Source organism: Mus caroli, unplaced genomic scaffold, assembly GCF_978045245.1.
Source record: "Mus caroli unplaced genomic scaffold, Mus_caroli_1 scaffold_3, whole genome shotgun sequence".
Lineage (NCBI taxonomy): Eukaryota > Metazoa > Chordata > Mammalia > Rodentia > Muridae > Mus > Mus caroli.
In genome coordinates this window covers 94,759,726-94,831,814 of record NW_028227258.1, presented here as the reverse complement: position 1 = coordinate 94,831,814, position 72,089 = coordinate 94,759,726, and the positions used below count along the sequence as shown (strand labels likewise).

Genomic DNA, 72,089 nt, shown 5'->3' with positions numbered 1-72,089 from the left:
ATTGTCCAAGACCTCCTGTATGAATAATTTCCTTTCTAATTTTAAAGCCATATATTCCCCTATTTTAATTTAATTATAGACATTAATAATTATTAGACCTTTTGTCTGATTAATGTACAGATTGGGCTGCCTAAGACTGCTTTCATTTTTAAAAAAATATTAAACACATTATCGATGCTGCATTCATGTAATTATTTTCCTCCTGTACTCCTCTTTTGGCTTCTATTATTAATTGCAAATTAACAAAACAGGAAAACAAATCACAGAAAATGAGTCCCATGTTGTACCATGTATGGATATTACACTTTTGCTTGAAAATTATATTTTTAAGAAAAAAAAAAGAGATCATGTTAGATACAATTTGTAGCTCTATCCTCACGTTCTGTTTTGTTTTCAGATAGCTATCTCTATGTAGCCCTCCTTGGTTGCTAACTCAGAGATCTACCTGCCTCTGCCTTCTTGATGTTAGGTTAAAATGCATGTGCCATCATGTCTGGCCTATGGCTTAGCACTTAAGAGTACTTGCTGCTCTAGCAATGAACCTGAGTTTGGTTCCTAGCATCCACGTTGGGCAGCACACAACCACCCATTACTCCAATTCCTATTATCCTACCAACTTCATGTTTTCTTTAAAAAAAAAAAATAACCTGCTTTCGGCCGCCGCAGTCATCTTCCAGTAACTTGCCAAAATGACGAACACAAAGGGAAAGAGGAGAGGCACCCGATATATGTTCTCTAGGCCTTTTAGGAAACATAGCGTTGTTCCTTTGGCCACATACATGCAAATCTACAAGAAGGGTGATATTGTAGACATCAAGGGAATGGGCACTGTTCAAAAAGGAATGCCCCATAAGTGCTACCATGGCAAAACCGGAAGAGTCTACAATGTCACCCAGCATGCGGTGGGCATCATTGTCAACAAGCAGGTTAAGGGCAGAATTCTGGCCAAGAGGATCAATGTGCGGATTGAGCACATCAAGCACTCAAAGAGCAGGGACAGCTTCCTGAAGGGGGTGAAGGAGAACGACCAGAAGAAAAAGGAAGCCAAAGAGAAGGGCATCTGGGTGCAGCTGAAGCGCCAGCCTGCGCCACCCAGAGAAGCACACTTTGTAAGGACTAATGGAAAAGAGCCTGAGCTGTTGGAGCCCATTCCATACGAATTCATGGCCTAATGTACACAAAGAAATAAAATACCAGCACCAGGAAAAAAAAAAAAAAACCAATCAACTCCAGTTTGCACTGTCCATATAGTTTTGGATGTGGGGCCATCCACTGGAACATGGATGAATTACCAGGAGCCATACTCTTAAAAGAAAATCAAAGTTCCCTCCCTAGAAACCATTAACTATCCATAGTTCCTCAGTTAGGAGTGGGGGCTTGTGAACCACTCCCCTCTCCATCCTAGAATGTTGATTGTCTTGATCTTGAACAGATAGGTCTTGTGTATACAACCACAGGTACTGAGTTCATGGGTGTAGCAGTCTTACTATGTCTACATGATAATGTTTTGCTCTGGTCTTCTCTGATCTCTGGCTCTTACAATCTTTCCACCCACTCTTTGACAATAGTCCCTGAGCCTTGGGGGAAGGAGTGTGATGTAGATTTCTTATTTGGGACTAAGCAGCTCACTGAAAGTTGTGCTCTCTGCTCTTAGTTTCTGTGTTAATCACCATCTGCTGTATAGAGAAATTTCTCCAGTGAGGTTTGAATGCTGCACTAGGACATGGGTAGAGGCATAAGAACATAGAGGGTAGTTTGACATTCTGTTTGTTTAGCAGAATAATAGCAGTAGGTTCATGACTGGGGCCTATCAGCTCCTGACCATGGGTTCGTGGCTAGGCTTCCCATACCAGGTATGTGTTTCCTCCTATGGAGTGGGTCTCAAGTTCAACCAGAAAGCAGTTGGTTACCCCTATAATATCCGTGCCACTATTCACCCATGAGAACATTTTGTTCTGCTAATCATCATTATAGTTCATATGGTTCACAGATCTGTAAGGCTGTTGGTTACTCCCCTTCCAAAGTTTTCATAGCCCCTTTCAGCACCCTGGAAGCTAGCTGGCAGAGAGAAAGCTTCCAGATCGGTGGCAATGCTTCCATGGATTGTTAACAATGTATTTAGTCAAGAATAGGGTGGTACCACCAATTACTGGTTGACAACAAAGAGCAACCACAACAGCTTATATTGCTTTGGGGGGTTTCTGGGACAATGCCAACAACTCAAAAGGAGGGTATCTCACATATAATGCTGGGAGTTTTATTCCTATGGCCTAAGGGATGAGTATTATCTCCCAGTAGGTTTTCATATGACATTTCCATAGTGTTAGTTGTTTTCCTAATATCTTCTAGGCAAATGTCTATGTAAAAGGATCTCTGTTTATCATGTATGGCATTCTTTCAAGATATATGTGCATTCACTTTAAATTCAAATATTCAACAGCTTTAAGCCTGCTTGATAATGTTTTTTCACCAGCCCTTTAAAATTCACATTTATTATTTGAAGGTCATGTATAAACCTCCTTTATGCAACTTCTTCCTAGTGGGTTACCCATATTATTTAAGATGAAAGAAGGCATTTATAATAGTGTAAAATACCACCACACTATTTGCTATTAGAAATGCCTTCAGATTCAGACTTACAAGAGGCACTTTAGTGACATTTACCTGGATCTAAGAGGAATAGGATTTTATTTTAAGAACTCTTATGTGAACATGAGCATCTCTGCAAGGAGACTAAAATTCAAGTCATTAGTAGTAAAACACAATTCAGTGAAAGGAGAGTACAACATATATATATATATATATATATATATATATATATATATATATGGAGAGCATGTGGAATGTGCCCCTCAGCTCTTGTGCATATGTCTTATTCTTTAGGTTCAAATCCAAGGCATCATTATACAGGTGCAGTTGGTTAGAAAACATGTGGGCAACTATGTTGATTTTTAGGAGTGGATTCTGGGTACAGTCCAACATAATCAGTATAGATTCTTTAAACAAAGTCTTAGTAAATTAAAAAGTGAAATATTAGGGCTTAGGGAATGCTTTTATACTATTTTGATATGAAATGGCTGATTTTGAACCATTTCGACTTAGGGGGAAAAGACACTTTCCAAGACTTAATATACTAAACACTGTTTTGTCTTCAACAATGGATTTTAAAGCCCTTCGAGACTTAAATGGACTCTAAGCTGTTTTTGCTGCTTCAGCCTCAGAGAATGGATACTGACCCATTACTACCTTATCCGAGTGTCTCTTGCTGAGCATCTAAGGGTTCCAGTCTTGGCTCCAGCCTGTCCAGTGTTTTCATCAATGTCGTAGGTAAGGCTGTAAAAGCATACTTATTAAATTTAGAAGAAATATGAATTTAGAGACGTAACTAATGCTGAGTCTAGACTTTAAGTGATGTCAACTAACTGAATCTCATGGCTGGAATTCAATCGTGAAGTAAGAATAGTGAATCATGGTTTCTGCATCAGATTTGTTTAGCTTATCAGTATTTGATAAGTCCATAACATGTTGTAGACACCATTACAGATCTCAGCTCTGCAGTGAGAACAAAACCAATGAGGGGCCTACTATAGAATTTGGGCTACGGACATAGACGAGGGCTCTAAACCACCATTACTCAGGGAAGGAAAATAAAAGAGCCCAAATGTAACAGGTTAATGTGAAAACCCTCTGGAGAATTTTTAGTTGTCAGAACTTTGAGTCACAAATGTTTTCAGAATGCACCATGTGTCAAGAATTGTACTAAAGTTGTTGATAAAATGTGTTATTAAAGGAAAAATGGTCCATGACATCGTAAGAGTTGATACCAAACTGCAACTTTAAGCCTTTTGACCCCAGTTTTCTGAGTATTTTCAGAGAATTGCAAGGGTGAATCAAGAAGGAGGGAGTGAGAGGGGAATTATATTTTAAAATGTTGGCAAACCAAAGTGTAGACAAGTGGAGTCGCAATGTCAAAGGAGACAGAAGTCATGTGTTTTGAGGTATTGCTGAAGGAACTGTAGAAAAGTGTAACTGTGCAGAGGCATTCTAACTGTGTGATGGTATTTGAGAGGCCAACAAAGAGAAAAGGAGGGAGTCTTACTCATTGCTGTATAGAACTGAAGTAGCACAAAAACTCTCTAAAGTAGAGTTTTTAGAGAAGAAAATTTTTAGTTTTGTAGAATTATGGCATGCCTGTGATGATTAGTTTTAATTATCAACTTTACACAGTCTAGAATCACCTAGAAAGCCTACCAGTGAGGGATTGTTTATATCAGGTTCACCCGTGGGCATGTTAAAGAGGATTGTCGTGGTTATTAAATGAAGTGGGAAGACCAGCTCACTGTGGGTGGCACAGAGATGAATCTGAATGCAAGTAAATATGCATGCATTACTTTTCTCCTGGCTCTTGACCATGGATGTGGCTAGCTGTTGCAAGTGCTTGCCTTGACTTGCCTTCAATGATGGGCTGTAATCTGAAATGGTAAGATGAATATTTTGTCAGGAATATTTTATCACAGCAGCAGAAATGAAACTAAGACAATGTGTCAGGTATACAAGCTGTTCATCAGTGTAACTCAGTGATGCTTTACTAAAAAGAATTTTCTGCTTCTGAGACTATTTAAAACAGAGACTGATCAATCCTTGGTTAGAGATAATGAGACATAATTCCTAGACTGAATTAGCAGTAAGAGAAATGCTCTCTATATTAGTTACTGTTTTATTATTGTTACAAAATGCCATGATAAAGGCAGTTGATAGAAGAAAACATTTCATTGGGGACTTGTTTACAGTTTCAGGGGTGAGTCCATTTCAATTATGGTGGGGAGCAAAGTACCAGATAGCCACGCATGTTAATGGAACAGTAGCTGAATAGCTTCACACTCACATCTAATCTGCCAGTTTCAGAGAAAGAGGGAGGAAGGGAGGAAGGGAGGAAGGGAGGAAGGGAGGAAGGGAGGAAGGGAGGGAGAGAAAGAGAGAGAGAGAGAGAGAGAGAGAGAGAGAGAGAGAGAGAGAGAGAGAGAGAGAGGGAGGGAGGGAGGGAGGGAGGGAGGGAGGGAGGGAGGGAGGGAGGGAGGGAGGGAGGGAGGGAGAGAGAGAGAGAGAGAGAGAGAGAGAGAGAGAGAGAGAGAGAGAGAGAGAGAGAGAGAGAGAGAGAGAGAGATTGAGCCTGGGCCGGGACCTGGAGTGAGCTTTTGAAACATCAAAATCCACCCAAATGACATACTTCCTCCAGTAAGGCCACATCTACTCCAAGAAAGCCATGCCTCCTAATCCTTCCCAAACAGTTCCACTAACTGGGGACCAAACATTCAAACATGATGTCCTATGAGAGCAATCCTTATTTAAACTATCACACCCTGGAAGTGCAGTTCCAATTCCACACTCATGATTCTAGTTTGCAAATGCTTGCATGAGAGATGATTTGTTCAAGCTGAAGTTGGACCAGGCTATGTTAGAGGAAAAGAGTCATTCCAAATTAAGTGTAAATTTTTTTTGAAAGGATTAAAAAAATAGGCCCATGGCTTCCGGAACTCACTTAAAGCTCTATCACTGGGTCAGGTAGGGCAGCACAAGGAAGGGCAGCTACACTTCTGATGCTGTCAGTCCTGGGTGTGAATGTATGTGCTGTCAGTCAGGACTCGGAGTGTAAACTACCAGGAATCCCAATTCAAACACTGACAAGCTAAAAGGAGATCTATTGATTCATGTAACTGGAAAGTTCATAGGCCAGTCTAACTTTAGGCATGGTTGAATCTTGATGTTGCAACTGTCTGCTTTGTTTTCCTGCTCCTTTTTGTTTTCCTCTATGTGGCCTATCTAGAGGAGTATGAGCTAGGCTGGCTAGAGTCATCAACACATTGCTCAGTTTTCTCTCTTAATCCTTTTTAGTCTCTTTGGAGGATGTTCTTTCTCTTGTATCTTCCACAGAGTCTGGCATTTGTACCAAGGACATAGATTGCAGTTATCAAGTGTATTTAGACAATACAATTTAAAGTGGTGTATTACTTACTTTTCTCATCAGTGTGATCAAAATACTTGGAAGAACTCTTTATTTTAGCTAAGAGAGTCAGAGGTCCACTCCATGCTTGCTTGGCTTCATGTGCGTGAGCAACCGATGTTGGGTACAGTGAGAGTAGTTCCTCATTGACAGTCAAGGACAAGACATTCCAAAAGACACACCCAGTGACGTACTTCTGCCAGATCTCCTGTCTGAAAGTTTCTACATCTTCCCTACATAGTGTCAGTAGCTTGGAACCAAGCATTCAACAAACAGCATTCACAGACTTTGCATAGTCATACCATAATAGTACTAAATAGGAATTCTGAATCTATCTTAGTTATCAAAGAAATTTAATTTTAAACTTTAAAGATATGATTAAAGAAGTAAAGTTGAGAAACCGCCAGACTGATTTCCAGAGTGGTTGTACAAGCTTGCAATCCCACCAACAGTGGAGGAGTGTTCCTCTTTCTCCACATCCTCGCCAGCATCTGCTGTCACCTGAGTTTTTGATCTTAGCCATTCTGATTGGTGTGAGATGGAATCTCAGGGTTGTTTTGATTTGCATTTCCCTGATGATTAAAGATGCTGAACATTTTTTTCAGGTGTTTCTCAGCCATTCAGTATTCCTCAGGTGAGAATTCTTTGCTTAGCTCTGAGGCCCATTTCTTAATGGGGTTATTTGATTTTCTGGTGTTCACCTTCTGGAGTTCTTTATCTATATTGGATATTAGTTCCCTATCTGATTTAGGATAGGTAAAGATCCTTTCCCAAACACAAGAAAATCAAGAAGGAAGACCAATGCATGGATACTTTATTCCTCCCTAGAATAGGGAATAAAATATCCATGGAAGGAGTTGCAGAGACAAAGTTTGGAGCTAAGACGAAAGGATGGACCATTCAGAGACTGCCCCACCCAGAGTCCATCCCATAATCAGCCACCAAACACAGACAATATTGCATATGTCAGCAAGATTTTGCTGAAAGGACCCTGATATAGCTGTCTCTTGTTAGGCTATGCCAGTGCCTGGCAAATACAGAATTGGATGCTCACAGTCATCTAGTGGATGGATCACAGGGCTCCCAATGGAGGAGCTAGAGAGAATACCCAAGGAGCTTAAGGGGTCTGCAACCCTATAGATGGAACAACAATATGAACTAACCAGTACCCCTAGAGCTCGTGTCTCTAGCTGCACATGTAGCAGAAGATGGTCTAGTTGGCCATCATTGGGAAGAGAGGCCCCTGGACTTGCAAACTTTATATGCCCCAGTACAGGGGAACACCAGGGCCAAGAAGTGGGAGTGAGTGGGTAGGGGAGCAGGGCGGGGGGAAGGTATAGGGGACTTTTGGGATAGTATTTGAAATGTAAATGAAGAAAATATCTAATAAAAAATAATATGAAAAACAAAAAAACAAAGGGCAAATACTTTGTTTCTTTAAGCCCAGCATGGTTTGTCTTTCTCAGAGTGCTCTTTCATGTTGTTTGTCATGGCCTTGCAGTACTGTGAAACAGAACATCAGTCTGCACGGCCCCTTTCCCTTACAAGTCTAATTCTACAGAAATCGATATATGCTTATGTTTGATATAAAATTAATGTCTTTTTACAACACATCCTATGTGGTCACTATTTAGTTTTTCTTCCCATATTGTTATTGTACGATTAGCTCCTGGGAGATGCCATGCACAAGACTTACAATGACTAAAATACCTGTAATATTGACAACTTTAAATAAAAACTGATCTGCCGTTATTTTAGAGGCAACTGGCTATTAATGTACCTGAGATTTAACAGAGCCCCTGCTGTATAAAACAACTCTGGGACTCGTAATCAGTAAGATGTTAAACATCATTTTGCTTATGAATGCATTTATCTTCTGTTAAATCATGTCTTTCAGTGTTACGATCTCAGAGTGGGGATCAGATAACTAGATGTTCAAGGCATGAAAGAGACGATGTTCTTCTGTAGTTAGAACATGATGAGACATTTTTGTGAGAGCAGCTTTATTTATATTCTGGTTTTACATAATGGCCGCAGATGTTACCACTACTCTTACCTGTTATAGCAGATGACGTATGTAGTGGTAAAATATATATAATTAACTCACAAAGCATATTGTATTTTACAGATAGATAGGAAATCCACTTTACAGGCCCAAATAATTATATTTTTCTAAATTATTAATTTAATTGTCTAAAACTATTACAAGCACCAATGCTAAATGAAATGAGCAGGCTAGCATCTGTAGCTAGTGAATCTTAGGGGTTTGACGAGTCAGCTTACACACACACACACATATACACACACGCACACACACAGAGTCACACACACACATACACAGAGAGAGAGAGAGAGAGAGAGAGAGAGAGACAGAGAGAGAGACAGAGAGAGAGAGAGACAGAGAGAGAGACAGAGAGAGAGACACACACACAGAGAGAGAGAGAGAGAGAGAGAGAGAGAGAGAGAGAGAGAGAGAGAGAGAGAGAGAGAGAGAGAGAGAGAGGTCTGTTTTGGAGCTGAATAGAGGCCTTTCACAGGCTCAAGTCCTCCATTTTTCTGCTTGCAGTATTTTGTAAGTGCTATCAGAAGATGCTTTCCACTTGAGAAAATTGTAGCTTAGTACTTTCAGAATCTCTACAAAAGCCACTTAGGTATTCAGTTATTTTCTCCAGCTTGGAGTTTAAGCTGTAAATGCAATAGGTGGAAAAGGGCAAATGGAACATTTTATAAGCATGAACATTTTCCTAGGAAACTGGCTTCTTTGAGAGTTTTTATTGTAATTCTGCACACTAGGTGCACCTCGGCGAACTTTAGTAAACACAGAACTCTCTTTTAAAGTGAGGCTTAATTTGAAAATAATCCACATATCCATCTTTCTCATCTAGGCTATAACCAATATATTATTACTGGGAATATCACTGGTATCCTGTTAAATTGTATCAAACAATGAAAATGTAGCCAACACTGTTCAGTATTCTTCTTGCTTAGTAACTTGCATTTGCATGTGGCTTTCTGGCATCTTCCTGATAGATTTTACATAATTTGGGTAACTGTGTATCTTTTGGAAGATGGACTTGTTTTCAAGAAGGTTCAACTATTGTGTCTATATTGTATCCAGGGAGATGCTAACCCCTGTTTGGTTTGGTGTCTGACTCACAGATATTGGCTTATGCTCAGACAGTGTGGTTGGAGCCTGGGCAGAGATCACATGATGGCTGTCAGAGATCTCTGTTCAGAGTCGATCCCACTTGTAGGGTGCCCATAATTCCAATTTATGGCTTGAGAGCTCTGGATTAAACATTGTTCTCTTTAGTTAATTTTATTTGAAAGCCATAAATCATATCATTAAGTAGGTTTTCCCCTAGTTGTACTTATTCTGCATTGTAAGTGGGCATTTTATTCATAAGAGGGTATTCCTAAAAGAGCAAAAAGTGAACAGAAGGCATTTTTGAAGGTAAATTCAAAGCCTTGAATTCTGTTGTGGACTAACAATCTTTATGGTCAAAACATCTCCCCTTTACTTTAATTAATTTATTTTTACTCCAACATAATATTTTTATTAATTATTTGGGAATTTCATTCAATGTACCCATGTGATCATACTCTCTTCCCATTTCTCCCAAGTCCACCCTCCCACCTTCCCCCTGAAAAAGAAAAAAAATACCCAATTCCAACTTGTGTTGCCTATTTACTCACTGGAACATGGTCAAGCTCCCAGTGACCAGCCCTTAAAGATAACTGAGGGTCCTCCCTCCCCACCCCCCAAAACCCCCTCTGGTCAGAAGCCATTAACTGGGAAGAGATACAACTCAGCACTTTTGTTATAATTTAAATGAATCTTTTCAGTAGCTCCTGTTTGGACTGTTTCTTTTGGGGGGTGGGTGGGGGTGGGGCGGTGGAGAGGTTGTCACAGAAGCTGCCAATGTCCCTCATTCTCAATTATAAGTCCTTGTTCATCGATATTATTGCAAAAGAAGCTTCCTTGCTCAAAAGAGCCAGCAGCAGCACAAGTCATGGACTTCAACACAGAGCACAGACTGTAACATGGTCCCCAGTAGCAGCATGGATCCCAGACATCAATATGGTCTCCTGACTCAGCCATTGAAGCCTGGGCTCACAACCAAAACCACAATAACAGCTCTATTATTATTATCATCATTATCATCATTATTATTATTCCTATTTTTATAGTCTCTATCCCCATCCCATCTTCTGACAGCTCCTCATCCCATACCTCCTCTCTCCCCCCACCCCCTGTCTCCAAGAGAATGTCCCCATCCCCTAACCCTACCCCACTAGATTCCCCCACTCCCTGGGCCCTCAAGTCTCTCGAGGGGTAGGTGCACCTTCTATCACTGAGGCCAGACCAGGCAGTCTTCTTCTGTGTATGTGTTGGAGGGCCTCATATCTGCTGGTGTATGCTGCCTGGTTGATGGCTCAGTGTCTGAGAGATCTCAGGGGTCCACGTTGGTTGAGACTACTGGTCTTCCTATGGCGAGTCACTCTCCTCATCAGCTTCTTCCAGCCTTTCCCTAATTCAAACACAGGGGTCCCTGACTTCTGTCCACTGGTTGGGTATAAGTATCTGCATCTGACTCTTGAAGCTGCTTGTTGGACCTCTGAGAAGGCAGCCATGCTGGGCTCCTGTCTGTAAGCACAGTATAGCATCAGTAATAGTTTCAGGCCTTGGAACCTTCCCTTGAGATGGATCACAATTTGGGCCTGTCACTGGACCTCCTTTACCGCAGGCTGTTCTCTATTTTTGTCCCTGCAGTTCTTTCAGACAGGAACAATTCTAGGTCAGAATTTTTGACTGTGGAATGGCAACCCCATCCCTCCACTTGATGCCCTGTTTTTCTACTGAAGGTGGACACTACAATTTTCCTCTACTCACTATTGGGCATTCCATCTAAGGTCTTTGAGACCTGAGCATCTCTCACCTCTCAGGTCTCTGGTACACTCTAGAGGGTGCCACCACAATGAGCATTTCCTGGATTGTTAAGGACACTGAACACTTTAAAAGATGTTTCTTAGTCATTTTTATTTCTTCCTTTGAAAATTCTTTGATTCAATCCATAGCCTACCTTAAAAAAAAAAAAAACCTGGGTCATTTGTTTTCTTGATCCATACTTTTTAAAAAAGTTCTTTATAAATCTCACTATTTATCCTCTACTAGACTCTACTAGATGTAAGCTGAAAAAATCCCTTCTACTCTGTAGGCTTCATCTTCACTGGTCTAATTATTTCCTTTGCTTTTTAGTGTTATGAGACCCTCTTTGCCAGTTGTTGCCTTAATTCCTGAGTGAATGGGGTCCTATTAAAGAAGCCCCTTCCTGGTCTCTGTCTTAGAGGGTCCCCATGTCCCCTCCTAGCACTTGCAGCATTTCAGGCTTCACCTTGAGGTCTTTGATCTCTCTTGGGTTGATGTTTATGGAAGGCGATAGATACAGATCTAAGCTCATCCTTCTGCAGGTGAATGTCCAGTTTTCCCAGGAAGGGTGGTGCCCTTCCTCCAGGGTGCATTTTTAGCATCTTTGTCAAATAGGAGATGGCTATAGCTATGTGCACTCAAGTTTGGGTGTTCTGTTTTGCTCCACCAACCTGCATGTCTGGTTTTGTGCTAATACCATGATGGCTTTTTAATTTTCATCTCTGTAATAGAGCTTTGGATGTGATGGCAGCCCTTCTGGAATTGTTTGTTTTTCTCAGATTGCTTTGGCTAGACTGAGTCTCCTGTGGTTCCATGAATTTTAGGATTGTCTTTCTACTTCTGTAAAGAATATTGTGATGTTGATTGACACTACACTGGATCTGTGCAGTTCTTTTGGTGGAATAATCATTTTTACAATATTAGTTCCTTCAAACCATGAGCATGGGTTTCCATCTTCTACTGTTTTATTCAATTATTTTCTTCAGAAATTTAAAGTTCTCATTGCAGAGGTCTTTCATGTCCCCCTCCTTGGTTGGCTTTTTCCCTTTAGCTTTTTTTTTAAAGATAGGATCTCATGTAGGCTATCCTCAAACTCTCTAGGTAGATGAGAAAGATCTTGACTTTTGATCGTCCTACCTTGCAGAGTGTTGGAACTACAGGTGTGTGCCATTACGCCTGGTTTATGTGTCACTGGGGTTTGAACTAAGGATTTTGTGCAAGTTAGGTAAGCATTTTACTAATGGATCTTTAGCCTAAGACTTGCTTTTTCTTTTTATCCATTCTGCTCTCATACAATACATCCCAACTGCAGGTTCCTCTCCCTCCACTCTTTTTCATTTCCTACCCCCACCACTACTTCTCTCCTCCAGACCCACTGCTCCTTTATTTTCCTTCAGAGAAGGGCAGGCTTCCCAGGGATAGCAACATAACATGACATACCATGCAACAAGACCAGGTATAAACCCTCATATCAAGGCTAAACAGGTCAATCTAGTAGGAGGAAAGGGGCCCCAAGAGCAGGCAAAAGAGTCTGAGACACCCCCACTCCCACTGTTAGGAGTCCTACAAAAACACCAAGCTAAACAACTACAGCATGTATGTAAAGGATCTAGTGCGGGCTCTGTGATTGCTGCTTCAGTCTCTGAGCCCTTATGAACCCTGGTTAGTTGATTCTGTGAGTTGTGTTCTCCTGTGTCCTTGATCCCTCTGGCCCCAACAATCCCTTTCTACCTTCTTCCACGGGGTTCTCTGAGCTCTACTTAAAGTTTGGCTGTGGGTCTCTGTATCTGCTCCCATCAGTTGTCAGAGGAAGCCTTTCTGATGACAATTAGGCTAGGCACAAATCTATAAATATAGCAAAATATCAGGAATAATTTTGTTTTTTTACAAGTTGGGTTTGGTTCTACTCTAGGTTCTGGGACATCCACTGTCTCATTCTGTCTATCCAGGCAGCGTTAGGCACTGGATCCTTCTCTATTGGACTCAAGTTAGATCAGCCATTGGTTGGCCACTACCAAAAGCCATTATTGCCCCAGCACATCTATCAGGCAGGATAGGTTGTTAGGTCAAAGGTTTTTGTCTCTGGGTTGGTGTGCCAGTCCTACCACTGGATGCCTTTCCTGGTTACAGAAGATGACAAGTTCAGGCTCTATATCCTCTATTACTAGGAGACCTTGCTAGGGTCACCTCATAGGTTGCAGGAAGTTTCCACAATAGTAGGTCTCTACATCTCACCTAAGTGCTCTCCAATTCCAGTTGGCTCTCCTAGTAGTCTCTCCCTCTCTCTCTCCCCTCCGATGTAATCTCTGGTTCCCTCTCAGCAGCCTCTAATCTACCTACAAAATCTATTCTACTTTCCACTTCTAAGGAGATCCATGAGTCCCTCTTAAAGTCCTCCTTGTTACATAGCCTGTCCAGGTCTGTGAATCATATTATAAAGGCCCATTACTTAACAGCTAATATCCATTTATAAGTAAGTTCAAACCATGTTTATCTTTCTGGGACTGGGTTACCTTTCCCAGGGTGATTTTCTTTTGCAAGTTCCATTCATTTGCCTGCAAATTATGTTTCATTTTTTTAAACAGCTGATTTATATTCCACTATGTAAATGTACCACATTTTCTTTATCCATTTTTTGGTTGAGGCTTGTTTAAAGGTTGCCTTCAAGATCATTATTCTTTGAGACAAGGAGTTACTCTGTAGCTAGGATAGTCTGGAACTTACTATGTAGTTTAGGCTGGCTTCAAATTCCCCCATCCCCTCTCCCCTTCTCCTTTGAGAGGGCAGCTGCCCTCCGAATCCCCCCTCCCTTGTGCATCAAGTCTCTGTAGGATTAGGCCCATCCTTCCCCACTGAGGCCAGACATGGCAGGTCTCTGCTACAGATGAGTCAGGGTGGCTGAGGGCGGGGCACCAGCCTGTGTATGCTCTTAGATTGCTGGCTCAGTCTCTGGGGTCTCCCAGGGGTCCAGATTAATTGGCACAGTTGGTTTACCTGTGGGGTTGCCATCTCCTTGAGTGTCTCCAGTCCTTTCCCTAACTCTTCCATAGGGGTCTTCAATCTTTATCCTATGTTTGTCTGTGAGCATCTGCATCTATCTCAGACAGCTGCTGGGTAGAGCCTTTTTAAAAAAAAATTCAGTTTTTATTTATTTATTTATTTATTTATTTATTTATTTATTTATTTGGTCATTAAGATGTAGAAACTTTATCTATATTATGAATAATATTTTGTTGACATTTGAATTACAGTCTTACTCAATATACAATGTTTGGGTTTATTAGAGATACCTTTGGCAAAACAAAGACCTCACCTGTTATGGTTTAAAAATACCCCTTCTCACTTAGAAAACCTCTAATCCTAGTTTATAAATATTTTTTCTACCTTTTCAAACTTTAGATTAAGTCACTAATTTTATATTTAAACATTGACTGATTTTGAATTTACTGCTGAAGTCACAGGAGGTAATGACTCACCTGTTTTTCTTCTGGCATATAAGCAATTATACAAGCACTATTTATAAACAAATCATCTTGCCCATTTGAATTTAAATGGCATCTTTATTTTACTTTAGATGGGCTTGCATACTGGTAGGGGTGATTTAAATACATGTCTCAAAGTATACATATTATCAATTCTGGTTGCCAGTGCTCTTTACTTATAAGACCTGCGGTTTTAAACATAGCAGATGCATGCAGGTATTCACAACCTACAGCCATAACAACAGCACTGTCATTTACTAACTACCCTTAAAATTCACATAATGCCTCTCTTTATTCATGCACCTGTTACTAGTTTTCATTCTTTTACCTCCTGAGGTATGTAGGTATAATATTATTGTGCATTGTGTAACGATTATTCTTGAATTATACAAATGCTGACTTCTGTGTACCCATATGTGGTTACAATCCTTATTCTGAGAATCTCTAGTCTCAATGTGCAAACATTGCTCCCCCATTATTCCCTGATCGGTCAATAAAGAGCTGATCAGCCAACCACTGAGCAGGGTAAGGCTGGATTTTTTCCCAGCCAGGGAAGGGAGTGGGGAGAGGTAGGAGGGGAAGACAGGAGGAGGGAAAGAGGGAGGGAGGGAGGGAGAGAGGAATGGAGGGAGGGAGAGAGGGAGAGAGGGAGGGAAGGAGGGAGGGAGGAAGGGAGAGAGAGAGGAAGAGAGAGAGAGAGAGAGAGAGAGAGAGAGAGAGAGAGAGAGAGAGAGAGAGAGAGAGAGAGAGAGAGAGAGATTCAGCTATGAGGAAAGAGTCCAGGAGATACCATAAGAAAATTGCTGGAACAGTGAAAGCCATAAAATGCAAGTATCTAGTATCTCAGGGATTTTAGCTGTGAAGTGGCCAGATTAGTATAGAGGATTAAAATAGATTAATGCTGCTCAGTTGTTGTGTTTTAAAGCTGTCAAATAAACAAAATAGTCCTGCCTCAATTATTTGGGAGCTATCCCAGTTATGGGAAAACTGCAACATTTATAAAAAAACACTAACATTCAAACATTTATAAATTTGCACTAACAGATATGTAGCTTGGCCAGTAATCATATCTTAATTCTTCAGGACGTTTTGGGGTTTAACAAACCGAGCACTACTTTAATCATAAATATTATTGTCACTAAATTATAAGCCCTGGGAACTGTTGTTTAATTCTTCAACTTAACTTATCCAAATGGTTCAAGTTAAAGGTGTTGCAGTGATGATCTTTCAAGATGAAATATCCTTAGGACCCATGAGATTTTGTACTAGATAAGCATTTTGGAATACTTTCTTATTTTTTGAGGATGTTGTACATATATCCAATGAAATAAAACAAAGTCATGTCTATCTCCCTGCTCCAACCCCCTACTCCTGTATTCCCACACCATTCCTCACTCTCAACCTCATGCCAGTTTGGGATACCCACCTGAGTGGGTGCTAACGTTCAAAGGGATGAGGCCATCCACTAGACCTTGGGCATTCGGCTACTGGCCCCACCACAAACAAAGGATGTCTCCCCCCCCCCAAGTTGTCAGTTGCCAATAGCTCCTCAGTAAGGGGTAGGACCCAGGACCATCTACTCATCTATCTTGCTCACTTTTCTGTTGTTGTGATAATATACTACGGTCAAGGCAAAGGCACCTTATAGAAGGAAACATTTTATTTGGAACTTACCGTTCCAGAGAGAAAGGAATCCATCACCATCATGTGATGAGCATGGCAGATGGGCAGGTATGTTGCTGGAGCAACAACTGAGAGCTCATGTCTCAGTCCACAAACAGGAAGCAGAGAGTACATTGGGAATGGTAGAAGTCTTTTAAAACCTCACATACAGCCCCTAGTGACACATTTTCTCCAACAGGACCACACTTCCTAATCCTTCCCAAACAGTTCCACCAACTGTGAGCCAAGTATTAAAACATGAGCCTACGGGATCCACTCTCATTCAAACCTCCTCCTCGTCTATGTGGGATCTTTTCTGGCTTGATATTTTCTTTAATAGGTTGAACTTTTATTTGATGAAACATCCTTGACCTCATTTAAGGAGATAAATGAACTTGGCATTAGTATTGATACTGGCATAGTAATTGACTTCATGTAGTGCTGGACTTCAAGGATCCTATGAATATTTGAATGTTGAATGCCACCCATGTTATTAGGTTAGAATAAGAGTAATAAAATAGTTCTAGACATTAAGTAGGTACAAATATTTTGTCTCAACTGTGACTTAAAAAGGTTTAAACTTCTCCCTATCCTATTTTAATTTGTAAGGTAACTAATATTAGGAAATAAATTGTGTCCAGTCAGTTAGAGATAGATGATGTGAATAGAAGGGGTTATAGGGCTCAATATGAATGAATGAGTGAGTGAATGAATGTGGTGGACACCAGCTCATCTCATAGCTGGGTGACAATGATGGTTCTGAAGAGAATCTTACTTCAGCATCCGAACTGTGATCTCACCTCTGATTGTTGACAGTCTAGCTCACCTCCTGTTGGAGACATTGCTAGGTAATTCCTCACTGACCCCATGAATGAAGTGTTTTAATTTGATATAACCTAGAATCATATGAGAAAAAAGCCTTTATCTTTTATAGGACTGTCTAGTTCAGATTGGCCTACGGACATCTCTGTAGGGAATTGCCTTAATTGACTTCATTGATGTAGAAAACCCCAGTCTAAAAGTAGATGGCATCATTCCCTGGTTTAGGACTTTATAACAGGAGAGACAGCTAGCTATGTATGACACATGCACACATTCTCTCTTTTCTCTTGACAGGATGTAATGTGAGCTGTGTTCTCAAGCTTCCTTTGCTATGACATCTCTGCATCAATGAACTGTGATTTAGGAATTGTGAACTAAAACAAACCCTTTCTCCCACAAGGTGATTTTTTGAGGGGGGGGTCGGGGTATTTTATCACAGTGAAAGAAATGAAATTAGGATAACATGTGACTTGGTTCGGCCAATGAACTACAAGAGAAAGCGATGTGTTTGCGTGCTTGCTTGCTCAGTGGGAGAGAGCTGCGTGTGATCACCATGTTCTTGTTTTCTGATTGACCAGATATGATCCTGATGCTGGAGGTGCCGACAGCCTGATTCCCAGAGTGAGGAGGTACACAGAAGAGCTTCCCCATCAGCTTTCAGTGTCCTGTGATACTGGGGGCTGATGGGCGCTCACAGGCACTGAGAAGCAATACATAGCAGCTGAGCAGCTATGCAAGCAGAAGGAAGCACAGATGTATGAACAACAGACCAGGGATAGGAGTAAGATCTTCTTCATTGTTTGAGAAGTTTTATGATTTGGAGGTGGTTACTGGTTATGCCACAGCCTAGCTTGTCTTTTTAGATGTAGGCCTATAGTTAGTACTGGGGAGTATTGGCAAAGCCATCATGAAAGGTCGCAGTTGCATACTCAGGTACCTTGCAAGCTTGCCCTACCCTCCATCCTTATACAGATGCACTCTCAGTAGCCATACACCATTTTGTCTGATCTGCTGGTATTTGGCTGCAGTTTACCTAATGCTAGCACAGAACAGTTTTCACAGGATTTGGAGTAGGCTTTGAGAGAACTGCATTGTACCTTTGGCTGAATGTAGTGATCAGGGGCATCCACCTGGGGGCTGATGGGCAGGCACTCACAGGCACAGAGAAGCAGGGCATAGCAGCCTTGGAAGCAGAAGCAAGCACAAATGTATGAACAACAGACCAGGGGCTGCAGGCAGAGGAAGGAGAAATGTGGAGTAGCTCCCGCTCTTCTCCGATTTTCTCAGAAGATGATCTGAAGTGTGTTTCTGCAACACAACAGGAAGTTCCTGGATAAGACCTGATCCCCTTGTAATAGAGGCTATCCCAGCTCTGCCAGCATTCCTAGAAGGATTCAGGGATTCAGTTTCTATTGCCAGGCGTATGAGTATCTTTTCTGTAGTATCACCTGGCAAAATCTCCTAAAAAGCTCATTAATGATGAAATGAAAGGAAAGATATTTCTCATCCTTTGAATTTCCAGGCAGGCAGCGGGGCTCCTGGAGTCCAGCAGAGTGGCTGCCTTGTCTCTCCCAACAGTGCCAGAGGACATCAGAGTCCCAGACATTACAAAACATAGAATGCTATTCCAGTACTAATTGTGGAAGACAGTCCTTATTAGAGGGAAAGCAATGAGTATCATACTTAGGGAGAGCTCTTTGCTTGTTGGGCATATTTGTGGATCAGGTAGAGAAGCCTTTGGGGATAATCTCTGTGAAGACAGGGGGATGCATACAGCCTCTAAGCTGTGAAATGAATAAGAACATCTACTTAAGGGAGAACCATTCAAATCCCAATTGTATCCTTGATGCCTTCCCAGGACAAGCAAAACCTGGGAGCATTGCAGCAGGGCTGCCATAAAACGGCATCCACAGGAAGGTCTCTAATGGCCAAAGTGTGTTTTGGGACCTGTGTTAACAATTATTGCCTTAAATCCCAAGTGAAGTGCCCAGACTGGGGAGGGGTTGGACATACTGCCTGTGGAGAAATGGGGGCAGAATAAGGTTACAATAGGACTGCTGTTTACACTTGTGATTAGAAGGTAGTCGGGGAAGTCAGAAGGGTGGGGGGTGGATAGACTCTAGTTATGCTGTATGCAGGTACAAAATGCTCAAAGAATAAATGAAAATTATTAGAAAAAAGAAAAATGAGGTACAGAATTAGTTGGAATTAGAAATATTTTAACTAGATCTTATGGGTGTTTATTGGTTTTTCTAGCTGAAATAATAACTTTAGATAAATGAGTTAAACATTCTGATTCATGAGACTGGAGGGAGGTTTGGTGGTTTAAGAATAGTGGCTACTCTTCCAGTCGATTCATGGTACCCTCATAGTGGCTCACAGCTGCCTATAACCCTAGTTTCAGGAATCTGATGCCCTCTCTGGCCTTCTCAGGCACTGAATTTATGAGGTGCACACATACATGCAGGCAACACATTCACACACATCAAAATAAAAATAAAAAAAAACCAAGAAAATTTAAAAATTTCTCATTGATCCATGCATTGAGCAAGTTTTTACCAACACATATTTCTGCCAGCTAATGCATAGATCCTAGAACTGTTTGATGGTTTTGTCTTCTTGTGTCTTTTTGTCTAGAGTGAATCTGATGATGGTAAAGTTACAGTTTGGTAATAAGAGTTTTGTTTGTTAATTCTGTCTCTATGCTGTTCTAAAGGAAACTTAAAGAGGCTCAAATGATTTTAATTAACTTCAGATGTGTTGTCTTTGAATTATTTAAGACCCATTCATCAGGCTCAATGCAGTTGGCTGTTCTAAGCTTTAAGGCCCATATGCATTTCCTCTCCTGGTAATGAATAAGGAAAATAGATGAAGAATGTCTACAAGAAAAACAAACTCCGCATCCTGACAACACATCCCAGTAACAGATGATAGCCTACGACTGTAGCAAGGAGGATGTTTTCTTAATATGCATTTCAGATGTATTTTATTTCATGCACATTCATGTTTTGCCTGCATGTATGCACGCACACCACAGGTATACCTAGCTTGCTTGGAGGCCAGAAGAGGATATGAGAACCTCTGGAACTGGAATTATCACTACCATGTGTGTGCTGTGAACTGAACTCAGATTCTCTGCAAGGACAACAATTTGTTTTAATTGAAGAGCCAGCTCTCTAGCTTGAGATCTATTTCTTAATGATTAATTTGGACTAGGTGATGTGTCACAATATTCTAAAGGAGGAAAATAGTGTACAATAAAGAATAAAGTTTACCGTTCTCTCCTATTGCCTGAGTACTAGCTTAAAGGGAATCAAGTTATTTTTTTTTTATTTTCCCCAAGAAAATGTATGCAACTGATAAACAACTGCACATTAATTCTTATGTAAATGACAGCACACTTACATGTTTTAGACTATTCTTCACTCATATATAATGGCATCCCTTTAAAACATTTTAAAATTAATCTTTAATTATGTATACAAAGTAACTTGTTTCCTTACATTATTTTTATATTTGTGTGCCGTTATACTTTTTACTTTGTTAGAAAATCATTCACTCTCCATTGTTCTCTCCTGTGCCTCTGCCTCATTCTGGATAGTCTCCTTCTTCCTCCAGGATGAGCCCTCTTTGGTTTTTTTGTTTTTGTTTTTTTTTTTTGTTTGTTTTTTTCCGAGACAGGGTTTCTCTGTATAGCCCTGGCTGTCCTGGAACTCACTTTGTAGACCAGGCTGGCCTCGAACTCAGAAATCCTCCTGCCTCTGCCTCCTGAGTGCTTGGATTAAAGGTGTGCGCCACCACGCCCGGCTGCCCTTTTTGCTTTCATGTAATCTATCACCCTCTTTCCCTCCTCCATCTTAAGGTCTGTTCCCTGCTCATGACCCCCTTCTGGCTTGTTTTCTCTCTCTCTCTCTCTCTCTCTCTCTCTCTCTCTCTCTCTCTCTCTCAAATCCAGGTTTCATATAATAGATAAAATGAAATATTTTCTTTCTGAGTCTGGCTTATTTTGCTAACATAATGAGTTCCAGTTCTGTGATTTTTCTCTGCAAATGTCATTTCATTTTTCTTTACACTTGACTAAAGTTCCATTGTTGATGGATCTCTAGGCTGGTTCCATTTTCTGCTATTGTGAATAGTACATCAATGTACATGTTTCTGTGGTATGTTGACCTAGAGACCTTCAGGTAGAGAGCGAGGAATGGTATAGCTGGGATGTATGATAATTTTAATTTTAGATATTAAAGAACAACTCCATACAGATTTCTATAGGGATGCATTCTATTTTTCAATACCTTAGAGAATATAATTTGTAAATAATCTAATCATCATTTGTCAGTCACTAGTGTGTGGCTATTTAGGCTGCTAGTAATCCGTTTCTTCTACAAAACATATCCCTGCTAAAATATCTTATATATAAATACTTAGAATGGATCCGCAGCACCAAAGGCTATGCATATTTTCCTGTGTGTGCATTTTCATGTGTGTGTGTGTGTGTGTGTGTGTATGTGTGTGTATCAATCTCTATTGCTATGTTGGAGACAAAGATCTTTTCACTGACACACTAGACTAGATGACCAGTTATCTCTGGTGATCTACCTGTCTCTGTCTCCACCCCAAATCTGGGGTCACAGATGTTGCTGCTGTGCTTGGTTTCGTGTGGATTTTTTTTGCTTGGTTTTCATGTGGATGATGAAGACCCAGAGTCAGGTCTTAGAGCTTGCACAGGAAGCACTTTATCCATGGAGCCACATCCCTAGTCCCAGGATAATACTTAAAATTGGATGGCCAGTACTAATTATCTTGCATTTATATTGCGTCAATTTACAGACTTCTTAATATATGGCCTGCTCTTTTACACTCTGTGTTGTTAAATACTTTGTTCTTTGATACCTACTATATTAAATGACACTTAAATATAGTTTTAATTTGTATTTATTTTATTGTAAGCGAAGTTGAATATTTTCATAGGTTTTAAAACAACTCATATTCTTTTCAGTGAAAAACCTGCATTCTGGGTTATTTTCTATATTGTTTAATTAGCATTTTCTTGTTTTATTAAAGAAATTAAATTTTTTGGTCTGGAATATGATTTGTGAATATTATTTCTGGACATTTTGGGACAGGGTTTCTCTGTATAGTCCTAGATATCCTGGAACTCAGTTTGTAGACCAGGCTAGCCTTGAATTTACTCTGCCTACCTCTACCTCACTAGTGCTGGGATTAAAGGTGTTCATGTCACCACTGTCTGGCATAAATATTTTTTAACATAATTTTTTATTGATTCTCTGGGACTTTCCCATCATGTACCCTGATCACATTCACTTCCCAGTCCTTCCATTGTTTGTTTGCTCTTGACTCTGTAATCTCCACCCCCACAAAAAAAGTAAAAATAAAAAATAAATCACAATTTGTGTTGTCTGTATACTCACTGGTGCATGGTCCAACTCTCAGTGGCCTGCCTCTTAAATAGAACTGAGTCCTTTCCCCCACCCCTGCCAGAAGCCATCAGTTGTGGAGAGCTATACTTAACCATCTCCATCACACTTTTAGAAAGTTCTTTTCAGTGACTTCTTATCTAGACTGTTACTTTTTTGGGGGGTGGGGTAAGGTAGTAGGGGTTATCACAGAAGTCTTCCATGCACCCTCTCCTCTTTTTAAAAAGAGAATTAGTGACCCTTTTGTTTTACATTGATTTTTTATTAGATATTTTTAATTTACATTTCAAATATTATCCCCTTTCCTCATTTCCCCTCTGAAAACTCCCTATCCCATCACCCCTCCCCCGGTTCACCAACCCACCCACTCCCACTTCCCTGTTCTAGCATTCCCCTACACTGGGGCATCAAGCCTTCACAGGACCATGGGCTGCTCCTCCCACTGATATCCAACAAGACCATCCTCTCTCAACTATGCATCTGAAGTCACTCCAAAAGCAGCCTCCTTGCTCTTCACAGTCATGGGCCTCCACATGGTTTCTGGTGATAGTACAGACCACAGACACCACTCCTAGCTGCAATAGGACCACGACCCCAGACATGGCCTCAGCGGCAGCAAGGACAAACATTACTATGACCTCACACGGCAGTGCAGGTCAATCACTTCATTAAGGCCCCTGGCAGTTTCGGGGCCTACAGACATCAATGTGACTTCAGGCTGCTGCACAGACCATGGGCATCTGCATTGTTCTCAGTGGCAAGATGGGCCACACACATCAATGCATCCCTGCTGGTGGCTTGCTGGAGGCCCAGCTGGCAGTTCTGAGCTGTGATTATTTTTATTCAATTTGTGTTTAACTATTTGGAAATTTTAGATATCAATCAATCTTATTACTCTTTTATTTTTACTGCATCTGGATTTTGTGTTATCCTTATGCCTTTCTGAGTCACCTTTTACAAAGTTCTCCTGGGTTTGGTCTAGGTGATTTTCATCTTTGATGATGTATCTACAGCTAATGAGAAGGAGTGAGGGAATGGTGACCTTGTGTCTTTGCTCTCTTCACTGTTTAAAGCTTGTGGTCTCACGATGTGATGCTTCTGAAGATGGCTTTGGACAGCAGTTTGGAGGTTCCTATGTCTCTATGATATACAGAGAGGCATCTGGGAGAGCCAAGTGATTTGTTTCTGCTTGTATCACTTCTCTCTCACGCTCTTCCTATTTCCATTTGTGTGCTTCTTGAATTTTGATGCATTAGCTAATTCTTAGGTGTTCCTACCTGGGAGGGTCTACTACCACCAGAGAAAACTGAATCAGCCTTTGTGCCTCATGCTGAAGGAAAGGAAAGAGTGGTTACTGAACATGCATAGGTTTATTTGGGTAGGTCTTGGGGAACTGCCTTGGGGTACATGGGGGCTGGGTACTGCATGCTGTTTGGTATACCAACTTCTTTGGGCCTCTGAGTAGTGGCTGGCCACTGGGGGAGCCTGGAGATGGTCACTGACTCCAAGTCAAGTGTAAGGCACATACCTGTAATTCTAGTGCTTAGGTGGGGTAAGAAGAAAGCTAGTTCAAAGATGACTGTAGTTACCCAGTGAGACCCTGTCTCAAACCACAAATCTCACAAGACAATGAAGTTATCATGTATGAACCATTTTTCTGTTAACTTAAACAGATATTTATTGTAGGATATTGTGTAGAGTTTGTATATTGTAATTGTAACCTTAGTGTATCTCTGTGGGTAAACATCCTGTTAATCAATGCAAATCATTCGCTTTATTATTTTTTTCAGTTCTTGGTCAATCTCCCTCCTTGGTATTTTGGTTTTTGTTTCTTGTTTTTTTTGTTTGTTTGTTTGTTTTTGTTCTTGTTTTTGTTTTTTGTTTTTTCTTTGCACTAGGATTGAAGTTGTGTACCAGGATACCCTGATGACCTCATTTCTCTTAAGGCAGTGGGATGGAAAAACACAGTTCTCACCTCATAGGGAATAAGATAGCTCACTCTGGAGACAATTTTGAGTGATCATGGCCCAGGGATAAAGATTTAGGTTACCCCAAGTTCCATGTTCCAACATGGAAGTGGTTTAATGGAGATTTTATAAGAACAGAATAAGCCATGTTATGCACCAATTAAAGGACATTGTTCTTAGGTAGCTTGTAGCCAGGTTTCGAGCATATCAGCTATTGACCCCAGATGCTGTCCGATAGAACCTTAGTCCTTTGATTGGCCAGTAATGTGGTTTTGATAAGTTAATGCATTCCTATTGTTTTTATTTATTTTTTAGGATGTTAGGTCTGATTCAGAGGTAGGCAAGGGATGGCTCTTTGGTGGACTAAAGATAGCTCTAAGAGAGATTGTAATTAGGCTCTAGACCAGCAGGGTTCTAAATTCACATTGAAATTTTAATTAACCAGCCTTTATAGACACAGCTCCTTTTCAGGAATTCTCATTTACAGCAGCAACTTTATGAGAAACCCACAAATCATTTCTCTATGTTATCTGGAGGGATACTAGGCAGTCATGTCAGACAGCAAGGCTGTGCTGGATCCAGGTTCAGTTCACTACTCTTTGATTTGGCACAACAATCTCTTTTTCCTTCTTGGGCTCATAATTGGTCTTTCTCTTGGTTGACTTTAAAAAAATATTATTTTTTTGTATGTGGTGTATTCATATGTACATATTTGGGCATGCGTACATGCAGCTGTGTGCATGCATGTGGAGGCCAAAGGTTGATTCATGTGTTTTGCTCTATCACTTTCCACATTATTTATCATCATCATTATCACCAACTCCACCTCCACCACCACCATCACCACCACCACCACCACCACCACCACCACCACCACCATCAACATCATCATCCAGGGTCATTTATGGAAGTCAGAGACAGATTTGTCAAGACTCTCTGTCCAGTAAGCTTCAGGGACCCTGTTATACCTACCTCCCCAGTGCTAGGATTAGAGATGCCCATTTCCATACCTGGACTTTTTATGTAAGTGTTGGGGACGGGATTTATACTCAATTCTCAAACTTTCATAGAAAATACTTTTCTGACTGAACAATGTCCTTAGCCCCTCAGTCATCTTGGTTTTTTATTGTTTATTTTTATTTCGAGAAAGGGTCTCCCTGGGTAGCTCTGAATGGTCAAAACCTTACTACATATACTGGGCCAACCTTGAACTCACAGTGATCCCCCTACCCTGCCTTTCCAGTGCTGGGGTTAAAAGTGAGTCATCTTTTTGGTGCTGTGATGAACATCTGAGAAGAATAACATGAAGGGAGAAGTTTTTTTCCAGTCTACAGCTTTAGAGATAAATTTCAGTCTGTGACTTTGGGCTTGAGACACTGCAGACTATCATGGTGGAAGAACTTGTGAGGCCATGCAGACTATAAGGAAGAGGAGTGTGTGAGGGAACACACACACACACACACACACACACAGACAGAGAGATACAGAGAGATAGACAAAGAGAGACACAGAGAGACAGACAGAGAGAGACAGAGAGAGACAGAAGAAGGAGGAGAAGGAGAAGGAGGGGGATGGGGGAGGGGAAGGGGGGAGGGGGAGGAGGGAAGAGAAGGGGAAGGGAGAGGGGGGGTGGGAGAGGGAGAGGGGGAGGAGGAGAGGAGGAGAGGAGGAGGGAGAAGAAGAAGAAGAAGAAGAAGAAGAAGAAGAAGAAGAAGAAGAAGAAGAAGAAGAAGAAGAAGAAGAAGAAGAAAAGAAGAAGAAGAAACACTCTTCATTCCCATGCCCCTGTTGGTATTAGGGGTTGTTAAGGTCAGAACCTGTGTCTCAACAGACCTATCAAGATAGGCTCCATACCTCAATTAAAGACACAGTTAGCACTGACAGCAGAAGAAGGAGATTTATTTAATGTGGGAACATTGGGAAGAGATGCGGTGGTTTACCTTTGGGGTCTTTTCATGAGATTTAGGTTGAGGTGGAGTGCACTACATATGCAAAACCAAGCCATCCTGATCCAGCTGGGCTGTCTTATCCAACATGATCTAGGCTTTAGTCTCTCCTGAAAGGTTGTCTGACAAATTGTCATAACTGTTTGACTCTCTTTCCAGGAGGGAAGCACCTTCTCTGTTGGCATCCATTTCCAGCCTCTTCCTTCTCTAAGCAGGAAATGCCTGTGAAGATTGTTTGTAGCAGGGGTGGGGTGGGGTATGAATGAGGAGGGATGTCTGTTGTTTCAATAGTCTACAGTCAAAGGGAGGGGACTATTTCCTCTTTAGAATATCTTCATTCCTATTGGTATGGCTAGTCATGTGGTGACTGGTGATAGGTGACCTACTTCCTCTAAGTAGACCTCACCTAATATAGCCTGACCAATGCATTGATGACTAATCAGTCATTAAAGTCACCTATTATATGCTGAAGTAGGCACCTTCATTATTCAATCTTCTTTTTAAAAGATACAGGTCTTCAGGCTAGGTGGGCCTTGAACTTGCTATGTAGCCAACCTGGAATACCTGATTCTCCTGACTCCACCTTTCAAGTGCTGAGAGCATAAGCGTGTGCTACAAAGCAATTTATGTGATACTGGGACTGAACTCAGGGTTGAGGTAAGCATGACAACCTTCTATTAATAGCACCAAGGACAATCAAAGAAGCCCTTCACATGCGAGTCTTTGAGGGTAACACTTCATATTCAAATATTAACACCCTGATTTTGGTCCTTAAGTATTGCAAACTCTCAATCATTACAGCATTTCTCAAACTTTCAAACCTAGCATCCACTCTGACTTTTTAGCTTGTGTCTGTAAAATTAAAAAGAACACACCCAAAATATAATGGTGGAGCAGGATATCTATTCCCATTGAGAAAAAGTAATAGGAAAAATGGCAATCAGAAACCCGATCCAAGGAAGCCTGAACCCAAATAATGTTCCACTGAGTCCTGTAGCTCCATACCTGGTATTATGATGGCACAATGGGAGCTCTGAGGCCCCAGGAAGCCCACTCCTGTGGTTCTGCCATTTACATCTCTTGTAGCATCTTGGGTGTGCTAATGCCTCTTTGGTACCATTAGGGATATGTGTATCTTCTTATTGTGGTATTACCAAAAAAATACAGCCTTGGGGTGAAATGAGATGTTGGTAAATATAGGAGTGAGCACTGAAGAAATATCTTTAAAAGTCTTTTAAGGCTGCCTAGAACTATTTTTTTCTTTTGATCCAAGAAGCATAGAATCTTCTTTTCAGAATAGGGTGCTGCTACTTGAGAGAGGGGACTTTGCATTTGTGGTGCCTGGTCATGAATATCTTTGTGAAGCAGGTACTCTACAAACCAGCCCAGATCAGCCTCAAGAGTTATCATGTTGCTAGCAGTCCCTTAAAGGACATGTTTACTGACCAGCGCCATAACAATCGCTTGGTATGTCTGATCCCTGATATATGGTCTTTGATCAGTGTTCCGTGTCACCGAGCCTTCAGCCACACTCAATCAATCACCGAAGCAGTCAGCTGCACTGGGAACGAGGGCAAGCTCTTGTTCTGTAGTGCGTTTGATAAGTTCAATCTTGTAAGCTCAGAACCAGGTGATGATATGGCTAGCCTGTGTTCAAACGGAGCATAATTTATTGTGATTTTTTTTGGCATGCAATTTCACCCCTACTGAACCTGAAACTCATTACAAGGTAGAAGTGATTGCTAATGAAGATTTCTGAGCTCTGCTCCTTCCCTGATAAGTCTTTTTCCCCATCCTACTCTGGGCATTTTATCCCCTTCAGCTGATATCAGCATGTGCCACATCTTCCCTGTGAGTAATAAAGAGTAAGGGAAGGTTATGTGATATTTTAAAATATTAGGGCATAGTCATAAATCATGTAAAAGTGTTTTCCTTTGGACTTTCTGTTTGTGATATTGGTCTAGTGGAGAATGTTTGAATTTGAGGCTGTAGAATATTTGCATGACCCATTATCTGGACTCTTGTCTTCACATTGGTCTGTAGTAGTTTACAAGGTGTTTCATCATGTTTGCTCAGTCGCCACCTATTTCTGAAGCTCCGTCAGGGGAAGCAGCTTAGAGCTAGTGGCTTTGGAATGTTGGTTGGAGCTGATGTGACATTTACGTACGTCTGGTTTGGGAGTGTTTCTTGTACACTGAGAGATGTGAAGGGGATGGGCTGTTTGAGCTGTAGTTTAAAGCAGGCCATATGGGGAAAATGCTGCATATGTTTTTATGCCTAATCTCCCAAATATTGTTGAAAGATTATAAATTACAATACGTCATTTGCTTTTGATATTTAGATTCACTAAATGAAGTTAATGGTGGTTAATCCATATTTTCAGAAAAATATTATTTGTACTTTTATATAGCTTGCAAATTATTACTACTTTTATTAAGATGTTCAACAGCTATTTATCAGGCTGGTCACAGAGTGTGACTGTTCTTTGTATTTGGAGGACTTTTTGCTGTCCCTTTCAAATCTATTTAACTGCAGAGTCTTACAGATCAGCAGGGTACCTGAGTAATGAGGAGGTAATGAGGAGGTGGAAGATTTTCCTAACACATGAGCTATTAGCTAAAATGTGCACGTTTTTAATAGTTTATTTTTAAATGGTGATGGAGAAGGCTGTATTTAAAAAGAATCTTTAGTGAAAGCTTTGGTAAAAAGCCTTCTACTGATCAGGATGCTTATGTGGTAGGCTTATTTAGAGCAGTGCACACAATGCTATACAAAATTCCAGTGGATTTAAGTTCCAACAGAAAGCAAGTCTTGATTGTGGATTGTGGGGAACTGCAGGCTGGTATCCAGTTGAGCTGAGGTCTGAACCCCTATGGTCATAATTTACCTTCATGACCAGAGTGCACAGTGGGTTTTGATGGAGCAGAGACTCTCTATGGTTTAAGAGCTTTATTATAGAAATGCAGAGAGAAAGAGAGAAGGGAAAGAGAGAGAGAGAGAGAGAGAGAGAGAGAGAGAGAGAGAGAGAGAGAGAGAGAGAGAGAGAGAGAGAGAGAGAGAAGGCTAGAGCGAAAGAGAGAGGAGAGAAGAGAAAGAGAAAGGGAAGAGGAGAGAGAAGTGAGAGGTAAGAGGACAAAGGAGTAAGAGAGCAAGAGAGCAAGGTGGGTGCCTAACAGTCCCTTTTATGGTCTTTACTGTTGCTAGGTAACTGGGGAGGAGTTTAGCCTGAAGGTCAGAAGCTTGGGTCATTGCTTATGTGACTACTGACCATGCTTCTCTTGTGGGGGCTGGAGGTGGTAACTTAGGCAGGGGCCAGAGTTCCAGGAGCATGAGGGAATGCTTAGAAATGTTAGAAAGCAGGTGTGAAGCTGTGTCTATTTAGAGGAGGATGAGAGATTTCTCTGCTGGGAGCACCTTGCCCTGAGGCTCCTAGGGGGTCAGTGACACCATGCACCAAGTGCAAGGGCTGCCCATCTCAGTTGTGGGGCTTCTCTCCATACACAGAAGCTTATCTTCCACATTTGCTACTTCAGATTGAAAGCTGACATCATAACATGTTCAGGATGCTTCCCTTTTCAAGTTAAAATGATGCTATCTCCATGATTTTGGCCAACTTTGAAGGAAAGATGTAGAAATCATAAGTCCCGTCTATTCCTCTCCATGTAGGATCACTGATCTTGTGTACCCCTGGCTGTCACTTTCACTGTCTCATACAATTCATCCAAACACTTGTACTTCCTTGGAATTTTGGCTCTAAACCACACTCCCTTCCCAAGGATGGGGTGGAAACATCATACTTACTTTCAAAATCAAATAAGGAAAAAGGGGCGCACTTGAAGCATATTGTAAACAAAAATGCTTTTACAGAGAGCCAGGTGACAAATCTGTGAGTTTTGTTTTGTGACATCCATAGGAGGCTGATTCTGCTTCATTTGACATTTGGCAAAATGTCACTGCGTTGATACTGTCATTGCCAATATATGAGGCTGTCTTGCTAGAAGTGCTGTCAGGGCATGGTGACAAATGGCTTGGCTTCTTTACTGAGCTCTGTTATCTTGACCCTTTGTGTCTGCCTTGGAAGATTTCTTTAGAATTCAATAAGAAGCTGATTGTTCTGTATGATCCTCAGCTTCATGAAGTGATAGAGACACAGATGTGTGGATATTCATTGCTTGGTGCTAATTTCAGGGGCAAGGAGTGAAGCAGTTGACCTCACGGTGAAAAGTAAGCTTGGTGATTCATCTGTCCTTCTATAATTGGATTTGATTTGACCAATGCAGTATGAGTACAGGTATACTGATCCAAAAGGTGGCAGCCTGAATGACTATGAGTCCAACAGGACCCCCCACCCCCACCCCCGGGAGTCTGCTGCCCAGGATCTGACCCATTTGAAAGCAATGCATTTCCTGGGAATTTTATGCAGTCACTCCAAGGTTTCCCAAGAAATAAGACATTAGCCTCACTGGCTTTGTCTGTGAAGACTTAGGGGGCTATTTCACCAAGTTCAGGGTCCCACATGGCAGCAGCAAAGCATTTCTGCTCCTGTTCTCTTGGGTGCCCCACAGCAGCTGTTTGTGTGGGAATGAATGAGAGACATACAGGTTCCTCAGGCCAGGAACAGCTCTTTGAAGCAGAGCACAAAGCACCTAACCCAGGAGCTATGCATGCACTGAAAAATTATGCGATGCAGATTACTTGTGGTGCAAAGCCCACTACAGGTTCATTTTCTAAAATGCTCCTTGAGCCCGAGCCTGACAAGGATAAAGAATAGATACAGCTACACTAGAGCTCAATGAAAGGCCACCAAGAAAGGAAACAGATTTCAGAGGTGGCCCATAAACAAAGCACCGCCTTCAGGAAAGTAAAGAAGCCATCCATTACCCACACCAGGTACATAATAATAAGGACAAGCACTTCATCTCCCTGTGTGATGGCTAGAGGTCAGACACTTGCAGGGCGACACCACACAAGTTCATACTTTTCACAAAGGGCTGTGTCTGACAGGGGAAGATTCTTAACTACCCCGGGACTCCTAATGACTCTTACCTTAAAGCAGTCATAGTTTTAAATACTTTCATTATTAAAACTGGTCTGTACTAAGGTAATTATACGTATTGACTTAAGATGGAGACCATGGAGGACTGGCTTGTGAGAGATCTGCCCTGCAGCTCTTTGTTCAGTGGAAAGTTATCATAGAAAACTAATTTATTTCCATAGCTATTAACACCTTGAGTAGAATAATTCTTCTAGAATCTAAGTACAGCTAAGAAAATGTTCAGCTTCTTATCGTTGTAGCTTACACGATTTTACTTCTTGTTACTTTATACTATTTATCCTTTTACTAAGCAGTTGTTTGCTGATGGCCTGCTGTTTGTCCAGAGACAATTCCTTGATTTCAGGAACAGCAGCGATGGCCCTCCAGGTACTGCATTGTAATGGCCGGGGACAGAAACCAAATGCCAACAAAAGCAACAGGAATATGTAATGTGCATGGCCTATGGAGACAAATACTCAGAAAATGATAGGCAAGAGTATGATAGCTTTTAAAATGTATTTTTAAATGCTTTCATTTTTATGTTTGTGCACTCGCATACCTACCAAAGCTAGAAGAGCGTATAAGCTCCCATGGGGCAGTTGTAAGCTTCCCAGTGTAGGTGCTGGGAACAGAACCTGGGTCCTCTGGAAGAGCATGAAAGGCTCTATGTCTAGCCTGATGGATTTAATCGATAGCTCTAAATAGTCCAGAAACCTGGGAAAAGAGTTTCAATAGTGATGATCTAGCTTAAGTTAGCCCATGGGAGAGGCTGTTAATTGGATCAGTTGAGGAGGGAAACTTACACTGAATGTGGATGACATCATTTTATAGGTTGGACTCTAGACTGAATGAAGAGGTGAGATCCACCCATTCACTGCCAAGCATGCCTTAATGCATTTTCTCTGTATTTTACTGTGGATGTGACTGGCTGCTTCAGGTTTCTGCTGTCTTGATTTCTGCAAGATGATAGACTGTGCCCTGGTTCTGTTTTGGTTTTTGAGAAAGGCCCTTGGGTGGTCTGGAATTCAATGAGATCCACTTGCCTCTGCCTCCTGAATGCTGGGATCGAAGGCACATGCCGCCACATGTAACCTAGAGGTGTGAGTGAAGTAAACTTTTTCTTCCCTAAATTGCCTTTGTCAGGGTATTATATCACAGCCACAGAAGGAAAACTAGGACAGAGTAAGCACAGGCAAAGAATTATGACCAGAGGTATTGTCTTAGTAAGGTTGTACTGCTGTGAACAGACACCATGACCAAGGCAACTATTATAAAGGACAACATTTAATCAGGGCTGGCTTACAGATTCAGAGGTTCAGTCCATTATTGTCAAAGTGGGATCATGGCAGCATCCAGACTGATGTGGGACTGGACCTGCTGAAAGATCTACATCTTCATCCAAAGGCAGACAGAATAAGACTGGCTTCCAGGCAGCTAGGGTGAGGGTGTTAAAGCCCATGCCCACAGTGATACACTTCTTCCATCAAGGCCACACCCACTTCAATGAGGCCACACCTCCAAATAGTGCTACTCCCTGGGCCAAGAATATACAAACCACCACGGGTTTCATCATAGACTGGACAATAAGGACATTTTCCACGTTTGCTAACAGACTTGAGTAAAGTGAAGACTGGGAGTTGGGTTTATGTCTTTTCACTAGAACACAATACTGGAAGGTTGTATGTAGATTGTGCTTTGTTTTAAGTATTGTATTATTTTATTATCCACTGCTAAAACAAAATACCAAAGGCTAAGTAATCTATGAAAGCAATGTTTGTCTCTTGGTTCTGTGGGGCTGGCTTCTGATCAGTCCAGTTGGAGGAAGCCTAAGGACAGATGCACAGCAAAGTAAGGAGCACGTTTGAGAAGGTCACAGCGTGAGACAGGACATTGGAGAGCAAGGAGGGGCCAGCCCACTCTCTCAGGAACTTGTTCACTGAGGGTTCAGCAATCCCTTCCTGCCAAGGGCATCACCCTTTATGACTTTACTTTGCATTTGACCCCATTTTCAAAAGGTTCTCCCACTGCATACATTTGCACTGAAGATACACCTTGAGCACAGGAGGCTTTTGTGAATGCGTGACACGGTTAATGCAAACCATGTAACACTAGTGAGTGTTTTACCAAAGCCTGCTGTGAGTGCAGTGCTGGAGACAGGAACAGCCTTGCTTACTGATTTAAACAAGATTGTTTTACACTATGTATAATTACAACAGTCAACATGGCTGCTTAGTTGTGATTCTGGATAAACAATTAAAAGGCTTTGGGGTTCGCTCATACAAATCACAAAAGTGAACATTCCTGTAATGCTGGTCCATGAAAAAGAACCCCCATGGTGGAGTTGACTTCCTCTGTATATTCTTATGTATCCCAAGGATGTCCTCGAAACACACATTTTTATTTTCAAACTTAACAGCAGATATGTTCCAAGTCTCAGGCATGTTGTTACAGCTTGCACTGTTGTGTCTTTTTTTTTTTTGAAAATGACCTTTTCCTGGTACATTAGCCAGCGTTCTGTCACTGTGACAAAGCACCAAAGTAGTGAACTTAATAGGGGGAAGAAACGTTTTCTAGGCTCCTGTTTTCCAAGGTTTCTGTTCACGCTCATATGTTCCTATTGCTGTAACCTGCAACAGCACAGGAATGCATGGTAGAGGAGGCCTGTTTATCCCACGGTGGCTGGCAAGCAAAGGGAGGGTGGGGGAGAGACTGGAGGAGCCCCATAATCCCTTTCAAGGCACATAAGACCTCCCATTAGACCCCATTTCTTCAAGGCTCCACCTCCTCCTGACAGGGGTAAGCTGAGGACGAAGCTATCAGCACAGGCCTGTGAGGAGGGCCATGGCAGCCTGAAGTGGTGTCTGGTTTCATTGATTGGTTTGAAAAGCAACACCCCTTCTATTTACAGAAGCAGGCAAGTTACCAACCAGTTGTCATCCCATTTCAAAGTGAACTTTCCTAGTAAGTTTTGATTTTATAACAAAAATGGCCTAATCTGGAGATTCACATCAAACTTCAGGCAGTGTACACTCTGGTTGCCATTGGTAGTTGAAGATGTTGAGATTGTTGCGATTGGAAGAAACTACTGGAGAGAAGGCGAGGAATCAAGAAATATGGTCCGTGGTCATCCCCTGGCCTCTCCCCAGTGTTCCCTTTCTTGCTGTCAGTTGGCACAGGAATTGGCAGATTCATCCTAGCTTTGTGGCCATTATGAGGAGTAGGTATTTTTAGAGTTCTGCTTCTGTGAGTGAGCCAGTTTTTCTGTTCTGTCCACAGCTGAAGAACACTCATGGGACAGTGTGGACCATGCCACTGTTGCTGCCGTGCGCTGTTGAAGCTTGGTTTTCTCTGGGCCACTTGAGATGCTGTTTTTGCATGTATTTTCTTTGTTGAGTTAAATGACACAGCTGTAACATTTAATATGTAAAAACACTTGTCTCTTAATGGCAGATTAGTTATTTTATAAGAAAACACTTCCATCTTAATTTTTAGGTGTACCTAACCAAGCTCTTCTCCCTAAAAATGTTCACAGTTTATTTATGTTTTAGAGAAACCTGTTTTCTATTTTTTCTATGTGCTTTCTCCAAATGAATCTATTTGTTTATATCTGGGACTTGAATTAGGGCTTGATAGCTTAAAATCAGTAAATTCCCTTTAAACGAGATGTTCGAGATTTAAGGATTGGCTTTCCTTCTACTTCTAGGCTCTCTCTCTCTCTCTCTGTATGTATGTATGTTTGCATCTACCTATCTAACATCTATCTACTATCTTTTCCCATCCATCTTCCATCTATCCACTGACCTTTTCAAAGTGATAGATGCTTGTTTGTTTTGAGGATGAATTTTCTCCTTGCCCTCCTGACTTCTATAATCTTCTATCATCAATCATTGACAAAAAGCAAAAGAGGCTGTGTTGGAGAGATGTCCAAGGGAAATGGAAAGAGAAGTCAGGGAGTTAGGGTGGATATGATGAAGATACATTACATAATGTACAACATTATCGAAGAATAGACAAATCCTATTTAAAAATAAACAATCGCCAACTGAATAGATGAAAACAAGCTTTGTCTAATACATAAGCAGTATACATAGGCATTCTCTCATGTTTCTAGGGGCTAGAACTCTGCAGGCCCTTTGTTGGCAGGACCATAGTCTCAAAAATCTTAGGGGAAATGACCTTCTTTCTTTCCTTCTTTCCTTCTTTCCTTCTTTCCTTCTTTCCTTCTTTCTTTCTTTCCTTCTTTCCTTCTTTCCTTCTTTCCTTCTTTCCTTCTTTCCTTCTTTCCTTCTTTCTTTCCTTCCTTCCTTCCTTCCTTCCTTCCTTCCTTCCTTCCTTCCTTCCTTCCTTCCTTCCTCTTTCTTTCTTTCTTTCTTTCTTTCTTTCTTTCTTTCTTTCTTTCTTTCTTTCTTTCGGGCATGGGATCCTATTACAGATGGTTGTGAGCCACCATATGGTTGATGGGAACTGAACTCAGGACCTCTGGAAAAGCAGTCAGTTCTGTAACCACTGAACCATCTCTCCAGCTTCCTTTTTTTTCAATATTTTTTTGTTTATGTTTTACTGCATGTGTGTGCACAGATATGCATTCATGTGCATGTGGGGACCAGAGACTGACAAGTGGTATCTTCCTCAATTGCTCTCCATCTTGAAAACACTATTTATTTATTTAATGATGTGTGTGAAGGTGTGTATTCCCATGGTATATATGTGTGTGTGTGTGTGTTACATATGGCTGAATATTTGAGGGTACTCTGGGATTGACAGCTTGGTGGGGAATGCTTTTACCCCCTGAGTCATCTCACTGGGCCTCTGTCTTACCTTTAAGCCAACTTCGAATTCAAGAGACTGAGGTAGGCTGGCTGGTCTGCAAACCCTGGGGAGTCTCCTGTCTCTGTTTCCCCCGTGCTGGAATCACTGATGTGCAATGCTGAGTGGCTCTTATGTAAATGCTGGCAATTCTAGCTGAGGTCCCATGCTTTCTCTATACATACATATCTCCCCAGAGCCTTATTTTTATGCTTTTGTCTTTAATACATTTTAAATTATAAATGGATAAATTTTTGCAGAGTGAGCACAGCCAGGTAAACATCATTTGGCTCAAGCACGACTGCAATTGTCAACAATCTAGAATCTTCCAATAGATTCCCTCTACCTCATCATTTCTTTAAAATAATTTTTGTATGGCTTCTGTCTCTGTGGGCTAGTTTTGCTTGTTTTTTTTTAATGTGTTATGTGTATATTCTTTCATCTTCTCTGTCTCTCCTCCATCTGGTAGAATATTACCCAATCTCTTGGTGTATAGTTAGAAAGCTTATACTCTCTTTGTTTTTTAATATTCATCTTAGGACTATGGTATTATTTTCTGTGCTATCATTGATGGACCTTCAAATTTCTTCCACTTTTTTGTAATTATAAACAATACACTGTATAAATATATTTGTATGTCTTTCTTATGAGTTTATGTTAGCTGCATGCTTAAAATTGCAAGTCATAGGGTATGTGTATAGTGTGAGTAGATATTCCTAGTTTTTCAAAGTGACTGTATTACTTTACATTCCAATCTGAAGCTGCTGACACTTTCGTCAATACTTGTATGTTTTTAAATTTTGGCCTTTTTGGTGAATATATGATGAGCATTAATCATATCATTAATTTACACCTCCTTGATAGTTGTTACGACTAGACAATGTTTACTATATTATTTTGCCACTAAAATGTTCTCTTTTGTGTTGAATTTTAAAAAATCATTTGCTCTTTATTTTATCATATTAATCTTTCTTTTATTAAGTTATAAAGTATTTTACATTCTCTAGATGCTAATTCTTATCAGCTATAGCAGTTTAGAAATGCATGACGCTTTGTTTTCTTTGTCAGACACTGGCATTGATGAATATAGGTTCTTATCTAGCCAAGACAGTTTATCAGTCTTTTCCTATGTCGAAGGCTTTTATATCTTGGTGAAGAAATCTTTGCTTGCCCAAAGCCATAAAGGTTCTTATATATTAGCATATAGATTTATTTTTCTGTTTTGTAATTAGGTTCATGGTTTGTTAGGAATTGGTTAATATGTCTGTGTGAACTAGAAGTTGAGGTTGTGCCCACCCCCACTCTAATATGGGTATCTAATCGATCTACCATTATTAAATACCAAGCTTTCTTTTATTCAGAATAATTGTTTGCTTAGGTGTGTGCTGGTCATTGACTTTCTAGTCCGTTTCATTCATTTAACTTTGTATATTTACTATTTTGCTTTTCTTTTTTTTCTTTCTTTTTAATTTTTAATATTGTTATTACATATTTTCCTCAGTTACATTTCCAATGCTATCCCAAAAGTCCCCCATAGCGCCCCCCACTTCCCTACCCACCCATTCCCATTCTTTTGGCCCTGGCATTCCCCTATATTTGGGCATATAAAGTTTGCAAGTCCAATGGGCCTCTCTTTCCAATGATGGCCGACTAGGCCATCTTTCGATACATATGCAGCTAGAGACAAGAGCTCCGGGGTTCTGGTTAGTACATCATGTTGTTCCAACAATAGGGGTGCAGATCCCTTTAGCTCCTTGGGTACTTTCTCTAGCTTCTCCATTGGGAGCCCTGTGATACATCCAATAGCTGACTGTGAACATCCACTCCTGTGTTTGCTAGGCCCCGGCATCGTCTCACAAGAGACAGCTATATTTGGGTCCTTTCAGCAAAATATTGCTAGTGTATGCAATGGTGTCAGCATTTAGAATCTGCTTATGGGAAGGATCCCTGGATACGGCACGGCAGTCTCTAAATGGTCCATCCTTTCATGAATACATATTGTGTGAGTTCTTTTGTGATTGTGTTACTTCACTCAAGATGATGCCCTATTCCACAAGATAGAAACAGAAGGTACTCTACCCAACTCATTCTATGAAGCCACAATTACTCTGATACCTAAACCACAAAAAGACCCAACAAAGATAGAAAACTTCAGACCAATATCCCTTATGAATATTGATGCAAAAATCCTCAATAAAGTTCTTGCTAACCGAATCCAAGAACACATCAAAACAATCATCCATCCTGACCAAGTAGGTTTCATCCCAGGGATGCAAGGATGGTTCAATATACAGAAATCCATCAACGTAATCCGGTATATAAACAAACTCAAAGACAAAAACCACATGGTCATCTTGTTAGATGGGGAAAAAGCATTTGATAAGATCCAACACCCATTCATGGTAAAAGTCTTGGAAAGATCAGAAATTCAAGGCCCATACCTAAACATGATAAAAGCAATCTACAGCAAACCAGTAGCCAACATCAAAGTAAATGGTGAGAAGCTTGAAGCAATCCCTCTAAAATCAGGGACTAGACAAGGCTGTCCACTTTTTCCATATCTATTCAACATTGTACTTGAAGTCCTAGCCAGAGCAATTCGACAACAAAAGGAGATCAAAGGGATACAAATTGGAAAAGATGAAGTCAAAATATCACTTTTTGCAGATGATATGATAGTATATATAAGTGACCCTAAAAATTCCACCAGAGAACTCCTAAACCTGATAAACAGCTTTGGTGAAGTAGCTGGATATAAAATTAACTCAAACAAATCAATGGCCTTTCTCTACACAAAGAATAAACAGGCTGAGAAAGAAATTAGGGAAACAACACCCTTCTCAATAGTCACAAATAATATAAAATATCTTGGCGTGACTCTAACTAAGGAAGTGAAAGGTCTGTATAATAAAAACTTCAAGTCTCTGAAGAAAGAAACTATAGAAGATCTCAGAAGATGGAAAGATCTCCCATGCTCATGGATTGGCAGGATCATCATTGTAAAAATGGCTATCTTGCCAAAAGCAATCTACAGATTCAATGCAATCCCCATCAAAATTCCAACTCAATTCTTCAACGAATTAGAAAGTGCAATCTGCAAATTCATCTGGAATAACAAAAAACCTAGGATAGCAAAAACTCTTCTCAAGGATAAAAGAACCTCTGGTGGAATCACCATGCCGGACCTAAAGCTTTACTACAGAGCAATTGTGATAAAAACTGCATGGTACTGGTATAGTGACAGACAAATAGACCAATGAAATAGAATTGAAGACCCAGAAATGAACCCACACACCTACGGTCACTTGATCTTCGACAAGGGAGCTAAAAACATCCAGTGGAAGAAAGACAGCATTTTCAACAAATGGTGCTGGCACAACTGGTTGTTAACATGTAGAAGAATGCGAATCGATCCATTCCTATCTCCTTGTACTAAGGTCAAGTCTAAGTGGATCAAGGAACTTCACATAAAACCAGAGACACTGAAACTTATAGAGGAGAAAGTGGGGAAAAGCCTTGAAGATATGGGCACAGGGGAAAAATTCTTGAATAGAACAGCAATGGCTTGTGCTGTAAGATCGAGAATTGACAAGTGGGACCTCATGAAACTGCAAAGCTTCTGCAAGGCAAAAGACACCATCAATAAGACAAAAAAACCACCAACAGATTGGGAAAGGATCTTTACCTATCCTAAATCAGATAAGGGACTAATATCCAATATATATAAAGAACTCAAGAAGGTGGACTCCAGAAAGTCAAATAACCCCATTAAAAAATGGGGCTCAGAACTGAACAAAGAATTCTCACCTGAGGAATACCGAATGGCAGAGAAGCACCTGAAAAAATGTTCAACATCCTTAATCATCAGGGAAGTGCAAATCAAAACAACCCTGAGATTCCACCTCACACCAATCAGAATGGCTAAGATCAAAAATTCAGGTGACAGCAGATGCTGGTGAGGATGTGGAGAAAGAGGAACACTCCTCCATTGTTGGTGGGATTGCAAGCTTGTACATCCACTGTGGAAAGCAGTCTGGCGGTTCCTCAGAAAATTGGACATAGTACTACGGGAGGATCCAGCAATACCTCTTCTGGGCATATATCCAGAAGATGTCCCAACCGGTAAAAAGGACACATGCTCCACTATGTTCATAGCAGCCCTATTTATAATAGCCAGAAGCTGGAAAGAACCCAGATGTCCCTCAACAGAGGAATGGATACAGAAATTATGGTACATTTACACAATGGAGTACTACTCAGCTATTAAAAAGAATGAATTTATGAAATTCCTAGCCAAATGGATGGACTTGGAGGGCATCATCTTGAGTGAGGTAACACAATCACAAAAGAACTCACACAATATGTATTCACTGATAAGTGGATATTAGCCGAAAAGTTAGGATACCCAAGATATAAGATACAATTTGCTAAACACATGAAACTCAAGAAGAATGAAGACCAAAGTGTGGACACTGTGCCCCTTCTTAGAATTGGGAACAAAACACCCATGGAAGGAGTTACAGAGACAAAGTTCGTAGCTGTGATGAAAGGATGGACCATTTAGAGACTGCCATATCCAGGGATCCATCCCATAAGCAGCTTCTAAACGCTGACACCATTGCATACACTAGCAAGATTTTGCTGAAAGGACCCAAATATAGCTGTCTCTTGTGATATGATGCCGGGGCCTAGCAAACACAGGAGTGGATGTTCACAGTCAGCTATTGGATGTATCACAGGGCTCCCAATGGAGAAGCTAGAGAAAGTACCCAAGGAGCTAAAGGGATCTGCACCCCTATTGTTGGAACAACATGATGTACTAACCAGAACCCTGGAGCTCTTGTCTCTAGCTGCATATGTATCAAAAGATGGCCTAGTCGGCCATCACTGGAAAGAGAGGCCCATTGGACTTGCAAACTTTATATTCCCCAATATAGGGCAATGCCAGGGCCAAAAAATGGGAATGGGTGGGTAGGGAAGTGGGGGTGCTATGGGGGACTTTTGGGATAGCATTGGAAATGTAATTGAGGAAAATCTGTAATAAAAATATTAAAAATTAAAAAAAAAGAAGGAGAAAACAGGAATTGAAGAAGAATTTTTGCTAGTTGTTTTTTCTATTGTTTTAATACAGGAACATAAATAATTTAAAATAATCCAGGTATGGTAGTACACACTTTTAATCTTAGCATTAAAGAGGCAGAGGTAGACAAATCTCTGTGAGGTGTCCCTAGTCTACAAAGTAAGTTCAGGGCCAGCCAGAGTTTTATACAGTAAGACCTTGTCTCAAAAATATATAAAAAAAATCACAAGGACACTTAAAATAAGTACATAGTACTGGATTATGTGTTTAAAGTCCCAGCTCCATTGGCAAGTCAGTACAATAAAATTATATCCCCAATATCACATAAATCAATGTTTCTCTAGAGCATCTCATCACAGACCACATCAGTTCTAAAATAAAGGGTGATTCCTCTCCACAAACGTATTAAAATACAGTGTACTTGAAGCTCCTTTTATAAACATTCTTCTCACACGTGCATCATTTTCTCCGAAGTTAATTTTTCCCCCCAAAATCACAGGCAATTGAGATGTGATTCTTCCCCTTCATTGAAAAACCTCATTTCTATAAAAGCGTTTGTCACTCGCAAAAAAAAAAAAAAAAAAAAGAAATTCCTCCTGACACATAATAATCAGAACAACAAATGCACTAAATAAAGATAGAATATTAAAAGCAGTAAGGGGGACCGGCCTGAGTAAGGCCACAAGCCTCTTCCGGTCTGACCAGCACCAGGGTAGGTAGGGTGCAGGGTCGGCTGACACCCGCCAGCTACCCACGACACCTGCCACAGGATCTTGAGACTTCTGGTGAGTGGAACACAGCTTCTGCTCCAGTCCAATTGCACGGGACCTGAGACTGCTTTGGTTGGGGAGGCAGAAAACCGGCCTGAGTAGGGCCACAAGCCTCTTCTGGACTGACCAGCACCGGGGTAGCTAGGGCGCAGGGTCTGCTGACACTCGCCAGCTACCCACGACACCCGCCACAGGATCTTAAGACTTCTGGTGAGTGGAACACAGTGTCTGCTCCAATCTTTAAACAGTGACAACGATAACAACTAACCCCAGAGATTACCAGATGGCGAAAGGTAAACGTAATAATCTTACTAACAGAAACCAAGACCACTCACCATCATCAGAACCCAGCACTCCCACTTTGCCCAGTCCAGGGCACCCCAACACACCGGAGAAGCTAGTCCCGGATCTAAAAGCATAACTCATGATGATGGTAGAGGACATCAAGAAGGACTTTAATAATTCACTTAAAGAAATACAGGAGAACACTGCTAAACAGGTAGAAGACATTAAAGAGGAAGCACAAAAATCCCTTAAAGAATTGCAGGAGAACACTACTAAACAGGTAGAAGACATTAAAGAAGAAGCACAAAAAATCCCTTAAAGAATTGCAGGAGAACACTGCTAAACAGGTAGAAAACATTAAAGAGGAAGCAAAAAAATCCCTTAAAGAATTGCAGGAAAACCAGACCAAACAGGTGATGGAATTGAATAAAACCATCCAAGACCTAAAAAGGGAAGTAGAGACAATGAAGAACACCCAAATTGAGGCAACTCTGGAGGTAGAAACCCTAGGAAAGAAATCTGGAACCATAGATGTGAGCATCAGCAACAGAATACAAGAGATGGAAGAGAGAATCTCAGGTGCAGAAGACTCCATAGAGAACATCGGCACGACAATCAAAGAAAATACAAAATCCAAAAAGATCCTAACTTGAAACATCCAGGAAATCCAGGACAAAATGAGAAGACCAAACCTACGGATAATAGGAGTAGATGAGAATGAAGATTTTCAACTCAAAGGACCAGCAAATATCTTCAACAAAATTATAGAAGAAAACTTCCCAAACCTAAAGAAAGAGATGCCCATGAACATACAAGAAGCTTACAGAACTCCAAATAGACTGGACCAGAAAAGAAATTCCTTCCGACACATAATAATCAGAACAACAAATGCACTAAATAAAGATAGAATACTAAAAGCAGTAAGGGAAAAAGGTCAAGTAACATATAAAGGCAAGCCTATCAGAATTACACCAGCTTTTTCACCAGAGACTATGAAAGCCAGAAGGGCCTGGACAGATGTTATACAGAAACTAAGATAACACAATTTCCAGCCTAGGCTACTATACCCAGCCAAACTCTCAATTAACATAGATGGAGAAACCAAAGTATTCCACAACAAAACCAAATTCACACATTATCTTTCCACGAATCCAGCCCTTCAAAAAATAATAACAGAAAAAAACCAATACAAGGATGGAAACCACGTCCTAGAAAAAGCAAGAAGGTAATCCCTCAACAAACCTAAAAGAAGACAGCCACAAGAACAGAACACCAACTCTAACAACAAAAATAAAAGGAAGCAACAATTACTTCTCCTTAATATCTCTTAATATCAATGGAATCAACTCCCCAATAAAAAGACATAGACCAACAGACTGGCTATAGAAACAGGACCCAACATTTTGCTGCTTACAGGAAACTCACCTCAGAGAAAAAGATAGACACTACCTCAGAATGAAAGGCTGGAAAACAATTTTCCAAGCAAATGGTAGGAAGAAACAAGCTGGAGTAGCCATTATAATATCTGATAAGATTGACTTCCAACCCAAAGTCATCAAAAAAGACAAGGAAGGGCACTTCATTCTCATCAAAGGTAAAATCCTCCAAGAGGAAATATCAATTCTGAATATCTATGCGCCAAATACAAGGGCAGCCACATTCATTAAAGATACTTTAGTAAAGCTCAAAGCACACATTGCACCTCATACAATAATAGTGGGAGACTTCAACACACCACTTTCACCAATGGACAGATCACGGAAGCAGAAACTAAACAGGGACACAGTGAAACTAACAGAGGTTATTAAACAAATGGATCTGACAGATATCTACAGAACATTTTATCCTAAAACAAAAGGATATACCTTCTTCTCAGCACCTCACGGTACCTTTTCCAAAATTGACCACATAATTGGTCACAAAACAAGCCTCAACATATACAAAAATATTGAAATTGTCCCATGCATCCTATCAGATCACCATGGACTAAGACTGATCTTCAATAACAAAATAAATAATAGAAAGCCAACACACACGTGGAAACTAAACAACACTCTTCTCAATGATACCTTGGTCAAGGAAGGAATAAAGAAAGAAATTAAGGACTTTTTAGAGTTCAATGAAAATGAAGCCACAACATACCCAAACTTATGTGCCACATTGAAAGAATTTCTAAGAGGAAAACTCATAGCTCTGAGTGCCTCCAAAAAGAAACTAGAGAGAGCACACATTAGCAGCTTGACAACACACCTAAAAGCTCTAGAACGAAAGGAAGCAAATTCACCCAAGAGGAGTAGACTGCAAGAAATAATCAAACTCAGGGGTGAAATCAACCAAGTGGAAACAAGAAGAACAATTCAAAGAATCAACCAATTGAGGAGCTGGTTCTTTGAGAAAATCAACAAGATAGATAAACCCTTAGCCAGACTCACTAGAGGGCATAGGGAAAGTATTCCAATTAACAAAATCAGAAATGAAAAGGGAGACATAACAACAGACCCTGAAGAAATCCAAAACACCATCAGATCCTTCTACAAAAGGCTATACTCAACAAAACTGGAGAACCTGGATGAAATGGACAAGTTTCTAGACAGATACCAGGTACCAAAGTTAAATCAAGATCAGGTTAATGATTTAAACAGTCCCATATCCCCTAAAGGAATAGAAGCAGTCATTAATAGTCTCCCAACCAAAAAAAACCCAGGACCAGATGGGTTTAATGCAGAGTTCTATCAAACCTTCAAAGAAGATCTAATCCCAGTTCTTCACAAACTATTCCACAAAATAGAATCAGAAGGTACTCTACCCAACTCATTCTATGAAGCCACAATTACTCTGATACCTAAACCACGTAAAGACCCAACAAAAATAGAGAACTTCAGACCAATTTCCCTTATGAATATTGATGCAAAAATCCTCAATAAAGTTCTCGCTAACCGAATTCAATAACACATCAAAAACAATCATCCATCCTGACCAAGTAGGTTTCATCACAGGGATGCAAGGATGGTTCAATATATGAAAATCCATCAATGTAATCCATTATATAAACAAACTCAAAGAAAAAAAAAACACATGATCATCTCGTTAGATGCTGAAAAAGCATTTGACAAAATCCAACACCCATTCATGATAAAAGTCTTGGAAAGATCAGGAATTCAAGGCCCATACCTAACCATGATAAAAGCAATATACAACAAACCAGTAGCCAACATCAAAGTAAATGGTGAGAAGCTGGAAGAAATCCTACTAAAATCAGGGACTATACAAGGCTGCCCACTCTCTCCCTACCTATTCAACATTGTAGTTGAAGTCCTAGCCAGAGCAATTAGACAACAAAAGGAGATCAAGGGGATACAAATCAGAAAAGAGGGAGTCAAAATATCGCTTTTTGCAGATGATATGATAGTATACATAAGTGACCCTAAAAATTCCACCAGAGAACTCCTAAGCCTGATAAATAGCTTCGGTGAAGTAGCTGGATATAAAATTAACTCAAGCAAGTCACTGGCCTTTCTGTACACAAAGGATAAACAGGCAGAGAAGGAAATTAGGGAAACAACACCCTTCTCAATAGTCACAAACAATATAAAATACCTTGGCGTGACTCTAACTAAGGAAGTGAAAGATCTGTATGACAAGAATGTCAAGTCCCTGAAGAAAGAAATTAAAGAAGATCTCAGAAGATGGAAAGACCTCCCATGGTCATGGATTGGCAGGATCAACATTGCAAAAATGGCTATCTTACCAAAAGCAATCTACAGACTCAATGCAATCCCTATCAAAATTCCAACTCAATTCTTCAACGAATTAGAAAGGGCAATCTGCAAATTCATCTGGAACAACAAAAAACCTAGGATACCAAAAACTCTTCTCAAGGATAAAAGAACCTCGGGTGGAATCACCATGCCTGACCTGAAGCTGTACTACAGAGCAATTGTGATAAAAACTGCATGGTACTGGTATAACGACAGACAAGTAGACCAATGGAACAGAATTGAAGACCCGGAGATCAACCCTCATACCTATGGTCACTTGATCTTTGACAAGGGAGCAAAAACCATCCAGTGGAAAAAAGACAGCATTTTCAACAAATGGTGCTGGCACAACCGGCGGTTACCACGTAGAAGAATGCGAATCGATCCATTCCTATCTCCTTGTACTAAGGTCAAGTCTAAGTGGATTAAGGAACTTCACATAAAACCAGAGACACTGAAACTTATAGAGAAGAAAGTAGGGAAAAGCCTCGAAGATATGGGTACAGGGGAAAAATTCCTGAATAGAACAGCAAAGGCTTGTGCTGTAAGATCGAGAATCGATAAATGGGACCTCATAAAGTTGCAAAGCTTCTGCAAGGCAAAAGACACTGTCAATAAGACAAAAAGACCACCAACAGATTGGGAAAGGATCTTTACCTATCCTAAATCAGATAGGGGACTAATATCTAATATATATAAAGAACTCAAGAAGGTGGACTCCAGAAAATCAAATAACCCCGTTAAAAAATGGGGCTCAAAACTGAACAAAGAATTCTCACCTGAGGAATACCGAATGGTATAGAAGCACCTGAAAAAATGTTTAACATCCTTAATCATCAGGGAAATGCAAATCAAAACAACCCTGAGATTCCACCTCACACCAGTCAGAATGGCTAAGATAAAAAATTCAGGTGACAGCAGATGCTGGCGAGGATGTGGAGAAAGAGGAACACTCCTTCATTGTTGGTGGGATTGCAAGCTGGTACAACCACTCTGGAAATCAGTTTGGCGATTCCTCAGAAAATTGGACATAATACTACCAGAGGATCCAGCAATACCTCTCCTGGGCATATATCCAGAAGATGTCCCAACCAGTAAGAAGGACACATGCTCCACTATGTTCATAGCAGCCTTATTTATAATAGCCAGAAGCTGGAAAAAACCCAGATGCCCCTCAACAGAGGAATGGATACAGAAAATGTGGTACATTTACAAAATGGAGTACTACTCAGCTATTAAAAGGAATGAATTTATGAAATTCCTAGGCAAATGGATGGATCTGGAGGGCATCATCCTGAGTGAGGTAACATATTCCCAAAGGAACTCACACAATATGTACTCACTGATAAGTGGATATTAGCCCAAAACTTAGGATACCCAAGATATAAGATACAATTTGTTAAACGCATGAAACTCAAGAAGAACGAAGACCAAAGTGTGGACACTGTGCCCCTTCCTGGAATTGGAAACAAAACACCCATGGAAAGAGTTACTGAGATAAAGTTTGGAGCTGTGAATGTAGGATGGACCATCTAAAGACTGCCATATCCTGGGATCCATCCCATAATCAGCTTCCAAAGGCTGACACCATTGCATACACTAGCAAGATTTTGCTGAAAGGACCCAGATATAGCTGTCTCTTGTGAGACAATGCCGGGGCCTAGCAAACACAGAAGTGGATGCTCACTGTCAGCTATTGGACGGATCACAGGGCTCCCAATGGAGGAGTTAGAGAATGTACCCAAGGACCTAAAGGGAACTGCAACCCCATAGTTGGAACATTATTATGAACTAACCAGTACCCCAGAGCTCTTGACTCTAGCTGCATTTGTATCAAAGATGGCCTAGTCGGCCATCACTGGTAAGAGAGGCCCATTGGACTTGCCAACTTTATATGCCCCAGTACAGGGGAATGCCAGGGCCAAGGGGTGGGGGTGGGTGGGTGGGGGACAGGGGGGAGTGTATTGGGGACTTTTTGGATAGCATTGGAAATGTAATTGAGGAAAATACCTAATTAAAAAAAAAGCTGTAAGGGAAAAGGGTCAACTAACATATAAAGGCAGGCCTATCAGAATCACACTAGACATTTCACCAGAGACTATGAAAGCCAGAAGAGCCTGGACAGATGTTATACAGATACTAAGAGAACACAAATGTCAGCCCAGGCTACTATACCCAGCCAAACTCTCAATTACCATAGACGGAGAAAACAAAGTTTTCCAAGACAAAACCAAATTCACACATTATCTTTCCACGAATCCAGCCCTTCAAAGGATAATAACGGAAAAAAACCAATACAAGGACTGAAACCACGCCCTAGAAAAAGCAAAAAAGTAATCCTTCACCAACCTAAGAGGGCCACAAGGACATAATGCCAACTCTAACCAAAAAAAATAATAGGAAGGAACAATTACTTTTCCTTAATATCTCTTAATATCAATGGACTCAACTCCCCAATAAAAAGACATAGACTAAGAGACTGGCTACACAAACAGGACCCAACATTTTGCTGCTTACAGGAAACCCATCTCAGGGAAAAAGACAGACACTACCTCAGATTGAAAGGCTGGAAAACAATTTTCCAAGCAAATGGTATGAAGAAACAAGCTGGAGTAGCCATTCTAATATCGAATAAAATCGACTTCCAACCCAAAGTTATCAAAAAAGATAAGGAGGGACACTTCATACTCCTCATAGGTGAAATCTTCCAAGAGGAACTCTCAATTCTGAATATCTATGCTCCAAATTCAAGGGCAACCACATTCATTAAAGACACTTTAGTAAAGCTCAAAGCACACATTGCACCTCACACAATAATAGTGGGAGACTTCAACACAACACTTTCATAAATGGACAAATCATGGAAACACAAACTAAACAGGGACACAGTGAAACTAACAGAAGTGATGAAACAAATGGATCTGACAGATATCTACAGAACATTTTATCCTAAAACAAAAGGATATACCTTCTTCTCAGCACCTCTTGGTACCTTCTCCAAAATTGACCATATAATTGGTCACAAAACAGGCCTCAACATATACAAAAATATTGAAATTGTCCCATGCATCCTATCAGACCACCATGGAATAAGGCTGATCTTCAATAACAACATAAATAATGGAAAGCCAACATTCATGTGGAAATTGAAAAACACTCTTCTCAATGATACCTTGGTCAAGGAAGGAATACAGAAAGAAATTAAAGACTTTTTAGAGTTTAATGAAAATGAAGCCACAACATACCCAAACTTATGTAATACAATGAAAGCATTTCTAAGAGGAAAACTCATAGCTCTGAGTGCCTCCAAAAAGAAACTAGAGAGAGCACACACTAGCACCTAAAAGCACTAGAACAAAAGGAAGCAAATTCACCCAAGAGGAGTAGACAGCAGGAAATAATCAAACTCAGGGGCGAAATCAACCAAGTGGAAACAAGAAGAACTATTCAAAGAATTAACCAAAAGAGGAGCTGGCTCTTTGAGAAAATCAACAAGATAGATAAACCCTTTGCCAGACTCACTAGAAGGCACAGGGATAGCATCCTAATTAACAAAATTAGAAATGAAAAGGGAGACATAACAACAGATCCTGAAGAAATCCAAAACACCATCAGATCCTTCTACAAAAGGCTATACTAAAAAAAACTGGAAAACCTGGGTCAAATGGACAAGTTTCTAGACAGATACCAGGTACCAAAGTTAAATCAGGATCAGGTTAATGAGGTAAACAGTCCTATATTCCCTAAAGAAATAAAAGCAGTCATTAATAGTCTCCCAACCAAAAAAAGCCCAGGACCAGATGGGTTTAGTGCAGAGTTCTATCAGACCTTCAAAGAAGATCTAATTCTAGTTCTTCAGAAACTATTCCATAAAATAGAAGCAGAAGGTACTCTACCCAATTTATTCTAGGAAGCCACAATTACTCTGATACCTAAACCACAGTAAGACCCAACAAAGATAGAGAACTTCAGACCAATTTCTCTTATGAATATCAATGCAAAAATACTCAATAAAATTCTTGCTAACTGAATCCAAGAACACATCAAAATAATCATCCATCCTGACCAAGTAGGTTTCATTCCAGGCATGCAGGGATGGCTTAATATACAAAAATCCATCAACATAATCCACTATATAAACAAACTCGAAGACAAAAACCACATGATCACCTCGTTAGATGTGGAGAAAGCATTTGACAAAATCCAACACCCATTCATGATAAAAGTCTTGGAAAGATCAGGAATTCAAGGCCCATACCTAAACATGATAAAAGCAATCTACAGCAAACCAGTAGCCAACATCAAAGTAAATGGTGAGAAGCTTGAAGCAATCCCTCTAAAATCAGGGACTAGACAAGGCTGTCCACTTTCTCCATACCTATTCAACATTGTACTTGAAGTCCTAGCCAGAGCAATTTGACAACAAAAGGAAATCAAAGGGATACAAATTGGAAAAAATGAAGTCAAAATATCACTTTTTGCAGATGATATGATAATATATATAAGTGACTACAAAAATTCTACCAGAGAACTCCTAAACCTGATAAACAGCTTCAGTGAAGTAGCTGTATATAAAATTAACTCAAACAAGCCAATGGCCTTTCTCTACACAAAGGATATACAGGCTGAGAAAGAAATTAGGGAAACAACACCCTTCTCAATAGTCACAAATAATATAAAATACCTTGGCCTTATAAATACTAGGAAGTGAAAAATCTGTATGAGAAGAACTTCAAGTCTCTGTAGAAAGAAATTAAAGAAGACCTCAGAAGATGGAAAGATCTCCCATGCTCATGGATGGACAGGATCATTATAGTAAAAATGGCTATCTTGCCAAAAGCTATCTACAGATCAATGCAATCCCCATCAAAATTCCAACTCAACTTTTCAACGAATTAGAAAGGGCAATCTGCAAATTCATCTGGAATAACAAAAAACCTAGGATAGCAAAAACTCTTCTCAATGATAAAAGAACCTCTAGTGGAATCACCATGCCTGACCTAAAGCTGTACTACCGAGCAATTGTGATAAAAACTGCATGGTACTGGTATAGTGACAGACATGTATACCAATGGAATAGAATTGAAGACCCAGAAATGAGCCCACACACTATGGTCACTTGATCTTTGACAAGGGAGCTAAAACCATCCAGTGGAAAAAAAGATAGCATTTTCAACAAATGGTCCTGGCACAACTGGCGGGTAACACGTAGAAGAATGCTAATTGATCCATTCCTATCTCCTTGTACTAAGGTCAAATCTAAGTGGATCAAGGAATTCCACATAAAACTAGTGACAGTGAAACTTATAGAGGAGAAAGTGAGGAAAAGCCTTGAAGATACTGGCACAGGGCAAAAATTCCTGAATAGAACAGCAATGGCTTGTGCTGTAAGATCGAGAATCAACAAATAGGACTTCATAAAATTGCATAGTTTCTGTAAGGCAAAAGACACTGTCAATAAGACAAAATGTCCACCAACAGATTGGTAAAGGATCTTTACCTGTCCTAAATCAGATAGGGGACTAATATCCAATATATCTAAAGAACTCCAGAAGGTGAACTCCAGAAAATCAAATAACCCCATTAGAAATGGGCCTCAGAGCTAAGCAAAGAATTCTCACCTGAGGAATACTGAATGGCTGAGAATCACTTGTAAAAATGTTCAGCATCCTTAATCATCAGGGAAATGAAAATCAAAACAACCCTGAGATTCCATCTCACACCAGTCATAATGGCTAAGATCAAAAATTCTCGTGACAGCAGATGCTGGCGAGGATGTGGAGAAAGAGGAACACTCCTCCACTGATGGTGGGATTGCAAACTTGTACAACCACTCTGGAAATCAGTCTGGCGGTTCCTCAGAAAATTGGACATAGTGCTACAGGAGGATCCCTCAATACCTCTCCTGGGCAAATATCCAGAAAATGTTCCAACCGGTAAGTAGGACACATGCTCCACTATGTTAATAGCAGCCTTATTTATAATAGCCAGAAGCTGGAAAGAACCCAGATGCCTTTCAACAGAGGAATGGATACAGAAAATGTGTTACATTAACACAATGGAATACTACTCAGCTGTTAAAAAGAACAAATTTATGAAATTCCTAGGCAAATGGATGGACCTGGAGGGCATCATCCTGAGTGAGGTAACCCAATCACAAAAGAACTCACATGATATGTACTCACTGATAAGTGGATATTAGCCCAGAAACTTAGAATACCCGCGATATAAGATTCAATTTGCGAAACACATGAAACCAAGAATGAAGACCAAAGAGTGGACACTTTGCCCCTTCTTAGAATTGGAACCAAACACCAATGGAAGGAGCTACAGAGATAAAGTTTGGAGCTGAGACGAAAGGAAGGAGCATCTAGAGACTGCCATATCTGGGGATCCATCCCATAATCAGCCTCCAAACGCTGACACCATTGTATACACTAGCAAGATTTTGCTGAAAGGACGCAGATATAGCTGTCTCATGTGAGACTATGCCAGGGCCTAGCAAACACAGAAGTGGATGCTTACAGTCAGCTATTGGATGGATCACAGGGCTCCCAATGGATGAGCTAGAGAAAGTACCCAAGGAGCTAAAGGGATCTGCAACCCTATAGGTAGAACAACATTATGAACTAACCAGTACCCCGTGGGGCTCGTGTCTCTAGCTGCATATATATCAGAAGATGGCCTAATCGGCCATCAATGGAAAGAGAGGCCCTTTGGTCGTGCAAACTTTATATGCCTCATTACAGGGGAACACCAGGGCCAAGAAGTGGGAATAGGTGGGTAGGGGAGTGTGTGTGTGTGGGGGGGAGGGTATGGGGGACTTTTGGGATAGCACTAGAAATGTAAATGAAGAAAATACCTAATTAAAAAAAAAAGAGTCCTCCTGTAGTCTCTAACTCTGTCCCTTACCTTTGTGGTTCTATTGGTTGTATCTTGGTTATCATTGGCTTAGCAGCTATTATCCACATATAAACAAATTTATATTTCATTTATTTTCTGGGCCTGGGTTTCCTCATTCAGGGATATTTTTTTCTAGTTCCGTTCATTTACCTAAGAATTTCATGATTTTACTTTTTAACAGCTGGGTAATATTCCAGTGTATAAACATAGCACATTTTCTGTATCTGTTGAGGGATATCTAGTTTGTTTCCAATTTCTGTTTACTATGAATAGAGCAGCAGTGACATTTGTTTATCAAGTGCCCATCATCAGAGAAGCTTTCTCCTACAGCTGATAAGATGGAGTGTCCTTTAAGAGAAGGATAGCTGGATCTTGAAGTTGATTCCTTCCCATCTTCCTTAGGAACATCAACACTAGTTTTGATAGAGGCTGTAGTAGTTTGCACTCCAACCATCAATGGGTGATTGTTTCCCTTACTCTACATTCTTGCCACCATGCCCTGTCATTTGTCCTATTGATCTTGGCCATTGTGATGAGTGTAAAATGAAATCTCAATGTAGTTTTGATTTGTACCTCCTGGATGGCTAAGGACGTTGATCATTTTTAAAAAGCATTTCTCAGCCATTTCTCTTCTAAGAATTCTGTTTAGATCTGTACCCCATTTTAATTGGGTTCTTTTCTTAATATCTAGTTTTCTGAGTCCTTAATATATTAGCCTTCTATCAAATATGTAGTTGGTAAAAGTTTGTCATATTCTGCACGCTGCCAGTTTGTCTGGATGATGATGTCCTTTGCCCTGCAGAAGCTTTTCAGTTTCATGAAGTCCCATGTATTAATTACTGATCTTAGTGCTCATGTTAATGGTGTTTTGCTCAGAAAGCCTTCTATGGTGCCAATGAGTTCAGGGCTATTCAAACACTTTCTCTTATCTAGTTTAGAATATCTGGTGTTATGTTGATCTATTTGGAGTTGTTTTGGTCAGAGCAGTAAATATAGATCTATTTTCATTCTTCTACATGCAGCCATCCAGTTTGAGCAGCACCATTTGTTGAAGATGCTGTGTTTCTTCTGGTATGAATTTCAGGCTTCTTTATTAAAAAACAAATGTGTTCATAGGTTTGTGGGTTTATGCTTGGATCTGAAATTCAATTCCATTGATCAATGTGTTTGTTTTGTGCCAAACCATGCTGCTTTTATTACTAGAGTTCTGTAGTACAATTTGAGGTCAGGGTGACACCTCCAGGAGTTCTTTTATTGTTCAAGATTGTTTTTTTTTCTTCCAAATGAAGCTTAAATTTGTTCTTTCAAGATATGTGAAGAATTGTGTTGGGCATTTTGATGGGGATTGCACTGAACCTACAGATTGTTTTTGGTAGGATGGTATCATGGGACATATTTCCATTTTCTTTATATCTTCTTCAGAGCCTTGAATTTTTTGTTATAAAAATCTTTTACTTGGTTAGAGTACTCTAAGATATTTTATATTTTTGAGGCTATTGTGAAAGCTGTTGTTTCTCTGATTTTTTTCTCTGTTTTGTTCTTTCTATGTAGGGAGGCTACTGATTTTATGTGAATTAATTTTGCATTCATCAACTTTGTAGAAAGTATTTATCAGCTTTAGGAGTTTTCCTATGGAATTTTTAGGGTTGCGTATGTATACTACCACATCATATGCAAATAAAGATCCTTTGCCTTTTTCCTTTCCAATTTGTATCCCCTTGACCCACTTCAATTGTCTTATTGTTCTAGTTAAGACTTCACACACTCTATTCAGTATGTATGGAGAGAGTGGACAACCTTGTGTTGTTTCTGACTTTAGCAGAATTGTTTGAGTTTCTCTTCATTTGAGTTGATTTTGGCTACTGACTTGCTGTAAACTGCCTTTATCAAGTTGAGGTATATTTCTTGTGTCATTGACCTTTCCAGGATTTTTATTATGAAAGGATGTTGGATTTTGTCAGAAGGTTCTTTCTGCATCTAATGAGATGATCGTGTGTTTTTTGGTTTTCATTTTAATTTGTTTACATTGTGGATTACATTTATTGATTTATGTGTTGAGCCCCTCCTGCATCTCTAGGATGAAGTTTACTTGATCATGGTGGATGCCCTTTTTGATGTCTTCTTGGAATAAGTTTGCAAGTATTGAGAACTTTTGCATCTTTGTTCACAAGGGAAGTTGGTTTGTCTTCCCCTTTCTTCATTGCGTCTTTGTGTGTGTTTGGGTACCAGAGTAACAATGGCCTCATAAAATGATTTTGACAGTGTTTCTATTTCATTGAATTATTTGAGAAATATTGCCATTAATTCCTCTTTGAAAGTTTTGAGGAATTTTTTTCTAAAGCCATTTGGTCCTGGGATTTTATTTGCTTGGGAAAGTTTTAATGACTGCTTCTGTTTCACTAGGGGTCATACGTCTGTTTGAGTTGCTTAGCTGGTCTTGATTTAATTTTGGTAGGTGGTATGTATTTAGAAATTCAGTTCTTTCAGGTTTTCCATTTTCGTGAAATACAGATTTTTAAAAGTATATCCTTATGATTCTCTGAATTGCTTCAATATCTGCTGATATGTCTAATTTTGATAATTTGGATATTTTCTCTGCCTTTTAGTTAATTTGGATGAAGTTCTGTCAATCTTATGGATTTTCTCAAAGAACCAACTCATTTTTTCTCCCAACATAAGAGTTTTATTGATTATTTGGGAATTTCACATCATGCACCCTGATCACATTCACTTCCCAGTCCTCTCAGGCCTGCTTACCCACCTCTGTGACCTCCCTACCCCTCTAATAAAAAGAAGAGAAAAACAAGCAAAAACCAATTCTCACCCACCAAAACCCCCACAAGTCCAATTTGTGTTGATCACATACTCACTGGAACATGGTCAAAATCTCAGTGGCCAGCCCCTTTAAAAAACCAGGTTGCTGTTGGGTTTTAATTCATGGTGGTCAGAGAGGATGCAGGATGTTTTTTCAATTTTCTTGCATTTGCTAAGGTTTGCTTCATATCCAAGTGTGTGGTCAGTTTTGGAGAAAGTTCCATGAGGTACTGGGAAGAAGATATATTCTTTTGTGTTTGGGTGAACTGTTCTGTAAATATCTGTTAGGTCCATTTGGTTTTAGTTTTGTCTGGATGGCCTGTCTATTGTTGAGAGTAGGGTATTGAGGTGTCAGACTATTGAGGTTGAGGGTCAATATATGAGTTGAGTTGTAGTAGTGTTTCTTTTATGAACTTGAGTGCCTTTGTCTTTGTTGCATAGACATCAAGATTTGTAATTTCCTCTCGGTGGATTTTCCCTTTGATGAGTACTCAGTGACTTCCTTCCCCTATCTCTTCTGGTTAGTTTTTGTTTGATATCTGGCCCACTTTCTTAAAGTATCTTTTCGCATTCTTTTATCCTGAATGTTTTATCCTTGATGTTAAGATATGTTATGCCCCAATATAGGGGAATGCCAGGGCCAAAAGAATGGGAATGGGTGGGTAGGGAAGTGGGGGTGTATGGGGGACTTTTGGGATAGCATTGGAAATGTAATTGAGGAAAATATGTAATAAAAATATTAAAAATTAAAAAAAGAAAAGAAAAAAAAGATATATTTAATGAATGTATCACAGAAAAATGGATCCTGTTTTCCCATCCATTCTGTTAGTCTGCATCTTTTTATTGGGAAATTGAAAGTACTGATGTTCAGAGATATCAATGAGCAGTGTTTATTGATAATTGTTATTTTGTTGCTGTAATCTTATGTGTTTTGGTGTCAGAGTTATATAGCTTATGTTAATTTGATAGTGATTCTTTCACCTTTATTTTATGGATTATCTCAAGAAGTATTGTTAGTTCTGTTAGGCACCATTGAGTCAGCCATGATGAACTCATCTGGTGCATGGCTTCTCTAAAATCCAAGATTGTTGATTGCTGCTTCAATACCATTGTTCATCATGTATATATTTAACTTTTTATTATTTAATTTTGGTCATATGTATCTAGAAATTTATTCATTTCTTCCACATTTCAAATTTGTTAGAATGTAGGTTTTCAAAGGCTCTCCCAATGATCTTTTAAATTTCATTGATGTTTACTCTAATATCTCATTTTTAATTTTTAAAGATTGGATCTTCTCTGTCTTTTTTGTTTGTTTCATTAAAAGTTTGTCATTTATCTAACCAGCTCTTTGTTTAATTGTTTCTTATATTGCTCTCTTTGTTCCTATTTCTTAAATTTTTGTCCTGACCTTTATGATTTCTTTCTATTCACGGTCTTGTTCTTGTTTTATTTGAAGACATAGAGGTATATAATTGAATTATTTATCTGGGATTTCTTTGTTTTTCCTTAACAATAAACTTTTTTCCTTGAGAATTTCATACACATATGCAATGCATTCTGCTTATTCTTTTTCCTACCCTCTCTTGTATCCACTCACCTCTGCTAGCCCACCTTCTTTCTTACAAATAAGTTTCCCACATTTGTGACTTATTTTTCTTTCACCGAGTTTAATGAGGCCCACCTGTGTGACCATAGGTTTAGAATTCTGCATTGGAGCCTGACATGCTCACCAGTGGGTATGTATTTGAATTCTACTCCCAAAATATTATTTGGCAGTGGTGCAGCAGTAAATGGTAGAGCTCCATGCCTCTAAACCCCTATCTCTACCCCTGTATCATATCCACAGCTGGCCATTAGCTGGGATAATCTTGTGAAGGATCAGTGCCAGGAGGTGCAGCTGATGTGAGTTGATGATTGTTATGGCCATATCGTCCTTAGAAGATAGGATTTTGCAGCCCCTTTTCCTGTGGGTTGTGAATATAGGACTTCATTTATTGCAATAAGTCAGTTTACATTTCCAAACTCGCAAATGCCCATTCAATTTCCCTGGAAAAGTGTTCTCAAGAGACTTATAGAGGGAAAGATAAATCCACACTTGAGACAATTTTTGATGTTGCAGAACTGAGGCCCTTAATTAAGACCAGTCCTGGGAAGCTGTCCAGCATCATCTCCCTGCAAGATTGCTGCATGTTTGGTCCAGCTAACCCAGGTCTCCGGAGGAAGTCCCACTGACACATCTCTGGGTATTAGCGAGTCATGAAAGAACAATTTTAGTGTGCTTCTGCTGCCATAAAGGAGACCCACATATATTAAAAAATGCTTACATCTCTGCAAAGCACATTTATGTGTTGTGTTATATTTTTAAAGGTGTATGGAGAAAAACTCCCCCTGGTAAGATATTATCTTTCTCTAGGTTTATATCTCATGTGAATAGGCTATTTCATATATGCCAGTGTATCAGTGAAGTCTAATGTACACAATAAGTAACTAGTATAGTACATACAAATTTAGGAGTTATTCTGAAATGAAGTGAAGCTATATTTCAGCTGGAATATGTATAGCCATTTGGAACCTTGAGGATACTTACATGGGTTGGCAGAATTTAGCTTTGGTCATTAAACACCCATGAGACTTTTCAAAGAGACATATTCACCACTCTCCACATTGAAAAAATTCTCAATATCATTCAATGAAGTAGAAATTAAAAGTATGTTTAGACAACTCACATTCATTAGGGTGGCCATTATCAAATAAATAAAACTACAAATGAAATGTCATGAAGTGGAGAAATCTGGAAACTTGTAGTAAATGGGATTGTAAAGTAGTGTAGCCACCGTGGCGTCCTTAATATTAGAAAGAGAAGAGCCACATAATCTCAAAATACGACGCTGTGCATATCAGTTGCAGCTTTTTGGTAGAGAGATGAACAAATGGTTTTTCACTCCAGGTAGGACACTAGCCAGAGACCCAAGTAAGGATTCCTCTACTTAACTCAAGTTGGTGAATCAGGGAGTTCACTAGGATTACTTTAATAGCATGGCTGATGGGAACCTATGAGAATGGGAGTGACCAGGAAATAGCTGCATCGCTCCTTGGATGGCAGCTTTACAACACAGATCATAGCTTTGCGTTGTAGAAAGTAGCTTAACAGCATGGATAGTAGCTTTGCATTGTAGATAGTACCATTACAACGTGGGTAGTAGTTTTACAATGCAGATAGTAGCTCTACAGAGATTGAATCATTAAGTTCCACGTTTAGTTAACCTTTCACTTCCATCTCTCAAGCTTACTTCTAATTGAGGCAGGGTGAGCAGGTGAGAATAATGCCCAGAATCTCAGACAAGGGTTCTGTCACCTTCCACCCTCCTTTATAGGAAGTATCAATAGCTTCTTTACCATCACCACAGACCTATTTATCATTGTATTTTTCAGTTTATTTGGTTGTCATGGCTATTAGGTCAAGGTAGCTTCTACTCCATGACATATCACAGTCTGCCCAGAGGAAAAAGTCACACTCCTCCGCTCCACATCTATCCCCCTAAAGTTTACTGTGAAGCCACACACATGTTATCACACACACTGGCAGTGTGTAGTGCATTTTTCATTTAATATAATCTTTGACTTCATCAACTACCGTGCTGAGTGATTGTCCTGAACTTGTGCAAATGTTCTCTATAACGTTCTCCAAGGATCACACCATCTACCAGCACATTTTCCAGAATGGGCCCCTATTGCTCATGGACAGATGGCTGAATAAAGATATTACTCTTGGTTAAGCTATGTGGCCATCAAATAATGTACACCATCTCTCTGAGACTCAGCTTTCTTTACAGTCAATTTCTTAAGTTAAGCCTGAGGAAAAAATCTCCCTGTTTCTTCAGATGTGCTATGGAGACTGTACTTTGCATAGTGTGTCAGATTCTTTTTCTTCTCCAAGAGGGTAATTCAGGAGCTCAGAAGAACCCGCTTTGAGATGCATGTTGAATTATTGACAAAATGCCCCTAGTGGAGAATCTGGCTAGAGTGTATAGTAGGGAGTCTAAGGAGAGAGAAGGCCTCAGCTTGGGAATATTCTCCTTTAATAGCCAAGTTCTCCTAGTGGCAAGAGGGGCTTGGCTGCTCATGCCAGCATGCTTGCCATGGTCCTTGGACACAGAGGCTGTTTGGTAGAGGGAGTGATGTGTCTTTCTGACAACATTCCTGCCAGGAGGAATGCATATAACTCAGCCCTGAGCCTTTCTGTGAGCTCTGCCAATTCTGTCAGGCAGGTAACAGAACGCTGAGAAGGAGCAGTGTCAGCCCCAGCCTGGTGACTGTGAGCGCTTCCTTAATTACTTTGCCTCGTGACAAAAGCCATTTATCAGACTTGAGATAAAGTTGTTTTAAAGTCAGAAATTTATTTGGCAGCAAATCAGAGACTGTACTTTGGGGGCCTTGGTTTAAACATAAACCAAGATGAAAACACACTGACGAGCTGGCAGGCATTGTGTATGCACAGTACCATAGATGGTTTTCTTTTATTTTTTTTCTGATTTTCTCACCACATCTTTCCACTATGTTTCTAGTCAGTTCTAATGTTTTACCCCAAATAAAATTCTACCCTAAATCTCAAGGATGTTTTGTTAAGTTTTAATGTTTGCTACTTATCAAGTATTTCTTGTACAAATAACTAACAGTGAGAAGGCTGGCAGAATCCTGAAGCAGTTGATTCACTTATAAGAGGGTGTTCTCATTTCCTTCTCTGTTCCTGTGACAAAACACTGTCCAAGAGCAGCTTGACAAAAAGGGATTTATTATATCTTATAGTTTGCGGCTCATCATCTATTACATCCTCCTCTTCCTCTTCTTCCTCCTCTTCTTCCTCCTCCTCCTCCACCTCCTCCTCCTCATCATCATCATCCTCCTCGAGGAAATGTACTCTGTGGTAGAGAGTATTTCCCATGTGGAGATCTCTTAAGTTTATGTTGGCTGTTTAAGAAGAGGGCTCCACTGTCTGAGGCGTACCCTGATGCCATGAGGTTAAGTCACAACTTAGTGACCACAGTTGCATGAAAACCCAAATCTATTTTCCTCTTTTCAAGCCCCCTGTTTCCAAGCATCTTTTAGGATGGCCGCTTTAGCGATAACTCTAGGGATGTGTTTTGAGCCCTGGTAGGTTCTGTGCAGCATCCTCTGCACACACTCTGGGTTCTCTAGTCCTGCTATCTTATTCTCCAGTCCCCGGATGTGGTAGCCTGGGAGTCCACAGTTGTGTTGAGTTAGAGATATCTGCTGGACCGGCTTGGCTGAGTTCTCAGAGCCACACACTGAAGGACACTTCACCCTTGTCACTGTGGAAAATGTTTCCTTCTGAAGGGCCACACCTGTCGGCAGTGTGGCTTCCAGGGGAGTGTAGAGATCTACAGAGAGATCTATGCATTTGCTTCTCTTAGGGAGGCTGGAGATTTGAGCCAAGGCACCTTCATTCTCTTGCTCAGCTTCCTTTGTGACCTTAATAGGACACCCATTCGACTCCCTATTCTCCTGTTGGCTTCTCTGTTAAAGAGCCATGACCAGTGTGAGTATCACAGAGCCTATGCCATAAACCCCAGGCCCATGCCCCAGCATCATAGCCTACTGCTCCATATCCTGCAGGTCTCCACTGAGCACAGTGAGTATGCTCTGGCTCCACCTTCCTCCCACAGAGGCCAGAGTGATTCACACAGGGCCGAACCAAAGGAACATTCCCATGTAATAGATGGCAGAACTGAGACATAGACATTGACTAGGTGAGGGAGTGTGTTCAGTACCAGTACAAACTGGGCAGGGGCTGTGTAGTGCAAGGATTCTACAATCCACTTAGGGCAACAGATATTATAGAAAGAGAAAGTGGGGTAAGGAAAGCAAATGAGCGCTAGTGTGAGTGTCCGTTCTGCTAGCCAACCATAGCTGACAGTGCAGTCTGCAGCTTGTGATTAGCTTCTCCAGCTCCTCTCCAGTGTCAGCTTCTTCTTCCGTGATGCTGCCTCTCTGGATCTCTGCGATGATGAAGACTTCCTAAGAGTCATTATGGGACAGCTATTCAGGGTTTTGCACATGGCAAGAACTCAGGATTGCAGTGGTAGAAGGTCATACATGTTGGAAGCAAGATCAGCCATCTTCCCTGGCCTCTTATTTGGTAGAGGTAATTTGGCCAGTATGTTCCAGTTAATGGGAGAGCAGGTTACACGGTCTCATTGTAGTAATCTCGGGAGCACATTTCTCTCTTCAGTTACTCATCCATAAGATTCTTTTATTTTATTTTTTGCTTTTAAAATTCTCTCTGTCTCTGCATGTCTCTGTGTCTTTGTTTCTCTCTCTGTCTCTGTCTCTGTGTCTGTTTCTCTCTATGTCTCTGTCTCTGTGTCTCTCTGTCTGTTTCTCTTTCTCTCCCTTGCTCGCTCTCTCTCTGTTTCTGTGTGTCTGTCTCTGTCTCTCCCTGTTTCTCTCTGTGTGTCTCTGTCTCTATGTGTATCTGTCTCTGTGTGTCTCTGTCTCTGTTTCTCTGTCTGTCTGTTTCTCTTTCTCTCCCTCTCTCTGTCTCTCTGTCTCTGTGTGTCTCTGTTTCTGCATGTCTGTATCTGTCTCTGTGTCTCTGTTTCTCTATGTGTCTCTGTATATCTGTCTCTCAGTCTGTCTCTCTCTGTCTCTGCATGTCTCGTTCTGCTTCTGTGTGTCTCTGTCTCTGCATGCTACACATCTCTGTCTCCAGATGTCTCTGTCTCTGTCTCTCTCTGTCTCTCTGTCTCTCTGTCTCTCTGTCTCTCTCTCTCTCTCTCTCATTCCTGTGCATATAGAAGTTCATGTGCCGTGTAGCTCATGTGGAGGGCATGGGGACAACCTCAGGACCTCAGGTGTTAGTCTTTGCCTTCTACCTTGTTTGAGACAAGGTCTCTTTTTCATTTTTCCTCCATGTGTGTCAGGCTGGCTGCACCATGATCGGATCTTCCAGGACTCCCCCTGTCTCCACCTAGTAAATCTCTGTGGGTGTCCCTGTTATCACAGACATGAGTGGCACAGTGTCTGACTCATGTGGGCTCTGTGGCTTTCAACTCAGGTCCTCATACACCCACAGCAAGGGATTTTACCCACTAAGCTGTCTCTCCAGCCCAGAATCCCTGGTTCTAATGCTGGATGTCTGCTGCCAATTTGGAGGGTTTTTGTTTGTTTGTTTGTTTGTTTGTTTTTTGACAAAGGATGAGTATCTAGCCTCTAGTGCATGGGAAATACTTGATGTGACTTTGAACTATAAATCTGAGAACTGTGCCCTCTAGTAAGGCCAGCTCACACATTGCCAGCTGGTACAGTTCACAAATGTGAGTAGGTGGCAGGCTATGGCTCAAGCCTTGAAGAAGGTGGAATGTCCTTGGGCACTCACTGAGAATTCAGTATACCTGCTGGACTGTTTGGAGCTTGGCTGGATGTTTCAAGAAGCCAGAAGAAATGACTCATGTAAGTAAAAAGTGGCAGGAGGGACAAGAAAAACAAAAGCCTCAGTCATATGTCAGAGCCAGCAACTTCCAGCCGCAAGGAAGTAAGGTTCGACCCAGTGTCATCCAGACTAGTCCATGACAATCACATTAGACTGAAAAAGCATATCAACTGGAGACTCTACAACTAGGGTGGGTTACTGGGATTTCTATGAGCTAATCTGGGTTGCTACTCAGTGTTATTATAATGTGAGGTTTCATCAACTATTCCATTGTCAAATATAAAAGTATAACAGGGAGAGAAGGGACTCCTTCATTCTGTTCCCAAACCAACCCACATATTTTTCTGCTGTTGTAGTCTTTAAGATGTCTTGGTATTTTTTATGCTTGCATGAAAGCCATAAGTACAAAGGCATCACTCAGAAGGTAACACTTGAAGCATCACTAGAGAAGTACAGAAAGCAAGAAAGCCATGCAGCTATCTAGAGAGGCGCATTAGTCAGGATTCTCTAGAAAGTTGGGTGGGAAGGATTTCTTAGAGTCACTTCCAGGCTATGGTCCAACTAATCCAACAATAGCTTGCTATGAATGGAAAGTTCAGTAATCCAGAAGTTGTTCCGTCCACAAGGCTGTATGTCTCAGATGGTTGTCCAGAGAAGCAGGATCAGACAAAGAACAAAGGATTCCATCTTCTATGTCCTTACATAGGCCTTCAGCAGAAGGTGCAGTCCAGACTAAAGGTGTGTCTTCCTGCCTTAAGATCCAGATCAAAGGTGTGTATCTTCCTACCAGAAAGGTCCGGACTAGAAGTAGAATGATTTACCCACTTCAAACCAAGCAAAAATAATCTCTCACAGGTGTGCCCTCCATTTCTGGGTTGTAGTTCACTCCGTATGGCTACATCGCACAAGGCCAACAACATGGGGAATATCTACGAAGCTGTCAGGTAATAATCATTTGGGGATGATCGGGTTGTGAATTTGGATGGTAGTGGAGTGGAGATGAGGTTGGATCCCAAATATAGTTCAAAAGCAGAAATAACTAATATAATTTATTGTTGAATTATTTGTGGAGTGTAAGAAAATTAGCATGTCTAGATTTGATGGCTGAGTATCTGCAACGATGTGCTTGCAAAGCTGCTGTGGGGTCAGTATCCAAAGCCCAGCTTGATGGTTTGTAGGATCCAGGCTTTTCCTTCCATGTCCTCTGATCTGGATACTGTAAAACCACTCATGTTATTGTGATGTAAAATTGCATGCACTGAGGTGAAGGGCAGAGGTCAGAATGTATTATTCCACTAACTTGTATCTAAAATTCATCTTGTTGTGGATTTTTTCCCCCTTAGGGGTCAACTCCTCGTGCCTGCAGGCAAGTTCTGTATTACAGAGTTGCAGCTTCAGTTCAGTCTATGCTGCCCATTTCTCACATGTAGTAGATGCTAAGTTGAGCTGTGGTGGTTCATTTGGAGAATTCTGGAGTCATTGGTTGGGGATGGCTTCACTAGTCACTACTATTTATTATTCTAGAAAGTTCTGTGAGTCGACTTTGGGCAACCACACTCCATGCAGCGTGGTTCATTGTTCACCATCCATTGATCACTTCCTGTGTCTTTTAATGAAAACACAGTGAAGACGAATGTGCTATTTATAATTTTCTTCCTGGAGTCATTTCAATTAAAAGTTAATTAAATGTCTTCACATCATAATTTTTAAAGTATTCTTTCTGTAATAGCGAGACAATGTGAGAGCTGTAAATTGCTGAGTCTAAAATAAACTTCCCCAAATGCCTTTTTGAAATGCCACAGTGTATACAGACAGCATTGCTTAAACACAATTAATGCTTTCACAACTTCATTAATTCTGCGAATAGAGTATTCGAGGGATGAGCTTGGGATTACAGAGGGTTCAATTAAGGTATTCTTTAAGTGTTGAATTCCAGTGGCTTGGACATCTAGTGTTGGATTCCTTAACCTGGAGCTAATGGTTCTCTCATTTGGGGGCTGTAACAGTTGCAATATGAAGGTCCCTTAAAGAATGTATGGGCTGAAAATTTAGTTCCCAGACCACAGAGCTCTTGGATGGCCTTTGACAGGAGCCTGATACAGCTGTCTCCTGCGAGGCTCTGGCAGTGCCTGGCAAATACAGACGTGGATGCTCACAGTCATCCATTGGACAGAGCACAAGGTCCCCAATGGAAAAGCCAGAGAAATACCCAGGGAGCTGAAGGGGTCTGAAGCCCCATAGGAGGAAACATCAATATGAACTAACCAGTACCCACAGAGCTCCTTGGAACTATACAACCAAGCAAAGAAAACACATGGTGGAACTTGTGGCTCTAGCTATATATGTAGCAGAGGATGGCCTAGTCGGTCATCAATGGGAGGAGAGGCCCTTGGTCCTGTGAAGGTTCTATGCCCCAGTATAGGGGAATGCCAGGACCAGGAATGGGAGTGGGTGGGTTGGGGAGCAGGGGGAGGGGAAGGGGAAGGGGAAGGGGATAGGGGATTTTCAGAGGGAAAACTAGGAAAAGGGATAACATTTGAAATGTAAATAAAGAAAATATCTAATAAAAATGAAATAATAATAATAATAATAATAATAATAATAATAATAATAAAAAGGCAGGGCCTAGAAGAAGGAAGCTAGCTTACTAGAGGCCTCCCTTTAAAGAGAGCTTAGAGATCCATGCTTGCCTCCCTCTTGCTTTTCCTCTCTTCTTCTCCCTCTTCTCTTCCTACTCCTTGGCCACTATGAAGTGAAGAGAACTCTTCCAACACATATTTCCACCATGATGTACCCAAAGCAATAAGGCTAAGTAACCAAGGCTGGTATCTCTGACATTATAATTCAAACTAACCCGTTCCTCCTTGTTGCGGCCTGCCCGCAGTCCACAACACGAACGGTTCAACTGAGAATGGCAGTTCGCTGAAAAGAGAGGAATCTAGACGGCACCTCCTTACAGCTCTATTATGTTTGGCACAGTGACAAACAAATTGAGTGATGACTGACACAAGAATGTTGGAAAACTCCAAATGATCAATGAAAGTCACAGTAGGCTTAGCTCATTGGTAGACAAGTCCTGAGTGAATGTTCACATTAAATTCCCAGGTGAGGCCAGGTGGTGGTGGTGGTGTACACCTTTACTCCCAGCACTCTGGAGGCAGAGGCAGGTGGATGCCTCTGAGTTTGAGGCCGTTCTTGGCTACAGAGTGAGTCTGAGGACAGCCAGGACTACACAGAGAAACCCTGTCTTGAAAAGCAAACACCAACTTCAAGCAAATTAAAAAAAATTCCAAATCCCCAGATGACTTTAAATCATACCAAATTGTAAGAACCACATTTCCCCCTCCTCTCCCCATGTGTGTATGCATGTTCACATGTGTATGGGTACACGTGTGTCTGTATGGCAGCTCAAGGTTGATGTTGGGGGTCTTCCACCTTAGTCTTTTTAGGCAGTATCTTGAAATCAAACCCGGAGCTTACTGATAACATCTAGTCTCCCTAGAGAACTAGCTTTGAGATTCCCTGTGTGACTTCTAAGGCTAGAATTACATAAGGGCCACCTTGCCCATTCAGCATGGACTTTATATGGGGTTAGGAGATCAGAATTTAGAACTCTGATCCTTCCTTCCTTCCTTCCTTCCTTCCTTCCTTCCTTCCTTCCTTCCTTCCTTCCTTCCTTCCTTCCTTCTTCCTTCCTTCCTTCCTTCCTCCCCCCCTCTTTCTTTCTTTCATTCTTTCTTCTCCTCTTCCTCCTCCTCCTCCTCTTCCTCTTCTTCCTTATTTTCTTAAGAGCATCTAACTCCTTTATTCTTTTAGGTCAGTGAGGTTTGGATTCTGTCCAAGATATACCAGAAGACTGAGACTGTGGTGTCCAAGGTGACCAGTATGATGTCCAGCTTTCACACTGTGGGTGAGTCATTAGCTTGTGGGGTAAACAATCTTCCCACTTTCCCTCAAATACGTTCTCTGCTGTAGAAGACCACAACTCTATTTCACTGCCAAAGACACCTTCTCTCAGGTAGCTGTAGTTGTGGAGGGAGGCTTCTGATCCAGTTCCAAAATTAGGAATAGTATTCTTTAATCTAAGTCACCTCTGATAAAGGCTGTCAAGGAGGCCATTTCCTGCAGGATTGGGTGTTATAGTTCTGTATTCTACTCCAGGGGAGAAAGAGATCTTGTAATTCTCCATAATGGACCCAGCAATGAGGGATAATTGCTGTTCTAAGAGCTTTCTGGGCAATCTCTTAATTGCCCTTAGAAAGCCACCTGAAGATTTAGCTTTGTGCCCTCCCCCTCCATTTTTTTTTTTTTTTACAAAAGGAATAGAGGTAGTGATGGCTTGCTGAGGCCACCCTGGCTTGTTATAGAAGCTAGGATCCAAACTCACGATATTTGGCCAAAGAGCTTGTAACTTTACCTACTAATATGGTCTACCATTTCTCAGACTACCTGGCTGTATGCCCTTCTCTCCCATTATGTTGGCCTCCGAGTTTTGATAAAGTGTTGGCAATGAGAGTCAGATTCTGTAGTGTAGCTCTGCATAATGAGGGTGGTCTGATGTTAGCAATGTAACAGATATCCTGGGAGCTCTCTCTCTCTCTCTCTCTCTCTCTCTCTCTCTCTCTCTCTCTCTCTCTCTCTCTCTCTCTCAGAAGGACCTAGGTGTAGTGGACCATGCAGTGGCATATAGCAGACGTGCAGTGGTTTGGGGAACCCTGTGCCTTATAGACCCATGTCCTGACTGGGTGGTGCCCACTGCATCCTACTTACTGAATAGTTTGAATGTTAACTACTCTGTTACTTCTGTGAGTGTCAAGGCTGGCCTGATGACATGTCCCTGTGTCATCATGAATCTTCTAGGTCAGAAGGAAGAGAGGGCCAGTTGTCCATGAGGCTGCCAGGGGCTATCACAAGGTGGAAAGCTGAAGGCTTTTAGTTATGGAATACTAAGGAATGGAGAGTGAGAGAGACACCGTAAAAGAAATGAGAGCTCTGATAGAGGGCAGGATTTCTCAACCTGATCCAAAGGGATTCCACTAAAGAGAAAATTATAGTGTATATCTAGAGTTAAAAGTTTAGTCATAATGTTATTGATCATACAAAGAAAGTATTAATCCTTCATGTCTTTATCAACTATAAAATTACAATGTACCAAGAAAATAGAAGCTAATTCACCAGAGTGATACAATTCTACATCAGTATCACCAATTAAGTGCGAGAAATGAGGATATTTTTGTATAAATTACCCCAACTCATAACACATCTATGGCATTGATGATGTGTGTTTTCTGGGTGTGGCCAGCATCACTTTGGTCTCGTGGGATGACTCAGGTCTCCTACCATGCTTGTCCTTGGAGCTCTTGAAAGATCTCTGCTTATTCAGGGCCTTCAGTGCTTATGTCTTCCCTGGATCCAAAGATTTTTTTTATAAGAGATTTATAAATTTTGTGTGTATGTGCGCACATACACACGTGTGCGTGCATATACTCTTTCTAAAGATATTCAGTAAGAGAACAGAGCCCTTTTCTTCCCAGGTAACTTCCCCAGTGCTGTGTGCTCTCTGCTGCTCCCTTCATCTCCTGCAGGTTCCTTGCACTCTCTTCCATATCCATCAGTGTATAGCTTTCTGTGTCCTTTCTTTCATTCCACTCTTCACTGGGAGTTTGCTATGGTCAGTTCCTCATTTTGCTTCTGACTACCAGGACTCCTGCCTAGGCTTCTGCTCCTGTTCTCAGCCCTGCAATGACTTTGGATTCCCCCATTTTTGTCAGACCCTTTCTTCTCTAGACAACGATGATGTCTTTTGAACTTGCCTCAGAACCAAATGGACCTATCTGCTATTCTCCCCAGAACTCTTTGCTCCAGAAGCCTTAATTTTCCTTGGCTTCTTCCCTGTCACTGTGGCTGCTTCTGGAAGTGTCCCCATAGACTTGTCTCTTTAGGTTAACTGGTTTTAGTTTATGAACATTTGTTTCTTTTTCTTCTTCTTCCCCTTTTCTCTTTGCAGTCACTTTCACTCCTGCTGTTTTCCTCTTCCTCAGAGAAAGAGAAGGAGGAGGACAGAAGGAGGAGGAGGAGGAGATGGGGAGGAGAAGGAGGAGAGGGAGGAGGGAAGAAGAGGAGGAGGGGAGGAGGAGGAGAGAAAGGAGGAGGAGGGGAAAGAAGAGGAGGATGAGGAAGAGGATGGGAAGAAGGAAAGGGCAAAGAGGAGGAGGAGGGGGAGGAGGGGGAGTAGGAGGAGGGGGAGGAGGAGGAGGGGGAGGATTTTTGGTATGTTTATTTTTTATTTTTTTAATTAGGTATTTATTTCATTTACATTTCCAATGCTATCCCAAAAGTCCCCCACACCCTCCCCACCCACTCCCCTCCCCACCCACTCCCACTTTATTTTTTTGTAACTTTCAAGTCTATCCAATTCTGGAGAAGCTTCTGTTTTTGGTTGCCAGCAACTTTTAGAATTCCACTTCTAAAGGGTCTTCTTCACCATCACTTGCATCATAGTCCTGTGATGAATCATTTGTGGTCAAGTTTCCCCCAGTACATTTTGTTCCAATACAAGCCCATTGTTTCACATCTCTGCTATGAGCTCTGAGGGGTGCATCAATGGCCCTGAGCTGTCATTAGGAACTGAACTCTCACTGATTCACGAACGACAAAATGATAAAACATGGGCCATTCTCCATTTGAATTTACATGACCCCAGTTGTGGCATTTGTTATGCCTTACATTTTGCACCCAAATACCAATGGGTTGATCTCTGGGGTTCATGTCAATATCTTTGGCATATTTTTCTCTCTGAGTGTCTTTCTCTCATTCCAACTCATATTCTACTTCTCCTTTTTCTTTCTCTTTGTTTTCTAACTCCCAGTGGGACCTCATGTATGACATTTGGGGCATTCTTCATGTGTTCATCTCCTATAAGCAATAGTTCCAAAGGCTTACTCCACTATCATCATGCTGGGAGCATGGTGGCAGGCAGGCATGGTGCTAGAGAAATAGCTGAGATCCACAGCCAGAATGCAAAGACATTTCTGATGAGATAGGCTAAAGAGCCTCTGAGTGACTCCTCGGTACCAAAGAGGCCACAGTACAGAGTCAGACACCAAGTTGTTTGGCAACTCTTGGTTATAATAAAGAGCATGTTTATTCATACTTGTGTTGTTTTTCTTATTTTTAGAGATAGGGCGTCTATATGTTGTTCTAGCTGGTCTTGAACCGACTGTAGTCCAGGTGTACCTAATGTGCATCTCTCCCAATTCAGCCACTTGAGTACTGGGGTTACAGGCATGGTCCACCACAGCTGGCTTATTCTGATTGCTTAGATTGATGTGGAATAACATAAACTCTCATGAGAGATTAACCTTGATTTTCCTGTGTTCTTAGTATTGAGACAATGTTGAGATAGCTCTGTCCAGTGGAAATATAACACAACCCATAAATATGAGCCTCATGTATAATTTTAAAGTTTCAAGCAGCCAATTAAAAAGCAACAAGAACAAACAGGTATAATTAACTTAATTATATATCTTATTTAACTCAATATATTGCAAAAATTATTATTTTAACATATAACCAATATAAAATTATTGATTTTTAAATTTTGTGATAAGCTTTATAAATTTGTGTATATTTTGTATTTAGAACACATCCCAGTTAAGACTAACAATACTGCAAGTGTTCCTGTGGATAGTGGCAAGTGCTTTGGAGAGCATAGGTACAGAAGATAATAGATGCTCATTAAATGTTTTGAAGAAGAAAGCTATGCAGATGACCAAAAGACCTTCTGGGCCCTCAGGCCTTTGAGATAACACCTTTCTGGTGCTCTTTCCCATTTTACAGTAGGGGAGAAGCAAAAAAAGGACCTTGGCCTCCCAGCTCTCCTGAATCCTCCTACCTTGTCTGCCTATATCCTGCTTTGTTTCTCTGTAGCCGTGCTTACAGGACATACAGTGTTCATATTCCTAAACTCAAAGCTTACAGAGACCTCCCCCCTTTTCTGTGTTTTCCCTTCAACACTGAGATATAGTCCAAATCCATTTGTACCAACCCTTTGTATGTTAACCTTGATAACATGGCTAACTTGTTTCCTGAGCATAGATCTAGTGCCTTCAATTGCCATACCCCCAAATCGATTTCATCTGTGAATAGTTGAGATGCATGAAAAGGACAGTCCTGTTGTTCCAAAGCTGCAGGATTGCCATGACACAGGGCAGCAACAGGATAACTTGGAGGAGTTGTAATGAGGATCCAGTATTGATGGTGTCACAGAAGTCGGAGATCTTAAACTAGACCAATGACTCATTGCAATGAACATTTGTAAGTGAAGATGTGTGGACAGCAGGATATTCTGGGGGACACACAGTGACATTCTACAGCAGCTTCCAGGTGAGATGTTCTCTATGCTTTGTTGTTTGTTGTTTGTTTGTTGTTGGTGGTGGTGGTGTTGATAGTGTTGATGGTGTGTGTTTGTATGTGTGAGTGTGTGTGTGTGTGTGTGTGAGAGAGAGAGAGAGAGTGTGTGTGTGTGTGTGTGTGTGTTATTTTGGGGAGGAGGTTGCTAGGGCAGAATGTGGATATGAATGGATAAGGAGATGAGCGGAACTGGGTACATGATGTGAAATCCACAAAGAATCAATTAAAAGGTTTAAAAAAGATGTGATAGCTTAAAGTTTAAGTAGCTTTCTAGACTTTCTCTCATTATGCCAAAGTTTGATAATCTCTCTCTTCAGACCCTGTAAATATGGGGAAGTGTTCCAATTGGGATGGACTGTTCCTGTTTCTCTTCCTTCAGTAGAGAGACATTTGGCTTTGTAAACTTGTAATACTGTGTCCTTGAATACTAAGGGTTCCTCCCAACTCTCTTAGCATTCAATTAAGATGATTGACAGTAATTATATTCAGCCAACACATTAACTTCACCATTGGTTCTGGGCATCTTGG

The 72,089-nt window shown here is 40.8% G+C and overlaps 1 pseudogene; it reads left to right on the top strand.

Annotated features, from left to right (window-relative positions):
- The first annotated feature begins 689 nt into the window (after positions 1-689).
- LOC110291767 (large ribosomal subunit protein eL21 pseudogene) lies at positions 690-1,172 on the top strand (annotated as a pseudogene).
- The last annotated feature ends 70,917 nt before the right edge of the window (positions 1,173-72,089 follow it).